The sequence below is a fragment of the Taudactylus pleione genome, unplaced genomic scaffold (genome assembly GCF_031769625.1).
Source record: "Taudactylus pleione unplaced genomic scaffold, aTauple2 ptg000414l, whole genome shotgun sequence".
NCBI lineage: Eukaryota > Metazoa > Chordata > Amphibia > Anura > Myobatrachidae > Taudactylus > Taudactylus pleione.
In genome coordinates this window covers 81,725-153,813 of record NW_028284816.1, presented here as the reverse complement: position 1 = coordinate 153,813, position 72,089 = coordinate 81,725, and the positions used below count along the sequence as shown (strand labels likewise).

At 44.0% G+C, this 72,089-nt stretch overlaps 1 protein-coding gene across 2 annotated transcripts; it reads left to right on the top strand.

Moving 5' to 3' along the window:
* The first annotated feature begins 13,496 nt into the window (after positions 1 to 13,496).
* Positions 13,497 to 47,065, top strand: CLCF1 (cardiotrophin like cytokine factor 1). 2 transcript variants are annotated; one of them, XM_088447051.1, is made up of 3 exons: positions 13,497 to 13,572; positions 22,840 to 23,003; positions 44,057 to 47,065. In XM_088447051.1, exons 2-3 carry the CDS (start codon positions 22,866 to 22,868, stop codon positions 44,546 to 44,548), a joined length of 630 nt encoding a protein of 209 aa, XP_088303177.1. In that variant the 5' UTR covers positions 13,497 to 13,572; positions 22,840 to 22,865; the 3' UTR covers positions 44,549 to 47,065. The 2 variants fall into 2 exon arrangements, with proteins under 2 accessions (XP_088303177.1, XP_088303176.1); XM_088447050.1 differs by lacking the exon at positions 13,497 to 13,572 and adding an exon at positions 19,243 to 19,326.
* Positions 47,066 to 72,089: the final 25,024 nt, after the last annotated feature.

The window sequence follows — 72,089 nt, the reverse complement described above, 5'->3', positions numbered from 1 at the left end:
GTGGACAGTGCAACTTTTATTAATGTTCCCGCACTACTAACATGAAACCCTAAGGGGTAAATTTACTAAAGTGAGTTTTTAGAAGTGGGTTTTAAAAGTGATGTTGCACATAGCAACCAATCAGATTCTAGCTATGATCTTCTAGAAGGTGCTAGTTAAATGTTAAGTAGAATCTGATTGGTTGCTATGGGCAACATCACTTTTAAAACTCACTTCTGAAAACTCTCACTTTAGTAAATTTACCCCCTAGAGTTTGTTTGATGGGCACATGAAGTAGCAGTAATCCACAGAATGAATACCTGGACTGATGGCAGCAGGCAAGGCAAGAGTTAATTGCAGGAGCAAACAGGTGCAGGTGTGTACTGGAGTCTGCTACTGGGAGACTTGCTAGATCACAGGTTCTCAAACTCGGTCCTCAGGACCCCAAACAGTGCATGTTTTCCAGGTCTCCTCAAAGAATCACAAGTGACATAATTAGCTCTACCTGTGGATCTTTTAAAATGTGTCTGTGAGCAGTGACTACACCTGTGCACCTGCTAGGTGACCTGGAAAACGTGACCTGTGTGGGGTCCAGAGGACCAAGTTTGAGAACCACTGTGCTAGATGATCTGAAGTACTACAGACTTGCAATATACAGATCTCGTTTGGGTGAATAGTGTTGAACCTGCAAATGTTGGATATGGACTTGATTGTGGCAGGCCAGCTACTCAGGATGCAGGTGGGAATAATGCTGAGCCCGTAATGATGGATATGGGCTTGGTTGTGGCAGACCAGCTACTCAGGATGCAGGTGGGAATAATGTTGAAGCTGCAATGCTGGATATGAACTTGGTTGTGGCAGGCCAGCTACTCAGGATGCAGGTCAGGCTTGCCGACCTTTAGCTCCCTCCTTCCGGGAGGGAGCTGTCGGGCTTACAGGGCTGGGGGCGTGACGTGGCCAAAGGGGGCGGGGCCCGGCACCTGACGTGTTGTTGGCGGCGGAGCATGGGGCGTGACAGCGTGATTGCGTCATCATGGCTCCGCCCCCTCTGCACAATGCCGTGATTAATGGCATTGTGCAGCCAGGGGCGGAGCCACGATGACGCGATTCAGCGCGAATCGCATCACCGGCCCCCCTGCTGCCGGTGTTTTTACCTAAAAGTGCGGGCACATCGCCGGGGAGGATTGCCTGCCTTCCCGGGAGGTCGGGAGCGGCACCCGATTTTCGGGAGGCTCCCGACCAAATCGGGAGGGTAGGCAAGTATGATGCAGGTATGAATAATATTGAAGCTCCAATGCTGGATATGAACTTGGTTGTGCCAGGCGAGCTACTCAGGATGCAGGTGGAAGTTTGTAACAGAACCAGTACTTGATATGGTTGAGCTGATAGGCGGATGCAGGTTGGAGTTTATAGCAGAACCAGTACTTGATATAGTTGAACTGGCAGGATGACTCCACAGGTACACGCTGGGACTAGACACAAACCAAAGGTGACACAAAAGGTAAGCTGGAGGGTCTTGTCAAGACACAGGCACAAAGGTGGGATGGACATGGGAACAGGGCAGAATCCAGCAGGACACAGGAGTAGGACTGGCAGGGACAGGATACTGAGGACTGACTCTGGGAGCAAAGGTATACAATGGCAGGATACTGGACACAGGAACAAGGGTTCAGGAGCAAGAAACTGCGCAGCGACCACGTAAACATCCACTAGGTGCAGAAACTTAGTATTATCACCGGCAGGCAGGAACTGACTTCAATCCTTAATGAAGGGAGAGGTCTCTTGTGATTGGTCCATCAGGCTGAGGTCAGGTAACGAGACTATCAACAGGTGAGTAGCTGCACGTAGCAGCCAGAGTCCAGGTAGCTAGGATAGCGACTGAGAACCAATCAGGCAGAGAGCTGCAGCGGCACATGTAACAGCAACTCTGCCGGTGGTTCTGAACAATCCACAATTGGCGTGGGAGGTAGTTTAAATCCTGACAACCGGGATAAAGGCGCTCACAATGCTGACCAATCAGGATCCCGGCACCAGCATCCCGATGGTAGTAGGGTTAGGGGTTAGGATTAAGCACTAGGGGAGGGTTAGGGTTAAGCATTAGGGGGGTAGGGTTAGGTTTAGATACTAGGAGGGGAGGTTAGGTTTAGGGTGCGTAGAGAGAGAGGAGTAGGGTTAGGATACTTACCGCCAGGTGTCGGTATCCTAACCCTGTCAGGATGTTAGTGTCAGATTCCGATTCCGACCACTGGGATCCTGATTTGACCGTTGCACCAGCCTATGGAAGACACAGTGAGCCTGATTCAGACCCGCTCGCGAGCGAAGGATGCTCGCAAGCGGGTCGATGGTGCCCGAATGCGCATGCGCACGATGGGAGCTCCGTCGTGCGCATGCGCGAGACCCGGCGAGCGACGAGGAATACGTCGCTCGGGGTCTCGCACCAAAGGGGGCGTGCTGTCGATGGTGACTGACAGCACGCCCCCTTTGGTGGGCGTGCCAGGGGCGTGGCTGCCAGACGGAGGCGTTCCCATGGGAACGCCTACCGTCTGGGTCCGGCCCTACTGACATCAGTAGTGATGTCAGTGGGAGTGATTTTGGCTCTGATAGAGCCAAAATCACTCCAGGGCTTGCGGCAGTGAGACCCTACCGCAGGGTCTCATCGCAAGCCCGATGGTCGCGATGGTCTTGACCATCGCGACCATCATCATGGACGCTCGCATAAGCTGTGGGTGGTAACCCACAGCTATGCGAGCGTCCAAGAGGCCGCTCCATTTTTAGGGAGGAGGGCCCTGATTCAGAGCGAGCGCTCTGGTCACAGCGTTTGGCTCTGAATCAGACCCAGTGTCTCCTTGTTAGCTCCATATAAACATGGCCTCGGTGGCTGCGGCTCTGTGACTGTGTATGCGCTGCATTTAATGACACCCCTGAGACACTGCCATAACACACCACTGAAATGGATTTTTATGCGCACACTTCAAGCCACCTCCCAGTCACAGGATGCCCATCGTTTTGTCCCATCATTCCTAATGCCAGCGATCCCATATGCAACAGTGTACACTCAGTGGAACGTATGCACTGTAGGGGTTTACTTAATTTTTTGGGGCTCATGCACAGTAGCAAATAATTGTTCAGCTTTGCAAACATCGGCATTGCGTTCAGCTGGCGTCAACCTCTGAATCAAGCCCCATATGCGTACAAGAGTGAAACCCAATTTGATGTAATGAAAAGTCTGATACTGTATCTGTGTAGTATTCTGCCTAAGGGACAGAATTATAAAAATATGCAAATGTCTGCATAGATCACCTGAGCATAAAGACGCCCACTGCTGCCTTCTCACCTGCGTGCGACTACGCATACCTACGTAAGCATCGGTAACATCGAAGTACATCGGCGGCCATCTTACTCTTGCGGCAGGTCTAACCTGCCACAGCCATGGGAGCTTTTCTGACACCCAGAGTCGCAGTGACTAATTTATGCACTCCCATTTAATGGCGTTTAAAGTCGGGCAGGCACGTCTGCGTTTTTGCAACCACTCCCAAAACTGGCAGTCTGCCACTCACTTGGCGATGGATTCCTCTGTGCATGCCTGATCGCAATGCGGTGCACAATGGCAAACAATCGCTCAATCTGCATGAAAATTGCATCTGCCTCGTCTGTCTGTCTCTGAATCAGGCCCTTAGCCATTATTAAGACACAGAGGATGATTTTCAGACACATGGGGCCAAATGTGATAGGATGAGAGTTTAGAAATGTGACAGTTTAGCAGTAAACTCTCGCACTCAGGGCCGGTGCAAGACTTCTAGAAACCCTAGGCAAAACTTCTGCCTGAGCCCCCCCCCCCACCCTTCCCAGGTCCCCCAGGACTCATTTAGCCCCTCAGGGGAAAATGTGGAGGTGGCATCTTAGCATTCCACTCCCTTCCAAAAAAATGTGTCAAAAACAGCAAAAATTGACATTTGTGGGTTCCGTAGCCGGTAGGTATACTGCAGCATTAGCATAAATTCATGCTACTGCATTACTATCCACCTCTAAACAGCAAGGCGGCACTCTAAAACTCGATACTTAGTTTTAATTCAACGTTTCGGAGTTTCCCCTTTCCTCAGGACACAGTGTGTCCTGAGGAAAGGGGAAACCCCGAAACATCGTATTAAAACACACACATAAACATACATATACACACAAATATAAATATTCACGTATAACTATATATACACACACACACATATATGTGTGTGTGTATATATATTTATATGTGTGTATAGTGCTGGTCCAACTACAGTCTCTCTCTCGAGCGTTCAACAGATAGATTTAATAGTTACAAGTATCATAACATCAATGACAATTCAGTAGCATAAACTAATAAACAGATAAATAAGCACCATGTGCATGAAATAATCATCTCAGTAATTAAGCATTCAATACTGCACATAAAGAAGGGATTCACAGATAAATACAGCAGAAAAGAACGTTCAAGTTGATGTAATAAATCACATTGATAAATTTTAAAAATAATAAAATATATATAAAAAAACTCCTGAGTACTGAAAAGTCCAATTAATATGAAACATAAGAATAATGCCTAAAATATGATGAAATAAAACTCCAGATAAAATGGACCTCAGGAAAAATGCATCAAGTAAAAGTTCAATAGGCAACAATTTCAATCAATGTTATATGTAAAGGTAAAAATCCAGGGATCTGTGACTGTGTTGAAATCATGTACCTACCAGTCACTCAGGATTATCCTGTTTAGTTAATATGCAAATGGATTATTGTGAGTTTTTTTAGTCTGAAAAACATGCGAGTTTGCCTGTTCTCGTACTCTATGACATTGCCAGAGTTTAAAAAGTAAGAGAGTTTACTCTCACATTTTCTAAACTCTCACCCTATTACATTTATAAATGTAAGGTTTTTTTTTTAGTATTCCAATTTTTTCTCCGCTCCCTCTCATCTTTTTATAATGTGTTTCCATGCTTCTCAAACACATCAGGAAGTATTATTGCTGTTTCCGTCACTCCATATCTTACAATTCATGTGATTTAGTATCTCTCTCTCTATCAAGCGGTGGTGCATGTATGAAGTACTAGGGACTGGGACCGGTCTATCTGGTAAAGGCCCTGAGTTGCGTTACTGGGGCTGGAAACTCCTATTGCCTGCAATGCGTGTATACCTCCATGTGACTCATTGGCAGGATGTAGTGGTAGCTCACACCAGAGTTTTATAGTGCCCCTCTGCTTAGAATTTAAATGTAAAGAGGATGTGTGGTCTATGTACTAAGCCTTGGAGAGAGATAAAGTGGACGGAGATAAAGAAGCTCATTCAGTCCCGCTCGCTAGATGCGTGCTTTTGCACCCTGCGTATGCAAATCCATCACACCTCCAGCACAGCAAGATATAAGCACGCCCACTATGTCTTGGCGTGCGATCACTTTGAGTATGCAGATGCCCACCAGCCTGTCTTAAGACGCCCACTTGCGCACGTCATCTCCTGGAAGTGCATGAAACCATTGGTACATCGAGCACCATCGAATGCGATTGAGGTTGACTATACCCTGCGATTGCACTGCGATCACTTCAGTGTGAAATACAAGCAGGTGACGTGTACAATGACGCTGCCTCTTAATTATGCATGCCTCTTAAACGGCGTTAGGCACGCCTGCGCTTGCAACTCCACTGTCCCTGGAAATAACTGGGGCTCTTCCTGGCCCCCTTGGCTGTAGGGCCAGGGTTATAAATACGTTTGGGTTTTCTTGAGTGGCTACTTACCAAACCCTCATTCTCCACTTTATTGTAAACTAAAATCTATATGTGTTGTTCTTGAATCCTCATAAAACACCATGAAAGCCAAAGTAGCCGCTCGCCAAGCACTGGCCACTAAGTACCTGTGACCTGAAGGGACATAGACCCTCATTAGTTGCTTAGCCAATCACAAGCTTTTCCCCAAACTGCCTTACAATTGGCTAGTGGCTAAGGGAAACCCTTGGTCAATTCAAGAAACAGTCATTCAATCCCAGGCATTCCATTGAGCAGTTGGGTTGCTTTTATTGTATTTTTTTCTCACATTCTTACTAGAGATGTGCGCCGACCCCCGTGTTTTGGTTTTGGATCTCCCCTGGTTTTGGATCTAGATTGGTTTTGCCAAACCCTCACCTCCGTGTTTTGTTTTCGTGTTTTGGTTTTGGATCTGGATTTTTTCTTAAAAAAAACAAGCGAAAATCACTTAAAATTGGCCTTTTTTGTTCCTACGGTATTTATAACCTCAATAACATTTATTTCCACTCGTTTCCAGTCAATTTTGACCATCTCACAATATTGATTTTTTCATCTAGTTATAGGACCAAAAGGTTGCATCCAGCTTGCTGGCTCAAAACTGATTGCACAGTCATCAACTCTATTAATGATATCAAAGATGATGGTTGGGATACCCTAGAGGATTGAAGAATTGATAGTTGATAGTTGGTGCAGCCACTGGCTGTAAAATTGATAATAAATTAATGAAAAAAACAATTTATTAGTTCAGCCCATGGCTGTAAAATTGATTAATAAATTAATTTAAAAACAATTCATTGGGTGCAGCCCCTGGCTGAATAATGAATAAAAATAAATTAATTGGTGCAGCCCATGGCTGTAAAATTGATAATAAATTAATTAAAAAACAATTCATTGGGTGCAGCCCCTGTCTGAATAATTCATTAAAAGAAATTCATTGGTGCAGCCCCTGGCTGTTAAATTGATAATAAATTAATTAAAAACAATTCATTGGGTGCAGACACTAGCTGTAAAATTGATAATAAATTAATTAAAAAACAATTCATTGGGCGCAGCCCCTGGCTGAATAATTAATAAAAAGAAATTCATTGGTGCAGCCCCTGGCTGTTAAATTGATAATAAATTAATGAAAAAACAATTCATTGGGTGCAGCCCCTGGCCGAATAATTCATAAAATGAAATTCATTGATGCAGCCCCTGGCTGTTAAATTGCTAAATTAATTAAAAACAATTCATTGGGTGCAGACACTGGCTGTAAAATTGATTATAAATTAATTAAAAAACAATTCATTGGTGCAGCCCCATGCTGTTAAATTGATAATACATTAATTAAAAACAATTAATTGGGTGCAGCCCCTGGCTGTAAAATTGTTATTAAATTAATTAAAAAACAATTAATTGGTGCAGCCCCTGGCTGTTAAATTGATAATACATTAATTAAAAACAATTAATTGGGTGCAGCCCCTGGCTGTAAAATTGTTATTAAATTAATTAAAAAATCAATTCATTGGGTGCAGCCCCTGGCTGTTAAATTGATATTAAATTAAAAACAATTCATTGGGTGCAACCCCTGGCTGTAAAATTGATAATAAATTAATTTCAAAATAAATCATTGGTTCCTAAACCAACCATAACATTAATTTAAAATGTCAGACAGCAATGCCCCAGCCAGCACATAATGGAAAGGAAAAATGTGCAAGATGGACTAGTCCTTGGGCCCTCCCACCCACCCTTATGTTGTATATGAAACAGGACAGTTTAACAAACCAATCATTTCAGCAACAAGGACTGCCAATTGTGGCTGAAATTATTGGTTTGTTTGGACCCCCATAAAACAAGCTGCCAATGTGCATTGGACATGGAAATGAAAATGATCCCATACACAAACTGGATTTACACTACAAGTTGTCCTCGTCATCCCCATCAGTGTGTACATCCTCTCCTTCACACAATATTAATTTGTCCCCGCTGGAATCCATCATAGGCGCCTCTGTAATTTTTTTATGTGATTGTTGGTAGAGGTCTTTCTCGTGGAATTTGTAATTAATTTTAATGAACATCATTTTTTCCACATTTTGAGGAAGTAACCTCCTACGCCGATCACTGAAAAGGTTGCTAGCTGCACTGAAAACTCTTTTGGAGTACACACTGGAGGGTGGGCAACTTAAGTAATGCTAATCCCGCTTGTGTATGGGACTCAAATTGCCTCTTTTTCCTGCCAGTACTGTAGGATGTTATCTCTGAAATAGTCCTCCACCATTCTGTGAATGGAGACTGTATCACACTTAGTCACGGTAGAAGACATGTCACTAGTAGGCAGTTCTCTCAGGCCCAACCAGATGTAAGTTTTTGGTGAACGATCTGCATGACCAGCAGGCATTCTGTAAGGAAAATTTTGTTTTTTCCTGGCAGCTGCAGAAACTGAAGGAGGAGATGATGGTGTTTCACGTGCAGCTGCACTTGACAATTTTTTTACCAACAGCTCTTTGCACAGTTTTAGATTTGGGTCTGTTAGAAAGGTAGGACTTAAACCTAGGATCCAGAATGGTTGCCAAAATATATTTTTCAGATTTCAATAGATTGACGACTCTTGGATCCTGGTGAAGTGAATCAAGGGCTTGATCCACCAGTCTGACATACTTTGCGCAATCGCTCCGTTTCACCAGCTGTTTTTGCAAAAGTCTGATGAGGGGAATGACCTGACTCAAGCTGGCCGTGTCTGAACTAACTTCACATGTGGCAAGTTCAAAGGGTTTGAGAACCTTGCACAACACAGAAATTATTCTCCAATGCGTTTGAGTAAGGTGCATTCCCCCTCCACGGCCTATGTCATAGTCTGTTGTATAGCCCTGGATGGCCTTTTGCTGTTCCTCCATCTGCTGAAGCATATAGAGGGTAGAATTCCACCGAGTTACTACCTCTTGCTTCAGCTGATGGAAGGGCAAATTTAACAGTACCTGCTGGTCATGCAATCTTCGACAAGTGGTCGCCGAATGTCTAAAATGTCCGGATATTTTGCAGGCCACCGAGAGCATCTCCTGCACGACTGTGTCAGTTTTTAAAAAACGTTGCACCACCAAATTAATTGTGTGAGCAAAACATGGGACGTGTTGGAATTCGCCCACATGTAATGCTCTCACAATATTGGTGGCATAGTCCGAAATCACAAATCCCAAGGAGAGTCCAAGTGGGGTAAACCATTTAGCAATGATTTCCCTGAGATTTTCTAAGAGGTTCTCAGTGGTATGCCTCTTAGTGAAACCAGTTATACAAAGAATAGCGTGCCTCTGTATCAGCTGTCTTTTGGTAGATGTTGCTGCTTCTGTTGTAGGAAATACACCTACCCAGTGGGCTGTCACAGTCATGTAATCCTTAGTTTGCCCTGTCCCACTTGTCCACATATCAGTGGTCAAGTGAACAGTGGGTACAACAGCATTTCTGAGAACATTAATAAGGTTTTTTTTAATGTCCTTGTACAGACTTGGAATTGCTGTTCTAGCGAAGTGGAATCTAGAAGGGATCTGGTAGCGAGGACACAGTACCTTAATGAACTGTTGAAAACCCACTGTAGTAATGGTGGATACTGGACGCACATCTAATACCAGCATAGCTGTTACGGCGTCAGTAATCTGCTATGCAAATGGGTGATTGCTGTCATACTTGTTTTCCCTTGCAAATGATTGTTTAACAGTTAATTGTTTCTTGGAGGATATGCTACAAGTAGTCTTCCTCCTGGTCCCCTTCTGGGATGAAGATCCACTCACAGCAACAGCAACAGGCGTAGTTATCAAGGATCCCTCTGAGGATTCACGGATAGGAGAGGAGTCAATCATGCTTCGAATACCAACATTGGATGCAGCAGGACTACTCCCGATGACGAATGAGGATGTTGATGATGCAGGTGTTGGTGATCGAAGGCACTTGGATCTCACAGAGAGGGAGCAGGAAGGTGAGACTGGACTTTGTATGTTTTGAGTTTTGGAACTTGGCGACATACACTTTGATATTTGATGAATGCACTCCAAGTGACGTAACAAGGAGGAGGTTCCTAAGTGGTTTAGGTCCCTCCCTCTACTCACTTTTGCTTGGCAACAGTCACATATGGCTTAACAACTGTTGTCCGGATCGGGGTGGAAATAATTCCATACGTGAGAAGTAGATTTTTTTGTCTTTTGTCCCAGCATGACAACAATGGGCTTCGGCTTTTTCAAACCATGGGCAACAGCTGTTGCCTTACTTACACAAAGGACATCCTCGGCATCAACATCTTCATCATCAACATCCTCATCATCCTTAGCATCTTCAACTACCAAAGATTTTGACTGCCCTTCCCCACATTTACAGAGGGCACACAAATGTTGGAACTTGGAGGATCCTCCAGTACACTAGTATTTAGGTCTGGCTAACACATGGCAACCGCGGACACACTTGCACTCTCCTCAGGGATCTGTGATTCGATTTCTCAGGGCACACAGTTGGTTTTTCCAAAGGGCTATCAGAATCAGAAACAGCCAAGGCCTTATCCTTTCCTTGCCACTTTATGTAGTGAATGGCATATTGCCAATTTTTTGTTTATCTAAAGGCAAATTTCCTTTCAATTTTTTTTTTCTTCGGTAAAAGCAGCTTTACCATATCTCTGGCGTGACTTAAGCCCTGGGGCATGGGCCTTCATAGAGGACAAGGAAGTTGTCGGCCTTGCACTGCTGGCAGCAGCTACAACATGTGGTTCATGGCCTTGCTCTCCTGTCATGTGACAGCCCTCCATATTTTCTGCGGTCTTGAAGCAGTTGCGTTGCCGACTTGCTAGATCTTGTGTGGCTAAGCATAACACGTACAGACACGCAGACAATTATTAGAAAAAAAATACAAGATTTTTTTTTTTTTTTTCATCTCCAGAACTTGGGCCCAGAGCACAGATTGATGACGACTGGAGTCGGGTAGCACTAGGTTGCGTTGCCAACTTGCTAGATCTTGTGCGGTTAAGCCTAACACGCACACAGACAAATATATATTACACAAAAAAAATGCACATTATTTGGGTCCAGAACTTGGGCCCAGATGGACGCAGCAGACAGCACCAGCCCAGATGGCTCAGCAACAGCCCAGGTGGACACAGCAGACAGCACAGTGACAGCAGTAGCACCAGCCCTGATGGATAAGCAACAGCCCAGATGGACACAGCAGACAGCACAATAACACCAGCCCAGAATGGATCAGTACCAGCCCAGGACACAGCAGACAGAACAGCACAGCACCTCTCCCCAGCCCTACACTACCCACCCTCCCTGTTCAGTCTCCACAGCCGGAGTGAAATGGCTCCCGCCGCGTCCCTTATATTTAGAGACGAAAGCTCGCGAGCCGCAAGATTTAGTCTCTATGGTCTTGCCTCGATGTCAGAGATCCGAGTAAGGCGGGAACATCCGAGCCGGCTTGTATCCGACTCGGATCCCTTCAGTTCGGGTGGGTTCGGATCTCTTAGATCCGAACTTGCTCATCTCTAATTCTTACATAGTTTTGAGGAGCTTTTTTCTATTAAACTTTATTTATTTTTTTTCTTTGAGAGATTTTTTTTTTTTTTTGCAGAAAAAAATGTCCTGCATTGGTAGCTATTAACTGGAAAGGCATGCTGATACTTGTGGTTCAATAGCAGTCAATGCATGTTGGAAAAAAAATAGTTCCACACTGGCAGCACTTCTCAACAGTTGTAGCAAAAACAAATGGAAAATCAGTACTGCGTACAATTGGATGCAAAACTTTGGCACATCGAAGGCAATATTGCTGCTCTGAAACCCTGCACTTTTCCACAGGTCGAGCAGACAATTCCATTGAATTAGGTGAAACAGCCAGGGGTGCCGAGAGGTGGGAGGAGTGGGTACTAATTACACAGACCCAGTTTTGTTGGAGGGGCCTGTAGGGGGCCGTGTCCGGCACCAATTGCGCTCCCCCTTGATTTGCAGCAGGATGCAGGGCTTACAGCGCGCAACTCTGCTCCATGGCGCTGCAAATAGTGTTACTTTTCCCTAAGGCGGCATGACTACGCTCCCAAAATTAGGCCATGCCCCCAATAGTAATGGGGGCCGGGGTAGCTCTCTACGGCCCTGGAAACAGCAGGCACAATAAGTGGTGCATTTCACTCTCAAAGGCGCCTATTTATCAAATAATATTTACAGGATATACTGCCGCTGGGTCCCAAAAAAGACCGTTCCTCTCTTGTCTCTCCTTTCCTACCTCTTCTCTTTTTTTCCTTTCTTCCCTCTCACTTCTGTTCTATTCTACTTCTCTTTTCACTAGTGTTTTACATGATTTTTTTATCTAGTTAGCAATGCCCCGTATTGGTGGTGCGGGACTTTCTATAGCTACAGTATGTGATTGTTCTTAGCCCAAATGCTTTCTTTTTGTATCTACATGATAATTTATCTTTAGTGCGTCCCATTATGGGACATTTTTGCCCATATGTATGTTGTGTGTGTGCTGATTTTTTATGTCAATAAAAACAGATTAAATAAAAAAAAAGAGATTGCAAAGTCCCAATTTTTTATATTTAGGGGTAGTTTTACTAAAGCCTCTAAATAAGAATAGTGGAGGATTGCCCATAGAAAGCAACCAGATTCTCGCTATCATTTTTTATAACGTTGTGACAGCACAATAATATAAACTGTGTAAATGAATGTGTGCTGCCTCTCTAAAGCTAAAGGCGGCATACAGCTGAGCCTTCGCAGATGACCCAAATCATTGGATTTGGGACCAGAACACCTGCAGCACCCAAGAGAAAACACAGTTGTACCCCAGGAGAGTTTAAAAAGCTGTGTTAGGGAGAGCTTCCACTCCCCCTGCTCCCCTCTGCCCATGCCATATGGATGGCCATCGACCATCAATGGTGAGCTACTATAAATAGTTTGTCATCGATGGTCAACGGTTTGCCATCGATAGTGGAGGACCAATGTTTCTCGCCCAACAATGGCAGAGGTCCGAGGAAATGTTTTTTATTTTTCCTTTGAAGCACAGCGATTAGTGTCGTCCTCAGGCCCTGATTTAGAGCCGGACGCTCTGACAGCATTTTGTGTTTCAAGCATTCATTCAAGTTCAGTAAACTTGACCTAGTGAGAGTTGTAGAGCTCCAAGGTCCTCCGAGTCATAATTAACTAGACCACCATCTCAGTAGGAAAAGGGTCACTAACAACTAATTACAAATATTGGCAATGCAAAGGCTAAAAAAAAATCAAAACAAAATCTAAAAAATTATAAAATGCCTCAGGCGAGATGGTATGCAGTCAGGAAGCCGGCGGACCTAATCCCGACAGCTGGCTCCCCGACTACTTAATCCCGGCGAGGGTTAAATGACAGGCGTCCAAATCTAGACGCCTGTCATTTTACCGATGCTGGGAGACCGGCGCCCGGCATCCCGATCGAGGTTATGCCGAGGCATTTAACAGGTTTATTGTTGAAGCCAGGACAACAGCTTCCAAAACATTAAAACAACAGAGACTGCATTTTGGGACTCGTTGACAGGACTGCTATATGTATGTGTGTGTGTGTGTATATATATATATATATATATATATATATATATATATATATATATATATATATATACTTTTTTTAAAAATGTTTGTGTTTAGTTAAATCAAGGGAAGAACTGCACTTGTCTCTGGGAAAGCTGCAATCGTCTGGTGTGTGGGGTGGTGACACGAAGCAGCAGAGGCAGAGACTGAGTGTGACTGACAGATTCCCGCTCCCCAGCGCTGAGTCAGGGACGGCTGTGGACTGTTCATGAATGGACCTCACACCCCTCTCACCCGCGCCCTTCCCCGGGTCACATGAGTAACAGGTGACCGGGTCACTGTGTGTGAATGGAAGTCCCGGAAACACACGGCCTTTCCCACCATGCTCGCAGACAGCCTGATCATTGCATGGTGTTACTCATCATTAGCCGGCTATTGTCCGGCCTGTAAGCCTCTGTGCGCTGTCTCACCGCAGGCTCATCTGTCACCGGCTCCTGGCTGCAGACAGTCATCTATTGCTGATACACACAGCACAATGTGTGCATGTAGCTGGCTTTGTAGGAAGACAGTAAATGAGTTTCTGACAGGAACTCCTAATGGGTAGATAAATTCCCCAGACTGCATGCAAGAAGAGAGTTAATCAAAATGTAGTGCAATATATATTAATAGGGGAGGAGTGGTAGAAGGGGAAGTGGGCCCTTTTGTACATGAGATTCCCTTATGTAATACTAGTTGTATAAGGTGTTGGTTAGGGCTGCAATACAATGGCCACTGGCTTGTATTTGCCCCATATAGCAGTGGTGGGACAGCAACTCTGTCACTTCACCTCTGTGCCCTCTACACCTGGCGCCCAGAGAAGAAAGCTAACGTTGCCTCAGAGTTATGCCACTGGCTGCTTCTGTTATGTATACAGTATGTCTGTGGGGTGCTTTAATATTAGGGGCATATGTATCAAAGCTTGATGTGAGATAAAATTGTGAAATATATATCGCCAACCAATCAGCTCCAAACTATCATTTGTTAAACACAGTCTGCAAAAAGTAAGTTAGAAGCTGATTGGTTGGTGATATATATCTCACAATTTTATCTCGCATCAAGCTTTGATACATATGCCCCCTATTAGTGGTATCTTATCAATATATCTTACTGGTGTGGAGTATAAAAGTGGCAGAAGTATAAATTAGTAGAGAAGGAATCTAGGGTGGCAGGGTTACCTCAGGTGGCATAGCTTAACACATCACTAGAGGCAAGGAAAGCAAACTTGTATGATCAGTGTTGAGGATTGTCGAGATGAAATGTTTCACGCAGACATTTTGGTCAACTTTAAAAAAGTAACTTAATAGAAAACAATTTCTATTTGCTTTATTTACTTGGAGTCTATTTAGCTCTCAGCGTGTCTCATATGTTTTAGAATGATTACATGTTCAACAAATTTAGATTTTTTGGGTATTAACCCTGCACATACTTCACCTGTGTCTAGACCTAATAAGAAGATGATCCCTTCCTGAGAGCACAGAAGAACAAGAAAATATCCCAAAAATTGACCATAACACTTTTATTTATATAGCACCTATATATTACGCTTCACAGAGAATATTTAAGCATTCACCTCAGTCCCTGCCCCAGTGGAGCTAACAATCTATATTTGCTACCACAGACATACTAGAGTTAAATTTGTCAGAAGCCATTTACCCTACCAGTTTGGGAGGAGACCATAGCATACGGAGGAAACCCATCAAAGACATGGAGAACATACAAATTCCACACAGATAGGTTTAAATCTACCCCGACCCCACAGCTCTGTGAATATGTAATTAATTTGGCTGACCTGCCCTGAATCATTGAGAAAATCTGTTAATTTATAATTAAGAACTGCCACTCCCGTATTCAAATGCACAGCAGAAAGGTCTAACATTCAGATTGCCTAAAATGCAGTATGATTCAAGAAAGCTTTTAAAAAAAAAACTGCTAATAAAGGATTTCAGAACTATGGTTAGCATTGCTGCCTCCCAATGCAGGGGCCATGGGTCCGATTCCAACCAAGACCCCACGGGGGTAATCAAGTAAAGACCCTCCTCAATTCATGGTCGGCAATCTCCCTAACTTGAAGTGCTCTGTGAGTGGCGTTCTGGTAGTTTTTGGCAATGTTGTGCGTTGGTAAAATAAACACTACGGTACAAAATCCCTCCGACTATTATTCGATTCTTGAATGCGAAGAAAATGAGCCCAGCCAAAATTTACCGTCAATGAAAGCAGGTGTACAGTATGTTGAAAAAATGATGTGAAAAGTTCAATAATGGATGAACAAAAATGTAATCGACAGGGAAGCCCATCACTTGTCAGAGTTTTGGGTGGGAGGTTTTCAATCATCTACCCTATAGTGTGGACTTGATTTTGTGGAGAAATAAACAAAGGTACTCTGTGTTTAAAGTAAAAAAATATGAACACATTTTATTTATTTTTTTACACCCAAACAGTCTTTACTTTCTGGATTAAGGCCCTGATTCAGAGCCGGGCGCTCTGACAGAGCGCCCGCTCTGAATCAGGGCCGTCCCTGCTCCTTTTTGGAGCGGCCTCCTGGCCAATCGCATAGCTGTGGGTGACCACCCACAGCTATAGCGAGCGGACAAAATGATGGTCGCGATGGTCAAGACCATCGCGACCATCGGGCTTGCGACGAGACCCTTGCGGTAGGGTCTCACTGCCGCAAACCCTGGAGTGCTATTGGCTCTATCAGAGCCAAATGCACTCCCACTGACATCACTAGTGATGTCAGTGGGGCTGGCCTCAGACGGTAGGTGTTGCCATGGGAACGCCTCTGTCTGGGCAGCCATGCCCCCGGCACGCCTACCAAAGGGGGCGTGCTGTCAATCACCATCGACAGCACGCCCCCTTTGGTGCGAGACCCATAACGACGTCGTTATTCGGGTCTCGTGCATGCGCACGACGGAGCAACATCGACCCGCTTGCGAGCGGGTCTGACTCAGGCCCTAAACTTGTTATAAAGTATGAGTGTAGAGTGTCGATTTTGCCACAACATTCAAAGAAGCCATTTTTTTTAAGGCAAAGCCAGCCTGATTTGCCTTTAAAAATATTGCTGCTTTAAATTTGCCAAAAAAATCAGCACTTTAACAAACTTTAAGCTGCAATGAGATAGGGACTGATGGGGATGATTATGTAGCATAGCAAATTGGCATGACCAACATGGCTGCCTCCCCCTTTGCAATAATGGAAAATGCAAATAAATGTGCTATATAAATCATTCCAGTATTAGATTTTTATTTCTCTCAGTTCGATGGGTCTTATAGTGCTGAGTGATATTCATCTTTCTGTGCTTTTGGACATTAGAGTTGCCTTACCTCAAACCCTTGGTATTGCATTGGTCAAATAATCTATATTGTTTTACTATGTTCCACTGGCATCGGGATTTCGATGCCTATCTTTAGTCCCAGGTCGGGCTTTCATTGTCGGCATTCTGGCTGCCAGTTATCTAACTACATCCCTTTTAGGACTACTGAATATAAAATACTGGGCAATAATGTGTAAAACATTGGGGACCATGTCTTTGGCATTGAAGTATACAGTGTTTGGCATTGCTAAGTACAATATGCTGCCCACTTGTGGTTGCATTATGTTTACACTAAGGGCCGTATTCAATTAGATTTGCATCCGCGAAACGGTTCAGCCTGCCCGACTTTTCGCCTACATCGCGTGTTTTGGACGCGAAAACTTATCGTGCGCGTCCCAGCTTTCCGCCGTATTCATTTCCAAAACAGGCGAAAACGGCGAATGCAGAACAGGCAGAAAGTACTGTCAGACTTGGGGAAATCAGCCCTACCCCCCCGAAAAAAGATGCACTAACATTGGGATCACTGTAGAAGTGTTCCAAAGCCCTAATAAAACTAATTGGGGTACTGAAGTTGTTTAAAATCCTTGTTATTAGCGTCCTTGCAAAAGTGGTGAAGAATGGCATTAAGCAGTATTTTTTGAAAATAAGTAGCCCCATCAAATTTGGGGTACTTGAAACTGGGTACTAGCATATTTTAATGTCTCTAATGTGAAGTTTTAGAAAAGTGAAATTCCTCCGCCATACAAGAACCTGTAAACCCCAAAACACTTGGACCCTTCTTAGAGCACCCCCAGAAGCTTATTTAGCTAGTTTTTGAAGTTGTCCCCCCACTGTTGTCATTTTCGCCCCAAATTTCAAAGGCATTTTTTTGGGGGTGTTCCTGGAATTTTTTAAATCTTTTTCTTTTGGGGGTGAATTGTCCTTGGGGGGGGGGATGTACCAAGGGTTTTGAGTGGTTTCCCAACATCTGCACCCCAAAATATAGATTTTACACTTTTTTCACCTGCTTTTCTGTGGAGAAAAAGTATCGTCGATTTCAGTGCCTTGACTTTTCGCATAGGCGAAAACAGAATGGAATTGAATACAGAGTAAAAAAAAAAGAAAAAGGCAAAAATATTCCAAAAAAATATGCGAAAATGGCTTTTCGCTCCTAATTGAATACGGCCCTAAGCTGGACACTGATCCTAAGTGCTGAATATACAGTAGTATGATACTGGTGGGTACGGTAGTTTGGTGCTGCTGAATATAATATGCTGGGCACTGGTAGGTATAATAAGTTGCCACACATAAATATATAACGCTGGAAACTGGGGAGTTCTGTGTGTTGGCAGTGCAGGATTTTGGCACTTTTAAATACATATTTTTCATACCTCCTTTCTTGTATACGATGAACTGAGAAAAGCCCTGTCACCGGCAACCATACCTGCACTCACCAGCGATAGGCTTTTTCTTTAAAAAATTGGCATTTGTGATTGTTGACCCAGGATGTGCGCGAACCCCTCCCCCTCCCCGCACCCAGCACTTTTTTCTCTGTCTGTCCAAACCATGCTTGTGGACGTGTATTTTCTTTTCCTTTCCCGGGAGAGTGTTCTGTGGGGAGATGCATCTGATCACGGAGGGAGGTGGGGCCAGGTACTTCTAATTAGGCCCGTACCCTCATCATGGACAGTGATTTGAAGCATTATGCTCACTGTTCCGCCCATTTCAATAGAAAGTGAGCGGGATGCGTTAATATGGCACCTACTCTTCCTGGAGTCCGTGTGACTCCCTGAAAATTCGGTACTCTCCCAGACAATACTGGAGCCTAGGCAAGTATGGTCCAAACAGTTTCAATTTGCCCCCAGAGCAGTCTTGCCAAGGTCCAAAATGTAATCTCCTAGCTGGATTTGCTCCTACCTAAAGGAGGCCCAATAACTTCCACTACTGGGAGTAGTGCTTCATATGGGTCTCTCCATGCCATCGCTAATACTGGTTCAGGGGCATCGCTGGGCAAGCACATGAGGAGAGATCTGTGCCCTGCTGCCTGTGTATTAGTCCGATGTCTGTACCTGGTACCTGTGTATTAGTATGAATGCCTTTTCCCAGTTGTCTGTGTATCAGTAGATAATGGGTCCATGTCAGATCTTTTTGTATTAGTATAGGCCCCGTGTCTGATTTTTTTTTTTTAGATTGATATCTTCACCCCGCATGCTCTGGTGTCCAGGTGGTAGAATAAGGTAATACGTGTGTCTTTCCACAAGTGACAACTAAGAAGAGAGCAGGTTTATGTGAATCATAGTTAATGTATATATGTGGAAAGCTAAATCCTTGTGGTAAGTTCACGAAAAAAGCAGAAAATGTCCTGCGAGTGACCCGCGCTGCCTCTCTCACCTTATCCCTCTCTTCATCTCTCACTCTCTTAGAGTCTGATAACTTTCTCTCTCCCTCCCTTTCTTTCTTTTCACTTCCTCTCTCTCTCTCTCTCTCTCTTTTTCTCTGTGGTTACTCATATGACGTCAGGGGAGAGGCTCCAATTCTCTCTCCCTCCCAAAAATTCCTGCTCCCCCTCCTTTCTCTTCCCCTCGCTCTCTCCTCCTCTCCCTCCCCCCTCCCACAGATCACCCAGTCTGGTTTTAAAGGAAGGTAGGAGTGAGAAATGGCACTCTCTGCCCTGGCTAGAAAAGACACAGCTGGGCTACCAGCAAACAGTAGCCACTAACTTTCCTGGGCCTCGACATGCTGCTTATCACAGGTACCCAGCGTCTTCTAAGTTTTACATCCATCTCTCTCTTTTTTTTTTTTTTCTCCTTGCTGTCCATCTGGCTGGGCCGCTTCTCTCTGTACCTCCATCACAATACTTTCTCACTCATTCCTCCTTTCTCTGTCCCAAACTGTCTTTCACTCCCCCTTCTTCCTTTATCCACATAAGTTTACTGTCCTTTCCTGCTGTTCGGAAATTTTAACATGCTTTGCAAGTTGCCACTGATTTTCCGCCTGCTTGCATTCACTTCATTTTTGAAATATGTCCTCTTTTCGTTCACCGTCTGCCAGCCATCATCCTCTGCGACTTTCGCTCCTCATAAGTTGACTTTTTTCCTTCTGTCTCAAAAAAGAAGAACTTGACTTGAGGTAAAGTGCAGAACTCTGAGAAGGGGATTAGAAAGATTGGAAAAACAGGATAAACTGAGGTGGCTTAAAGACAGCAGGGAAAGGTGGTGTGCACAGGAGATAGGTAGCTACGGCGTCTGTGTCATTTGAGGGTGAAATAGGAGAGGGGCCCTTGAGACAGACACTTGTAGAAGAGTGTCAATATCAAAGACAGATTGTGACATCTCTCAAAGTTCCCCACCCAGAGCACTGACAGGCAGCGCTCTAACACGCAGCTTGTCCAAGTTACTGGGCTCACCGCTCTTTCTCACACAGTCAGCGTCTTCCAATCTGTTCTGTGTCTCTGATCTGCTGAATATTCCCACACCTTGGTCCTCTATCCATCTCACTGTCTAGCTGCATATGGCCACCTCTCTCATTCTCCAGCCCTGGTGCTCATTATCTAATCCACCTCTCTCCTCATTTTCTTCTGCTGTCTCTTGGTGAGTCTTCATTACTTTCTCATTTCCTTCTCATCCTTCTGGAATCCGGCTTGTAAACAGATCTTTACCACCTCTTCTCTACTTTTTCTCTGCTGTATCTTTCCTGTGTCTCACCAATTTCCTCTCCAACCTCTATTCCTGTTTTCCTGAATATTTGATATAGTCATTTCCCCCCCCTCTCCAATGCTTTTGTTACATCTTCCCTAAAACTGTAATTTTGATCCAATATATGGTTCTCCCAACTTTTTGTAGCTTCACCTCAAAATGTTTGTTTGCCGCTTATATACTGTATGATTGTTTTTTCTTCCATCACAAGACCTCAATCTCTGCATCGTTCAACAATCTGACATTGTCATATCTTTACTCTTTTTTTTTTTTTTGTGGTTTATTGGAAATAAGCTTTTTAAGGGACTACCACCCCCTCTTCCCCCATATATTTATATATTGTTTGCCAACCTTCCATCTATTTTTTATAACCTCTATTTAAATATTTTGTCATGTCCTTTTAATTTCTATTTTTTGGGGGGGATTTTTTTTTTTAAATAATCAAGGACCCTAAGGAAGAAAACACATTCAAGAAAATATGCTGGACCCACATATAGCATTATCTTTGTGTCTAAAAAGTAACCTGAACTCAGTTCCCAGTGTCCTTATCTTTCTCACTTGTTTCATTTTTTTTTTAAAGTAATTTGTATATCTATCTCTTCTTTATGTTGTCCCTTTCTTTTTGTACTTCTTTTTTTTTTTTTACTAATTACTGGGAAATCAAACTTTCTGGGCAAAATTCTAGAACTCATTGAATACAGAGGTAAAAAATGTTCTGGGGTTATCCTGTATACGGTGTTGTGCTTTCCATATAAAGTAGCAGCACATACAGTAGTTGTAGACAAGTTGATTGCAATCTCTGCTGTTCTCCTTGGCCTTCAATATTGTCATCTACTGTATGTTTCTAGTATCTTGTTCCTTCTTACCCTTTTTTACATCTCCCTCTTTTCTGCCTGTTTCCTCTCATTTCTACAAAAAAACTCACATATGCTTCCTATTACATGTGAAAACAGAGAGTGAGGAACCAAAATAAAGATAGAGGTGTCAAAAAGCGAGAACAAGAAATGGGAAAACAGGTCTATGGATTTATTTATTCTCAATTATTTTCAGAATTCCATCTCGGTGACCTCATAGAATATTCTTTGCTGTTCTTACAAATTTGCCGCTGTTTGCCAGCAGCGCTAGATACGTAGGTTTTAAGTGTATGATCGTAGGGTTCTTCAGGGAACAGTGCTTCCAGTGGGTGGGCCGCGATCCAGATGTGGCCCTTCAAAAAATAGAGATTTTTTTTTTTTTACAGCTCTTAGGGGTCAACACACCTATTAGTTTTATTCTTTTCTTGTTTGTTTGTTTCTTACTATATATAATTTTCTGCAGAATACATATATATGTGTGTGTGTGTGTGTATATATATATATATATATATATATATATACATATACATTAAGGTGAATTAGTAGTACAACTCTAAATACTCTGCAAAGAGGGACGACCAGATTTTGTATATTAAAGGTCTATAGAACAATATATTCCATTCCCGTGAGAAAATGACTCCCCATTCCCAAATGCACAGTTCTCTTTTCATTTTTATATTATATTTATTTTACCCTTGTCTACATATAAACTAAGTATATGGTTGTTTTTAAAATGCAACTGCCAATTAGGTGCTTGTGCAAAATAATGGTGCTGAAATATAGACAATGAGCAAAGACAGCATAGTTTCCATATAACATACTTTTGCAGAAAAGAGATTACTATAATAAATCCGGAAGACTTAATTTTTTCAGTCATAACACATAGGCTAAGAACCATTCTAGGAAATCAACACAATAAAACACACAATTGTAATCACTTTTATATAAGTAGGTGTCTTTATGATAAATCTTTTATATTTTAGATTAATTAAAGATTTATGGCTACTGGCTCTAAGACCTGCAATATTACTGCATATTTAGAGGTGTACACACAACAGTTTAACGGTTCAAAATTATTAAACTGTTGTAGGAAATGTAAATTTGTAAAATCACTTTTGTAATCGAGGAAATACGCACAGTGTCTGAATTGATCATTAGAAAATAATACGCCAGGTCTTGGCAGTTATGTATATTCCCGGGCGGATGTGGCTTTCCATCCCTGAAAACAAGTACTTAAGGAAATAATTGCAGATACATATTTTTTTTTGTAAATATTAATCACTCAAAACTGGCCTGAGATCTGTTGTCCTGGCTAGTCTGTCATTTGACATGGGGGGAGTCATTGTCAAGCGTTTCAAACTTTCGACAAACTATCAGAAATTCCATAATCACGTTTAGTGGACATTTATTAGTGAAATGATAATGTGCCTTTTATACTAGACATGCATGCTGAATATTTCTTATAATTGATAGGTCTGTTATATTTCTGCTTTGCATGTTTTATGTAGCTGTTGGAAAATGTTATTTTTGTACTGATATTTTTTTTTCTTTTTTTTTTTTTCCTAAACCTTTTTTATACCTTTTTTATTTTTTATTTTTTTTTATATATTTTTTTATTTTATTTTACACTTGCCCTATTTCCCCATCTCTTACTTACTTTTCCCCACACTGTTCCCATTCCCTTTATATCCTTCCTTACACCACATGTGCCTGAAGAGGGCTCCCGAAGAGTCCTGTGCGCTATGCTGGTGTCTCTCTTGCACGCAGTTTCTGTCGAAGCTTTAAATGTGACGGACCCTCTCGCTCGAAGTTCTATTCAAAAAAGCTACGATCTCACAAAATACCTGGAACACCAACTGCGCTCTCTGGCTGGGCCTTACGTGAGTACCATGCTCTTGTACTGTCTCCCTTAGTTTCTCATTATGTTATGCGACACCTATTAAAACACGGCTAGAATGCCAGATTTCGCACAAGCGAGGTCCTAAATGAAAAAAAAAATAAAAAGATGGTCTTTCAGTCATCAAAACCTTTCATAACAATAAGATTATTTGCTACAAATAAAGGGCAAGAGACTGTTAGTGAATTGATTTCCATTTTTTTTTTATATACAAACTGTGGTTCAAGTCAGTGGAAGCAAGGGGTATTAAAGTTCTTTGTAGGGATTAGAACTACGGATAGTTTGAGGGCATATTACTGGCAGTAATGAATGAAATGTTCCAATGGGAGTTGTGCCAGAGGCAGCAACAGAACTGGCACCCTTCTCAGCCCCTAAACTAGGCTGATGGGGATATTAGCATATGTATTAGTATGGTGTATGCTGTATTAGATATTACATCGCCTTTGACAAAAAGTTAAACCTTTGCCCCAGGACATTTTTGAAATTGTTTTGCATTCAATTCACCGCTCCCTGGCTTTTGTGGCAGGATACCACTGTTTGTCACAGGTCTAAACTGGGTGTTCTGCAGAACATATGAATGTGCAGTGCCAGTCTCCCTTTACTCTAACATTCACAGAATTATGTATCTGTCAGCACGTTGTCTACTACTAATGATTGTCATCCTGTGTGCTACTACACCTGCTGTATGCTAAGTGCAAAGAGATGCACCTCGTAACAGGCCTAAATACTGTATGCTCACACACTGGTCTGCATGGGCCTCATTGGCGTGAAGTTCGCCTTTGTCAGAATACCTCGCCATGCCGCCTATCCTTTACGCAAGATACACCACATAACCTGGCACATTTTGAACTGTGCGTCAGCCCCAATATCTGTAGAAACATTAAAGTGTGTATGTATGTATGTATGAATGTATATATCCAGATGACAGTGTTGAATACACTGAACCTTGATTTCAATTTACTGCGTGGAATGCTGTATTTTTAAGAGTTAAGAGACCCTCACCTTGGGGACACTTATTGGCGCAATCCACATACCAATTTTTTTCCCCCACTGTTCTGAATACAGATTGTTGGATGTTATAAACTTTGAGTTCACAAATCACCAACAGGGGGGATTACTCAAATTGTAAAACAATAAATAAACATGCACATTAAACGTAAGTTAATTAATGATTAAGGCACCTATTATATTACATACTTGGCATTACAAGGGCCAGCATGCACGCGCCTCCATAATTAATTAATTGAGGTGGCTCTATTTAGCATATATATAATATAATTGATCCCTTAATATATTATATTGATTGCTTAATTAACATGTTCTCTCTTTTTTCTTTTTTTTTTTTTAGATATTATTAATTTGTTCCCAGTAATACACCCATTACATAATTGTGCCCTATAAATGTATTTATTATTTGTTTGGGCTTCTTATGTATTAAGTTGTTGCTAATTAATGATTGTGTTTAATATGCCTCATTATTAGGCTCTGGCCGGACAGATAGATTGCAGCAAGTAGTTCCGGCAAACTTGACAGCCAGGGACATTTCCCGGTGGTTTTTGGATTAAATTGCTGGTGATGAGAGGTCAAGGGTCAAACCACTAATAAATCAGGCTGCAAATAGGCAATTTTACCAGTTTCTGCAACGTTTTATTTATAATACAAATGAACAAGTAAATTCATCCAGAACTTCCTTTATTTGCTACCTATTACCATACCAGTGTTATGTGCTGATGTCATCCAGTATCTGTCTTACCTATCCATTATAAATACTTTTCATCTATTATTCTATATGTGTTACTGACCTGGAGACTACAATAGCTGCTATGAGGAGATGGTCGTTTTAAAACGGTTACGTATACCGGGGGATAGTCTGCTGCTTTTTGCGCTAGCCATAGGCTTCTTTGGCTATGATGTGCTGCTTATGGACGCTAGCCAGGTGCCTGCGTCCTCTCTCCTCTCAGGAGGAGCCTCTGCAAAGTACAAGTGCGTCTATGGGCCCTCCCTCCTCCATTAAACTACAGTTTCCCCCTTTTCTCCTAATATGATGTTTGGTTTTATATTATTCATGACGGGGAGCCGCCATCTGGACCTGGATAAATGTGTCAGTGTCACTCCTGTGCGTCTGAACATTTTATTTACATATTGATGAAATGTGTGTAGAGATGTACTAGGGCTGCTGGAAGGTGCAAAATGTGTTCCATCCAAATTAAAGAGATCTGGGAGTAGATTTACTAAGGTGCCTGTTTTCAAAGCTGTGGCTTTGACCTCTTGATTTAAAACGGCAATAGAAATAAGTGCCAAACAAGCCTGGTTTATTCCTATTGATGCTTTAAAGTGATCAGTGGCTTTTTCAACCCACTCCTTAGTATAATTTGCCCCCTGGTCTCTGCCAGCTGGTGCAAAAGTTTTCTCATAGTGAAATAGGCCATGCACCCTTCCGCAAAGCATAGAAAACCCCTAAAAATACACCCTCTTTACCCCTTTGTGTCATATCTATCTGTATTCACACAACGGGTGCATCTATTCCGTATTGTGCAAGTTACACCCAGGGCCGTAGCTAGGGTAGTGCAGCCGGTGCCATCGCACTGGGCACCACAAGTCAGGGGGCGCTGTTTGGGCCTGTCAGATTTCTGTTTATTATCATTCTCACTTATAACTTCCTCTTATTTCATCCCCAGCATCTCCTGGCCTCTCCTATCTCTTCCCTGGCCCTACCCCATGAGGCATTTCCCCTTTTTTGGGTGCACCATGACCCTTTGAAAAATGAGGGGGGCGCCAATGCTCTTTCTGGCACAGGGCACCAAAAAGTCTAGCTATGGCTCTGGGTACACCCTTCCCTCCCAAGACCTGCTACATGCTGGCGCAGACATCTCGCCCACACACAGCCATCTTGCCTTGCAATACCTAAAGGGCACTGCGCCACCATAGAAAAAGTCATGCTAAACCTTGCCTGTTTTCCTGCCTGTGCAGGCCAGGAGAGGGCGCAAGCTCCTTGCTAGCAGAGATTTAGAAAGTTCTTTCGGGCAGTCAGTGCTATGCTGTATTACTATTCCCCCATAGACCTTTCATGGCCACTAATCCGCACTGTGACTCATAATAACATTTTATAGGATTACATAATAACCGTTGTGCATAAGCTGCATGTACATCCACTTGGTGTTATATTGCCTTGCGACTTGTAGGAGGATTTAGCAAACTGCTTAGGGAATAGTTTAGAAAACCCTCCGGCTCCACCCCGTGCAGAATTGGTCATTGCTAATGAAATAAAGCCACCTAATACATATTTTTTTTATACTGTGTATACAGTTGGAGTAGAGTTTACTGCAGCGAATAGTGATCCATGACACCTCCTCTCTGCTTCCTCCCCAGTCACGGTTACTCTTATGAATGCCCCTGTAAAGTTTCAGTATGATTCCTCTGAGAATATTAAAGTGTCTATTCTACCATTCCTCTAAGCAACATGCTTCATATATTAAAGTCTCAGAGCAGGTCTGCGTTTCTCATTAGGTACTTGTCTAATGATGGCTCATGGTGCATATCGTCTATTTCTGATACTCCGCATAGATTTTGTTTCTTTGTTGTTTTTTTTTGCTGTTTTTATTTGTTGTTGTTTTTGTTATTTTATAGATTTTCTGTAATTTTATTACTTGACATGTAAAACAGGCAGGAATGACAGCTTTCATCTTATTTACAGAGGGGTGTAGTGTGGCTGGTAAAGCGCTACGGGCGTGATTCAGAGATGAACGCTATAGCAAAGATCACTGTGTCTTTGTACTAAGCTGCTGTGCTAAAATATGCTAGTGGCGCACACTGCCGGCTTCTGTGATCCGCTGCTGCATCTGAAGACGCAGCCATCGGATCAACTGCAGGACAATCGAACATCTGAGTGACCAGGTTACTCAGGGTCTCCGGGTAAAGCACGCTGCTGGGGCCAGTGAAGCTGCACCCAAAGACCAAAGCCACTGGCCTCGGTACGCCCCTGTTTTCTGAAATGCTGCCCATGGCCGCCCCCAAACGCCAGCAACATGTCGATCATGTTGCGGTTTTTGGGGCACTGCGAGCGACATTGCAGACGCAGTGCGTCAGTGCATGCACAGATCTGCAAACATTGGAGATGTACATAAATATCGAATTTACAAACATCGCTGAATGGGGTCCTTCATACTAATCTATAGCTGTAGCTGGGATGGCTGAAGCATTGAGACCCAAAAATGTTAGATGCCTGAAGGCTCTTAGGGGTATAGTTACTAAAGTGAGAGTTTTTAGAAATGGAGATGTTGCCCATAACAACCAATCAGATTCTACTTAACATGTAACTAGCACCTTCTAGAAGATAATAGCTAGAATCTGATTGGTTGCTATGGGCAACATCTCCACTTCTAAAAACTCACTTTAGTAAATATACCCCTTAGTATTTAAATATTCCCTTTTTACACTTCCAGTCAGGTTAGATATTTTATGACTTTTTTGGCCTCAGGAAAACTTGTGTTACAAGTAAAAGCATACTTTCAAGAAACGGGAAATATTTACAGTTTTTGTTTTTTTTACAAAACCATTGGATTAACAGATTATTTTATACTTGTCATCTGACTTTAGGCGTCAGCAAGAACAATAGTTTACCTGTTTTACGGAGAAGATTTGTGTCTGTGTTTTCTACTCTAACCAAATCAGCATTACTTGCTCAATTAAAATGTCACTTTGACTTGTGTTGTGAGTTACAGTATTTAATGCATGTGCGTTCTCCTCAGAGAGGGAGGAGACAAAGTTATCGCAAACTGCCATTGTATGAATAACCAGGTGATTATTATTTATACTAATATAATAAGAACTCCGCGTCGGTCTGTTTGTTCCAAGTTGGCGCAAAAACTACTGAACCGATTTTCCTAAAAACCGCATCGTTGTGTGGTGGAAACTCCTAGAAATAACCTGCACTTGGTTTCATCTGGATCCGTCAAATTAAAACTGAGCAATAACAAAAACAAAATTTATTGACGTCATCAATGCAAGGGATAGGTGCGGCACCATGTTGTTGGTCATGATGTGCAGGGGCGTATCTATAATGGGTGCAGTGCACACGGGGGGTCCAGGGGGGCCCACACCGCACACCCTGCACCCATTTATTCAACACTTACCTGGAGTCCCGCGTTGGCGGTAGCAGCGTTGTACAAATCACCGGCAAAATGGCGCAGCGGCCATTTTCCGGCAAATTGCACATGAGCAGTTGGGAAATCGCCGGGAAAATGGCTTCCGCTCCATTTACCTGGTTACCTGTGCATGCCCAGTAAACTAATGGAGAGGATGGGGGGCCCCGGACGGAGACTGCACACGGGCCCTGATGATGTGTTTGCGTTACGGCCATTTATACACTTCACAGCCATCTATGACTACCCCTTCATGCATGTTACATTTTCTTAAAATGCTCTTTGGTTTGGCTTCCTTCATGAGAGTGAGGGGGCATAGGGACTATATAAATTTCACCAACATATTTCAGTAATCCTATCCGCCTAATTCACATCTGATCTGTTTAATTACGCAAAGTGCTTTTTTGTGATGGTACTCCGGGTGTATGCAGTTCCGGCATCTTTTTCATTGTCTAATTTTTTCACTTTTAGGGCAGTATGGCCTCCGATGGTTAAGTATTGGTCTCGCTGCGAGGGATACTTAACTATCCAACTCGCAGCAGGGGAAATTACAGTGGAGCAATTCATCATTGCTCCGGTGCGAGGATAGCTGCTTCGGCCCGGCTACGCATAAATGACCCGAAGTCACGCATGCGCACAGCCGCCTAGGGAGTCCGTGAGTAGGCGGCGAAGGGATCAGCTCTTCGCATCCCCGGAATGCCTTCCCATAAGCAAGAGCGGGGATTCGAGAACAATCGCCGTCTGAAATTGGCGCTTGTTTTCGGAAGCAAACTCCGAAAACTTTCAGCTTTCGGAGTTTGCTGAATATCAGGGGGTCCTATCTGACCCCTGATGATAAATGGCCCGGTATTCTAAATATATGCGGAAACTAGTGTTCCGCATGGTTACCGGGCCATTATCTTTGGATGAATAGGCCCCTTAATCTCATGGAGCAATTGTTTCCCGCCAACCAACTAAAATCGTCTTTGACCCTTCTGATGTAAGTTAGAAAGATGACAGCAAATGATTGGTTGCTGTGGTGGGTTACAGCATATTTCTCCCCTGTGCACCATGTCCTGCCATAAGCTTTGCAGTGTGCCTGTTTTATGTCACACTGCGATAAATTAATTAGAAGTTATTGTATAACCGTATACTCTTATCATGTAAGAGCAAGTGGATGGAGATAAAGTACCAACCAATCAGCTCCTAACTGTCACTTTACAGGCTGAGTTTGAAAAATGGCAGTTAGGAGCTGATTGGTTGGTACTTTATCTCCATCCACTTGCTCTCTCTCCAAGGCTTAGTAAATAGATCCCTATGTTTCAAGTATAATGACATGATCTGCAGCTGTTTGTATCTTGGGTGGTAATGCACTAGAAACAAAGTATTTTTAAGTTGTCGTAAGAGCTTGATATGGTTAAATATTTTTATTTTTTTAATTTTTTTTACACGCTACCAGGGATTATATATGGAAAAGCTATTTAGAGAATTAGAAAGATATACACGGAAAGGTTTTATTGGAAAATACCAGGAAATATGCTGGTCGGTTATATAAAGTGGTGGGAGGAGCATACATGTCCTCAGTGGTGTATACACATAAACACAGGTGCAGAGAGCAGTATACATGGCTTTATAAGACCCACTCGTCTCCACGCTTTTCACTCTCTCCAGTCCTCAAGATGTTTGGCTCCGTGCAGTCTAAAATGAGACCGCTTCCGTTACACTGAGCCAAAAGAGGGCGAGAAAAAGAGAGACAGATGTGTACAGAGCGAGAGAAAAAAAAATGCAAGAACGAGCGGGGGAGACCATGGCGAGATGTACAAAAAAAAAAAAGAGCGAGCGAAACCACACATTGTAGAAAAGGAAAGGCCTGAGGTAAATATGAATGTGCACAGTGAAACCAAACAGGCAGTGGGCTATGAGAGTAAGATTGAAGCGAGAGGCGGCCGCGTTTTTGGCTGTGAGAGCGCCTGGTTATAATATGAGACATGGCAGCGGTCTCGCTTTCTACACACTGTGTAAACTTTGTGTGATTAAAGGCAGCGCTCCCTGTCTGTCTCTCTTCACGGGACCTCTCCAACTTGGCTCTCTCTCTCTTTCCATCCTCCCCCTTTTTCAGCTCTCCCCCACCCCCCCTTCGCCTGTTTCTCCCTATTCCTTACTACGTATTCTGTCACTGGTCGTTCCTTACGTTTTACTTTTCCTCCTCTCCCTCGATTTTATTTTCCCTCACACACTTCTGTCACACTGCTGTGCTCCTTCCTGTCATGTAATTATATCTGTATTGCCCTGGGGTTTGGTACAAATTACAGGAACATCCTGCATTGTTTTGTGGGATCTCCGTCCTCTCACAGGGGGTAGGGCCTTGCTCACAAAGTGATTGTCACAGTATCTTCATACAGTACCTGGAAATTGGGAACCCTCAGCTCTGACCCTGACACACTGGGTTTATAGATCCATCTCAGGGTCCCAAAGACGATGGCCAGTATCTCAGGGTTGCTCAGCAAAGAGGCCCATGTATCCTATATGTCACTGACTTTGTGCCGTTAATGTTACATATTCTGTGTTTTGCGATTACAGGTAAGAAGTGTATGTTGGTAGTTTTCCTGCACATAATCTAAAAAGGAATTCTGGGCTTCACTTATCAACCATATTCTTGTTATCACTCGTTGCTAATCTTAAATGGTGCTCCAACCAATCAGCTCCTGCCATTTTTCAAACACATGACAGTTAGGAGCTGATTGGTTGGAGCGCCATTTAAGATTAGTAATGTGTGATAAAAATATCACTCATTGATAAATGAGGCCATGAATGTTTAATTTATGAGTGATATTTTATATGTTGAACTCAAATATACCATAAATTATAGTATCAGGACAACAGGTCCAGGAAAAAAAATCTATATGGATAGCATGTTTGTTTTTTTGTTATTAATTGTTGACAAAGGGGAAAATGTGGTAAACCAACCGAAAATGCAGTTTTCGGGGGTTTTACCGCATTCCCCGAATGTACTAAGCACCAGAATGCAATGCTTAGTACATTGAGATGCATTCTGGTGCTTCGCATCCCTAGGTAACGCCACCTTCAGCCTATGGGCTTCTTATCGCGATGCTCCTGGCTGTGAGAAATCCGATCGGATCCCTCCCATGAGCCCCGCGGCCTGTGTCCTTCTGCGCTTGCGCAGAAGGACTTCTGGGTGTTAAACCCGGAAGTCCCTCTGCCCGGCAGCATCGCAAAGGAGAGCTCTTATTGGGAGACCTGTCCTTTGCGAAATTCTTGGTACATACCGCAGTAATGAACCGGGGTATGTACCCGAAGTCAGGGGGGATGTACCGTATCGCGAAAGCGATGCTTAGTACATCCCGCCCATAGACCTTTATAGACTGTAAGCTTGCAAGCAGGGGCCCTCTTTGTCTGTTATTACCTAGTCTTGATTTATTACAGATTTGTTCGCAATTGTAAAGTGCAATTGGATATGCTGATGTGATATAAGTAAATGATGATGATGATAATAATAATAGATACACTATATTACTTAGAGGTGAACAGAGAGTACTTAATTATTCACTTCAGTCTCTTCCCCATTGGAGATTCCAGTCTACATAGTCTTGTACACATTTTGTTCCATCTTTAGTCAGCAGACAGTTACTGTAAATACCAGTACAGTATGTTTATGGAGCATGTGAGGAAACTACTTTATTAATACTGTAATATGGGACTGTAGTAGAGCAGACTGTGATGATGGTTAGTGGCCACACAAACGCACATGGAAAAAGTGACTAAAAGAGATTCCGACTCCCATATCTCTTGATAACCCTTATTTTGGAGAAACAATTCAAGTTCTTGGACCCTACAATAGGGGAATATCCTAATCACATAGGTTCCCAAACTCCGGAATTAGAGTCCACGTTTTAAGGATGTCCATGTTTGAGTCCAGGTGCTTAACCAAATTCACTGAGGTACTTATTAAGTCACCTGTGCTCAAGCATGGATATCCTTACAACCTGGACTGTAATGGCGGCGCTTGGGAACCTCTGTCCTAACAGAAAGGGAATGCAGCTGCGGGTGTGGCTTATTAAGATCATAGGTGAACTTTAATTTTTAAAATGTAAAGTGACATGAATGGATCAACAGAATTTATTTGTATAGTGCCAATTGGGATGTAGTCGGCATTCCGGTCTGTGGGATGCCGACGATCTAAATACCGCACTGGAATCCCGACAGCACGATATCCCGGCTCCAGTATCCCGACCCAAAGTTAAGTATAGGGGGGTTAGGGTTAGGCACTAGGGGTAGGGCAGGGGGAGGTTAGGTTTAGACACTAGAGGGAAGGTTAGTGGTAGTATACATACCTGCCGCTGTCGTGATTTTCACTGTCGGGATGCCGCTGTCGGTATTCTGACCAGCGACTCATACCCAACCCATGCCAATCATATGATGCAGCACTGTGCTTATAATACATCATCAATAACATCACCCACGAGGAGCCGTCGCAATGCCAGTCAGATATTCACTAGATTTAAAGTTGCAATTAGTTTAAAGGAAAAAAGCCAACCTGGTGGTGCTAGTGACTACCGCGCCAGAATCGCTTCGACTCCCGCAAATTGCCAACTAATACATTTGGCCCCTAGTGAGAGACCGTCTTTAGTAAATGGTGTAGCATTGATCTCTGTGCATGTGAATTCTTATGCATGCTGCCTATATCCTAGGGGAAGATTTATTATACCTTTTAAAGAGGACAGACGAAGGTGTTCCCGATAGCAACCAATCAGATCCTAGCTGTCATTGATTTAATACATTCTATTAAATGATAGCTTGAGTGTGATTGGTTACTGTGGGTAATACCTCCACTTGTTCTCTTTATTAGGTTTGTATGTATATCCCCTAGGGGAACACAGGTGGAATGTGTAGATGGGAGGAACAGGGGGAGACACCTATGAGATCACCAAAAAATGGAGCGCACATTCTAAGCACTAAGGCCATATTTAAATGTTTTATTTCTTAGTTCACATTTTGATTGCACCATGTAGACCCATATGCCATGACATAGTGACCACTTTCAGATGGGAACCTACACTAACAAGCAGGGCCGTAGCTAGGGTAGTGCGGCCGGTGCCATCGCACAGGGCACCACAGGTCAGGGGGCGCTGTTTGGGCCTGTCAAATTTCTGTTTATTATCACTCTCACTTGTAACTTCATCTTATTTCATCCCCAGCATCTCCTGGCCTCCCCTATCTCTTCCCTGGCCCTTCCCCATGAGGCCATTCCCCTTTTTTGGGTGCATTATGTCCCTTTGAAAAATGAGGGGGGCGCCAATGCTCTTTCTGGCACAGGGCACCAAAAAGTCTAGCTACGGCTCTGCTAACAAGTATCATTTTAATGCGATACTTACCCTGCCCGGGAGATACACAAACCAATTACTTTTTGGACTTCCCCCAAGTGTACCATAAATATACATACCATATTCACGACACAAAAAAATGTGTGCCAGTTCTTTGTAATGGACTCCGAAACAACAACATTCGGTTACAGGGAAATTATGTATGTTTACAAAGCAATGCTATCACAGTACACAATATGTGCAGGCTAGTACAGTATAGGTCTTCCACACCAAACTCTGCAAACCATTTTTATTTTTATGGACCTGGCATTGGGCACTGGGGTATCGTCCTGCCAAATCAGCCAAAGGCCTCTCCCTAACAGGTGGATGTACACAGTTGTCTAGAATGTCATTGTATTTTGTATCATTTAGTTTTCCCTACGCTGGAACTAAGTGGAGATTAAACCATGAAAAATAGTCTCAGACCATTATCCCTCCACCAAACTTTACAGTTGGCAGCACACACAGGAAGTGTTTCCCTGGCATCCCCAAACCCAGACTGGTCTATCAGACTGCCAGGTGATAACTAATAATTTGTCACTCCAGAGAAGGCATTTCCGCTGCTTCAGAATCCCATGGCAGTGTGCTTTACACCATTGCAGCAGACCTTAGGCTTTGCGCATAATGATCTGAGGCCGGTATGCGATTGCTTCGCCACGGTAACCCAATCCATGAAGGTCCCAGAGAACAGTTTTTGTGCTGCCGTTGCTTCCAGAGGCAGATTGGAGCTTGGTATTTAGTGTAGTTTCTATGAGATTGTGTTGCCTTCTGTTTCCACTTCACAATGACCACACTTACAGTAGCCAGTGACAGGCCATGACAGTGCCTTGTTGAAAGTCACTGACCGCTTCAGTTCAACAAATTCTACTGCTGAGGTATGACTATGGAGATATCATGGCTGTATGCTTGTTTTTTTTGCCCCTATTAGCGATGAGCGTGTTTAAAATAACGATGGGCACTCTTGCTTTAGAACATAAATTCTGGTGCCATAGTCAAAATCTATATACAGAGAGCCGGCACTCTTGGCATGCAGAAAAATAGGAACTTTGGTTCCTTGCAGCAGTAATATTGCGAGACCTATCCAGCCTGTTTTTTCAAATATGAAGAATTTCAAGATTGCATTGAAGTCCTCCCTCGTGATTTCAGGTGCTGTGAGAAGCTGACTGACAATTACTGTAAATGTTATTGATGCTAATAATACTATAGAAACTAAAACGGGTCCAAGTTACATGATTTTAGCTGTTTTTTTTATACATTTTCAAAGAAATCTAAAACCGAAAAAAAACAAAACCTTTGAGGGTGGTTTTGGCAAGTCCAAAAACACGGCGGTCTGCGCACATCTCTAGTTATAATGCAGATTGAAACTTGTCAGATAGGCTTGCTGTGATATTACTGTCCCAGAGTATAAATCCACCAATTTGTAGGGCCCTGGAAAAAAAGGACTGCATTTAGCAACCCAAGGCGCTCTGGTTAGTTGGATGGGGCTCAGTGGGATGATATTTTCCTAGATGGTAGTGCAGCTTTAATCAGTTATATTGCAAACGCCTGCTTATATGGCAAATATGATGTATTGCCCCAATTCCTTAATTCACAGATCTCGCCCCAAAAAATGATCGGGATGGGCGAGCTGGGGATTTTTAACATGGTCTTTCCCCTGATCCGCGGACGTATCACCGATCATCGATCTCCGCAGATCGGCGTTTTTGAACAGCGGTTAGGAACAGCAGAACAGGGAATCGGGGCAGTCGATGCATTACCCGTATTAGTGTGACAATATATGCACTTACAGTATACATTATAACTGTTTGAGTAGCGAAAGAGAAGAAACAAAAGTAACAAAACACACCATGCAGTTTTAGTACAAATGTAGCTGTATACTGAAATGGAAAATTTGAATTGGTTTTGAGTTGCTTGAGCAGCACAATATCAAAAGCGAACAAAGATTATATTATTATTACACTTCTACTCTCACATAGGGGCTGAAGCTGATTTTTATGCATATGTATAAAAACAAAATAAAAAAAACAAAACTCAAACACAATGTACGTAACGTAGGTGTGTCTTGCTCTGTACCAGTAGAATATGTGCTGTGTTGATGTCAGCCATGCATCAGATACACTCACACCCAGCTAGATAGTGACAGTAGGCATCTGTCACGGCCAGGGTATTTCAGCATGGCGCTAGGCGGGTGTTACCTGTGAGGTCATTGTGGTGCGGGCTGTCTGGTGGCGGAGCTGGTGTCTGGCGGGGGGCTTTGGCTGCGCGCGTTGTTGTGCGGGCCTGTTGTCACTCTGCGCTGGTAAGACCTGGCGGCGTCTCCGTTCCGTTTGGCATGGGCGCCGCCATCTTGCCTTCTGGCCATGTGATGCGGCTGGCCAATCCTGGTGAGTCACATGTTCCCTCCGGCCAGTAACAGCACGGCATGGGGTATTTAGGAAGGGTCAGTGCCTTCCTTCTTTGCCAGTGCAACGTGTATTTCAGCCTAGCTGAGAGGGAGTTCTCTGTGCTATCCTGTTCCTGTGAATTCGCTGTCTGCCAGTCTGCCTGTCAGCTCCTAGCTCCCGCTGGACTACCCCGCTTCCTCTATCACCCTTGCCCATACCTGCACACGACGCATGTGCACGACGGAGCTCCCTCCGTCGTGCGCATGCGCAGTGGGGGAACATCGACCGCTTGCGAGCGTCCTGCGCTCGCGAGCAGGTCTGAATGACCCCCTTAGTTCACTACCTGCATACCTGGCTATTATTTTCCTGCATCACTACCTGCATACCTGGTTGATTATTTTCAGTCTCACTACCTGCACACCTGGACAGCTCTAATTGTTTCTACTTGGACATTAACCCATTACTCCCACCACAGAACTCTTGTACACATTTATATATTCCTGGACTTTTATTTACTGCCATATTTTATGTCTACTGAAGCACTTATTAAAAAACCTAGTTTTTTATTCAAATCCGCTTCTGTGATCGCTCCTGCTACCACCCCGGGTCCACAAACAACCCAGAACATAACAGTTTGCACTGGCTCCATGGAGCCGGCCACGAATCAGGAGTCAGGAGTGGATTTGTTCCGATGCATTTCTGGTCGTTTAGAAAATCTGGAAAACATGCAGCATCAGATGGCTCAATTTCTGCAAGAGATGTCCAAGCGACAGGATAGTTTGCAAACTTCCTTTTCTACCCCTGTAGTACCAGCATCTACATCCGCATCAGCATCTGGGAATACAGGAGGCAGATCATCTCCCCGCTTACATCTTCCTTTACAAAGTAAATTTGACGGCAACCCTAAACTCTGCCGAGGATTCCTAAATCAGTGTGACATACATTTTACTCTGCAGCCTGACAACTTTCTAACTGCAAGAACTAAAGTGGCTTATATAGTCTCTCTGTTATCCGGCCAGGCCTTAGAATGGGCTTCCCCACTCTGGGAGCGCTCAGATCCGCTGCTGGATAATTACGCAGGCTTTGTGTTATCTTTCAGGAGGATTTTCGATGAACCTGGGCCTACTGTATCAGCATCATCAAACATCATGACACTGAGACAAGGGGTCCGTCCTGTCAGTCAATATGCCGTGCAATTTAAAATTTTAGCATCAGAACTCAAATGGAATGAGGAAGCCCTCACCTCGGCCTTCTGGTATGGGTTGTCAGACCGACTAAAGGATGACCTAGTCACTCGAGAGCTTCCTACTAATCTGAACGACATGATTTCGTTGTGTATCAAAGTTGACCTACGCTTCAGGGAATGTCAGGCTGAAAAACACAGAACTGACCGGCAAAGGTCATTTGCCCCCTCCATTTCTACCCGTCCCATTCCTTCTCCTATTGAAGAGGAGCCTATGCAGGTGAATCATACACACCTCTCCAAAGAAGAACGTCAGAGAAGAATGCAAAAGAACCTCTGTCTGTACTGCGGAGAGTCCGGTCACCTGCTGATCTCCTGCTCCCGTAAACCGGGAAATGCCAAATCCTAACTGACCCTGGAGACATCAAGTTAGGAGTTATGAGCCCGTCTCCAAAAATTAAAGATTTCACGATTACCCTAGCGTTGGATCTTAAACCCAAATCTGTCTTTGCTACTGCTCTACTTGACTCGGGAGCAGGCGGAAATTTCATAACGTCTAGTTTCATAGATAAATTTCAGATTCCCTGTTCGTCTCTCAACCATGCCATCTCTCTGACCTCTATAGACGGACGCCCTCTAACTAACCCTGGTTGCGTCAACATAATCCCAGGATTGATTGGAGTTCTATGCAGATTCTGTCATGGGGTATGGACTGTCAGAAATCCTGTCTTCCAAAAATTCGACCTGTAAGAAAGACAGTTCCATTAGCTCCTTCTGCCATTCCCAAGGAATATCAGATGTTCGCCGACGTGTTCTCTGAGCAGCAAGCAAATACCTTACCTCCTCGAAGGGAATGGGACTGTCCAATTGAATTGATACCTGATAAGACACCACCTCGTGGTCGTACCTATCCACTGTCCTTGCCTGAGACTCAAGCCATGACCGAGTACATCCGGGACAACCTGGCAAAGGGGTTCATTCGCCCCTCTACTTCACCTGCCGGAACTGGGTTTTTCTTCGTTGGCAAGAAGGACGGTGGTCTATGACCATGTATCGATTATCGAGGCCTTAATTACATTACTGTAAAGAATCGATACCCTCTTCCCCTGATTACTGAGTTGTTTGATAGGGTCAAGGGCTCTGTCATTTTTTCTAAATTAGATCTGAGAGGGGCTTACAACCTCATTCGTATCTGAGCTGGTGATGAATGGAAGACCGCTTTTAATACCAGAGATGGACATTTGGAATATTTAGTAATGCCTTTTGGATTGTGCAACGCCCCTGCTGTCTTTCAGAGTTTCGTTAATGAGATTTTCCGGGATCTGTTATATGTTTCGGTTGTTGTCTATCTGGATGACATACTGATTTTTTCACCCTCCGTGGCTAAACATCAAGAACATGTTAAAGAAGTTTTGACCCGTTTGAGAGAAAACCACCTTTACTGCAAACTGGAGAAGTGCATCTTTGGTGTGCCCAGTGTACCTTTTCTCAGCTACGTTATTTCTGGCTCCAGTTTGGAAATGGACCCCAAGAAGGTACAAGCAATTCTGGATTGGACCCGACCTCAGACACTGAAAGCCATCCAGAGATTGTTGGGCTTCGCCAATTATTATAAACGCTTCATCAAGGGATTTTCTACATTGCTGGCTCCCATTACAACCTTGACCTGCAAAGGTGCTAATCCTTCCCAATGGTCACCTGAGGCAGAGTCTGCCTTTCATCTTCTAAAACAGGCCTTTATCTCACCACCAGTTCTTCGACAACCAGATCTGGACAGGCCTTTTTTGTTGGAAGTAGACGCATCATCTGAAGCTGTGGGAGCAGTCTTGTCTCAACGTTATGAGGACAACCGAGTCCACCCTTGTGGGTTCTTTTCTAAAAAATTCTCACCTGCCGAAAGGAACTACGCCATAGGTGAGCAAGAGCTACTAGCTGTTAAGTTGGCGATGAAGGAATGGAGATATTTACTAGAAGATGCTAAGTTCCCATTTACTGTATTTACGGACCATAGAAATCTCCTATTTCTCAAAAACCTTCAATGTGTGAGTCCTCGTTTAGCCCACTGGGCAATATTCTTTGCCAGGTTTCAGTTCACCCTGACCTTCCGGTCTAGAGCACTTAATCAGAAGGCTGATGCCCTATCGAGATCTCTCCTCTGTGATGATCAATCTGAAAATCAAAGCAATACCCCTGTCTTGGAATCAAGAGTCTTCGCCGCATTACAGATTCAGCCTCCTACGGGAAAATAATTTGTGGCCCCGGAATTAAGGAAGCGGCTTCTCACTTGGGCACATTCCTCTCGCTTCGCAGGGCACTCAGGCACTCGGAAGACCTTGGAGTTCCTGAAAAGACACTATTGGTGGCCTTCTATGAAGGCAGATATAATGGAGTTCATCTCTTCCTGCTCCTCCTGTGCCCAGCATAAATCATCACGACAAGCTCCAGCTGGGGAATTGCTTCCACTACCTACTCCATCACGTCCATGGACGCATCTCTGCATGGATTTCGTCACAGACCTGCCAGTCTCTCAAGGCTTCAACACTATCTGGGTTGTAATAGACTGATTCTCTAAGATGGTCCACTATATACCATTGAAGAAGTTACCTTCTGCCCCTGACCTGGCACAGTTGTTTGTCCAACACATATTTCGTCTACATGGCCTTCCTGCTGAAATTGTCTCTGACCGTGGTGTGCAGTTTACTGCAAAATTCTGGAGGGCTTTGTGTTCTGTTCTTCAAGTGAAGTTAAACTTTTCAACGGCCTACCATCCGCAAAGCAACGGCTCCACCGAGAGAGTTAATCAAGATCTAGAGACTGTCTTAAGAATTTTTATGTCATCTTCCCAGGACAATTGGGCTGTCTTGCTGCCGTGGGCCGAGTTTGCACACAATGCTTCCTACCACTCGTCAACTAACAAAAGGCCCTTTCAGGTTGTTTATGGCCTTCATCCTCGTGTTCCCGAATTCCAAAGCCTGCCTGTGTTTGATATTCCGGCTGGTGGTGATGTCTGGTGGCGGAGCTGGTGTCTGGCGGGGGGCTTTGGCTGCGCGCGTTGTTGTGCGGGCCTGTTGTCACTCTGCGCTGGTAAGGCCTGGTGGTGTCTCCGTTCTGTTTGGCATGGGCGCCGCCATCTTGCCTTCTGGCCATGTGATGCGGCTGGCCAATCCTGGTGAGTGACATGTTCCCTCCGGCCAGTAACAGCACGGCATGGGGTATTTAGGAAGGGTCAGTGTCTTCCTTCTTTGCCAGTGCAACGTGTATCTCAGCCTAGCTGAGAGGGAGTTAGTTCTCTGTGCTTATCCTGTTCCTGTGAATTCGCTGTCTGCCTGTCAGCTCCTAGCTCCCGCTGGACTACCCCGCTTCCTCCATCACCCTTGCCCATACCTGAGTGCCTGAGCCTGCTGACATCCTGCTCATTGCCTTAGTTCACTACCTGCATACCTGGCTATTATTTTCCTGCATCACTACCTGCATACCTGCTTGATTATTTTCAGTCTCACTACCTGCACACCTGGACAGCTCTAATTGTTTCTACTTGGACATTAACCCATTACTCCCACCACAGAACTCTTGTACACATTTATATATTCCTGGACTTTTATTTACTGCCATATTTTATGTCTACTCAAGCACTTATTAAAAAACCTAGTTTTTTTATTCAAATCCGCTTCTGTGATCGCTCCTGCTACCACCCCGGGTCCACAAACAACCCAGAACATAACAGCATCATCACAGTCCTGTGTATCAGCATCAGGGATAAGGAACCTCACAGGTGTATCTGCTAGCAACAGGCTAAGGCCCGGGTAATTGGTACCATCCATTACTGCACCCCCGATAAGAAAAACACTTTATTTTAGCTTCTCATAGTGAACTCCACCCAAAGGTGGAGTTCTTTAATCATAAACACATCAGTAGTTTCAGGTATAGCTTACTAATACATAGGCTTTCATACATGTCAGTTAGTACTCCTAACTATTGTGCCAGGACACGTTTGGGTATCACGGTTCTAGGCACAAGAATTTAGGTGGGGTGAGTGATTTAAAAAAAAAAGTTGCTACGATTCACATTGGATTTCTTTTATTTACTTTAATGCAACTGTGTCACTAAAGTAGTTTTATGCATAGACCAACATGTTTCGTCTTTTGTTCTAAATCATCGTCGGTTTTTAGTTTTGGCAAAACCAAACTCAAGTGTTTTGGTTTCGGCTTTGCTTTTGGTTATGGATCTGGATTTCTATAAAAATGTATAAAATAGCTAAAGTCATGTAACTTGGACCTGTTTTTATTCTTATGGTATTATTAACCTTAATAACATTCATTTTCAAGTCCTTTCCAGTCAATTGTGACTACCTCACAGCTCACAATATTGTTTTTTACCACAAGAGTGGCCAAAGGCTGCAGCGAGCTGGCTGGCTAAACTGTGTGACAGAGCAGCGGCACAAACACAACGAATATAGCACATCTATGAGAAACAATTGTAAGTGCAACTCACTTCACGTTTGCACTGGATTGCCGCTGCTAGCTAGTGTCTGACCAACAAACGCACACAGTGACAAAGATGCCTGCAGTCTTTTACACGCTTTCCACCCTCTCTCTAATGGCGACTATTATGTAGTATTGCAGCAGGCACTACAGCCCACACCCTCTTCATACACACGCCTGTGTGAAAAGACACCTGAAATCACAGGAGACCTACAAACACAAGATGCGTTTTTGAGATCCGAACTTGGCAAGAAGATCCGAGCCGGGGCTCAGTTCGACTTGGAACCCCAAAGATCGTATGTGTTTGGTTTTCAGTAATGCCAAACCACTCATCTATACACCCTAATGTGATTTTGCATTTGAAGAAATCATGTAGAGAACCAGTGATATATGTTTTCAAAGTGACTTTACTTTTTACGTATTATAATAACAATATGATTAGTACGTTCTGTTTTTACTTGCTTTTATTCATTTGTCTCTGTTATCTTTTTTATGTAGCTATTTTACGACCTGTTCTATTTTTTCTCCTCTGATTCAATTTTATCTTAAGGTGGGTACACACCAGACAGATATATCTGCAGATGATTGTTGTTCATACACACGGACAACCATCATCTGCCCGAGGGTCCCGCTGGTTGCGCGACCCCCTCCCAGGCAGTCCTCATCAGCAAGTGTACGAGCAGTCGGCTGACTGACCGTACTTACACACAGCATGATAAGCAGATATATCGCCCATCGGTTGTGCTGCACAGCCGTCGCGCTATGTCTGTGAACGACGTCGATCCCAGACATATCGTCTGTATACACTGGCCGACGTACACGCGATATATCGGCCGTTCAATTAAACGCCCAATATGTCGGCTTGTCTGTACCCAGCATTAGCGTGCCTTCATATTCTAAGGCATCCCAAGGTCCGCTTCTTCTTTTTAAAGTTCCCAGAAATGCTTACAAGTCTGGTTCAGAATTTGAAAATCAAAGCGTTGGGGCCCAGCGGTATGGTACCATGCCTTGGGCCTAGCAGCCTTAATTTGGTATTTAAAACCGCATCAGAGATTGCCAGCACGAGACTCCTATTTGTGCTCAGCAGGAGAATGCCGTCTGTGATGAGAATGATCCTTGTGTTTATTTGTTCCAGGAATGTCCGTACATAAACACGAGGGATCAGCGTGTAGATATACATACACTCAAGTGTGTACACACACAGATACACTTACATGGCTACAGCTTCCCCTGAGGCTACAATCAGCACTGTTGTATACATAGGGTAGGCACAAGGTGTCATTGGATCCATGTATCTATGTATACGCTGACATAAACAATCACTGCTGTATATACACACACATTCACATATAATTATCTCTTCAAGGTCTCGTCCCCGCCCCCCCCCCCCCCCCCGCCTCCTCTGTTCTCTGACTAATTTTCCTCTCCGTCCTATTCTGCCTCTCTCTACACTACCAAAAGCACACTGCATGCATCCCCTGGGGCTTGATTGCAAAACTAGTAACTCTTAATGATATATACATTTCCATTTACTTATGTAACATGCAAATAAACAGGCTGACAACATAGTGTTACATAAGCAGACAGAACAAGACAGGTATCCTGCTGGAGTTTGATAGATAGGTTGGGGAGGGGGGGGGGGGGATATGGTGGTACATGCATTACCATCACAGAGGCTTTTAGGATTGTGGGGTCTATGTACTAAGCAGTGTTAGGAGACAGAGTGAAAAGTGATAAGGTGCCAGCCAATCAGCTCCCAGCTGTCATTTTTCAAACACAGCCTGTAAGATGACAGTTAGGAGCTGATTGGCTGGCACCTTATCACTTTTCACTCTGTCTCCTAACACTGCTTAGTAACTAGACCCCACAGGGTCTATGTATCTCATGATTAGCACTCTTGTCAGAGTTCAATGAGCACTTAGGACATCAATAAGGTCACCACGATGCTCACAGCAGCACAGAATATTTTAGGAGAAGAGCTTGCTGATCTTGTGGGAGGCAAACTTCTGTGATTATGTTAGTGAGGACAGGGCTGCCTGTGACAGGAGAAAGACTGTGATATGGGGAGGAGAATGGAGACAGACAGAAAGCCTAAATTGAGCTATATAGGTGGAATTGTATATTTTCATTTGCAGGACTGTCCTGCTATCTGGAGGTTTATACCAATTTGCAGGGGGAGGGGGGTTCTTGTAATAATGCATTTCGGAGGTTATCCACGTCACGGCTACCATGGTACGGTCAAGACTAACCAAGTTTTTCCTTTTAAGAGACAACTGCTTTAAACTGCTTTAACGGTTTACACTATATTTAATGGCATGTCAGCTTATTCATACTAATCATTTTTAAACATGCAGAAAATTATTTTTGGATATATTCAGTGACAGTACATAGAAAGATAAGATGAAAACATATATATATATATATATATATTCCCCTTATATACTATCTCAAGCAAACACTAATGTATTTCTGTTTCTCTACCACCAGCTAAACTATCTTGGCCCACCTTTCAACGATCCGGACTTTAACCCTCCTCGTGCCGGTGGACAAGAAACAATCCCTAGCGCCTCGGTGGATTTTCACATGTGGCGTAATCTAAACGATGGCCTACGCTTGGCAGAAAACCACCGGGCATATAGCCTGCTTCTTTGCTACTTGCGCTCCATTGACAGTGAAGTGGCACGGACCGAACTACGAAGGAGCTTGGGCCGTTTTTGCACCAGCCTGCAGGGTCTGGTCGTCAGCATTGCTGGGGTGATGTCTTCATTGGGCTATAAGCCACCACAGGAGCTGGCCACTTCCTCTCCTCCGACAGGTTTGGGATTTGGGAGGGGAAATGACTTTCTGCGCAAGATGGAGGATTTCTGGCTACTGAAAGAGCTGCAGATTTGGCTCTGGAGGTCGGCAAAGGACTTTAACCGGTTAAAAAGGAAAGTTCCGGCCGTTGTATCCTTCCGAATGGAATCCCGTGGTTACTGAGGCAGTGGGGAGGATGTAGATGATATAGTATGGGCTTATGATTTAAGGAGTGACAACGGGGAAGAGTACCCCATAAGCAGATTAATTTACTCTCTGATGCCTTCAGATATATGCCACGTGGTATGCTGGATGTTCGTGCTCCTCATCAAGGAGTATTCAAAATTCACCATATACAGGCGAAGATAGAAAGTAAGCAGGTATCGAAGCGTTGTTCAGAGAAAGATGGTGGCTTCGATTTCTGACCTCCGAGCCTTTGTGGCTTCTCTTACCAGCAAGATGAAAACAAACATGGGAACACTCTTTGATATGAACCATCGAAGAAAACAAAATGAAAGTGCCATGAGGCGGATGGTGGCGGAAGCAATGTGGCAATGCACAATTTTCAGGTTATTTATGGTTAAACAGAGCTTTATAATGAGGTGAACAACCACTCTTTCCTTAAAGATTGAGATAAAACTTGGGGTTTTGTATCTTCAGGTTACATTTCCAAATATCTGTGCCAACGTTGTTTAAAGGGAGCTGGACCCAGATGTCCAATTACTGGTCTTTGAATAAGACTCAGTTTCTCATTTCCACTGTTTTGTATGAGCTTATTTGCTTATTAGTGCAGTCATTGTGCAGCCATTTTTTATATAACAGCAGACCTTGACATTGGAAATTTTTGGTTACAGGCAGTGGCGTAACTATAAATTGGGAAGTTATGTGGCCGCGCAGAGAAGTGGTGTCCAGTCACAGGGCTCGATCCAATTAGGTGCGAGTTTGTTTCTTTGAACTCGCACACTTCGCCGCGAAGCGTGCTCCTGAGAATTCTTCAATCCAATTAAAAATGCCTATTCGCACTACTCGCAGCGGAGGGGTGCGAATTGACTGACAAATGAGATTTGCGAGAAATGCATGAAAATGTGGGGAGACCATCCTGGACACCCCAAAATGGATAGTTTCGTTAGCAGGACTGTATAGACGGCTGTTTGTGGCCATTAGGAAGTTATTGTAGGTTTGTAGGTTTTGAAATGGTGTCAAATGGCTGATTTGTGCTTTTTTTTCTAAATGCAAGAAAATTATAAAAAAACAAACTTTTCGTTTAATCTCAAACGAATTAAACGAAAAATGCAAAAAAAAAGGTAGGAAAAAGGGTGATTTTGGGGTACTTTGAGGGCACCTTGAAAAATGGAAAAAAAATTATAAAAACAATTATTTTTCAACTGAAAAATTATTGTAATTAAATTTGGAAAAAGTTGATTTTGGGGTAATTTGAGGAATTTTTTTTTAGCTCAAATATTTACAATATTGGACTAAATAAGCTAATTAGAAACTTCTAATTGCCTAATTGGTCATTAGGGGGGTATCCAAGGGGTTCAGCACAGTGTCCCCACATTTTAACCTTAAAAATAAAGATTTTCCTTTCCATCTCTCACCCTCAGGGAGGTGCGAGTGGAAAGTTGCAGATTCATTCTGACTGATCAGTGCGAGTTGCTAATTGGATTGCAAAATTAAATCGCTATGCGAATTCGAAGTGAAAATCGCAACTCGCATCTCGCAATTCGCACCTAATAGTATTGACCCATAGAGTTCAGAACGGACCAGAAATGAAGGCCACAACCCCTTTAAAAAAAAAAGTTTTCTCATGAGTTCCGGTGGTTGCTTGTTTCACCCCTGGTTACATGTGTGAAAAAAACAGCTGCATTAGCTGATATCATTGGTTAAACAGTGATTTAAGTTATGATGAATAATTCCCAGTCATCACAAACAGTAATCACTGTAATTTAATATCAAAAACACATTTATTTCAAGTAAACTCCAGTAAACACTAAAACTGTACTCAAAGTATGATGTGATATGTTGTTTAAAATTAAAAATAATTGAACTTTGTATCCTTTTTGTGGTTATGCTCCTCCACTATCAGTATGTAATGTACAGCCTGCAGATGTCATAAGGTGACACAACTGCTAGGGAGAGGCTTTTAGTATTGGACACAACGAGAGCACAGTTTCCAAACCCTATACAAAAAAGTCTAGTTCAGCTTTGACTCCTGCGACTTGCACATATATGTGGGCATGCTTGCAGAGTGAGCAAACTTGCCCGATACTGAGCCCTGAGAGGAAACGGTTGACCCTTTGCTAACTCAAGCTTTTTACATTGTTTATTGCATTATTTTCCAGGAACTATGCACTGAATGCTCTATTTGCTTTTAGAGGCATACACAGCTTCCTACTGAGGATTTATACATCCTCAAGGAGGCAATATAATACAACCTTTTCTGCAAATAAAGGGCACCTTCCAACTGTTCCCAATTCACAATTTAAATCGTTATAGTTTTGCACTTCACTTGGTATGAAATCTGCTCCTGCTTATGTACTCGAACGTCATGCCCTACCGTACAGTTCAATTCTGTGCATGCCAGCAAAGCCACCATTTTCTAGTGGATAACGCCAGTGCATGAATAAGCACAATTGAGGACATATGGTCACCCCCTTTTTCTAGTTTATTTGCACAATTCTTTGTTCCGACTTGTGTATTAATTTTCATCCAATCTTTTGTGAAAAAGTATTATTATGATTATTATTATTAATAATAATAATGTATTATTATTATATAATAATTTTAAAAATAAAAAAATAAATTACAAAATTAGGGTAGACCTTTAGCGAATTAAAACATTTTATTTACATTTTATTTTTAATGTTTAGCAAATTATAAATTCAACCTTCACATCATGAATTATCCCGAAAAGTAAAGAGGAGAATAATATAACTGACTATTGCAATGTTCAATTCTTTGTAATTTTATGCAGCCCATTAAAGATACATGTGGGTGGAATTTTTTTTTTTTATTAATTAGACTTAACTAGCCAATACAGGTGATGTTATTGGTCACTTAGGCCGTTTTAGAGGCTATAGCCTATAAATCAAATAGTGTCCAGTTGGATCACATAACTGGATCCTTCACATTTGGAAGCATACGTTTATGACTACATCTGGCCATACGTTCCATAGATAAGCATGCCTAAGGTCACCTTTTAAAGTTGTAGGTGCCTATACACGTTCTGTTTATCAAATACCACTGTTTACTTGTATGTTAGAAAGTGCACAATTATAAAGGCATGCCAGTATTAATGGGCTGGTGGGCTCAGCAGAAGTGGGGCGTAACTGGCCCAAGAGGGTTTCTCCGTTTTGAAGGTAAGTGTCATGTGATTAACTCACATAGTACCCAAGGGCACCCTCCTGCGGCAGGTACAGTCTGCAGCTGCCAAGTACTCTGGAAAGCTATTCTAAATACTTATAATTTTAAGCCACTTAGCGTTATTTAATAAAATGTAGCAGAAAAAAAAGGGAAAATTGCTACTTACAAAAACAAAATCCTTACCTTTGGGGCTGTTGACATATTCATTGTAAGTAGTATTTTGCATCTGTCTTCAAGTGCCTTTATCATATGTACAAGATATGTGTATGTAAAATAGTTGCCTTTTTTTGTAAATACAAATAACCCTGTGTGTGGGATTGCCTGTGTAATAATGTATTGTTGGTGCTTATTCTGCTGCAAAATTAGGAGAGCCTGACTAAATGGACCACAAAACCATAAAATACAAGCTATATAAAAAAAAGTGTGTGTGTGTATGTATATGTATGTATGTATGTATATATATATATATATATATATATATATATATATATATATATTCCCTTCAGGCTACACTGGGGTCCATTAGTTTTCCAACATGTCTTATAATACTTTACTATTATCAGGTATTGGGGTAGTTTTAGGGCAAAACAACTGCCATATAGGGCCAATTGCAGCGTGTGAGGCAGGCAAAAGATAGGCTTCTTTTAGAGCCCTTCAATAGATATTTTGACAAGAAGCCTGGTGTGCATAAGCACAAAATCTCCCCCCCCATAATTCCAATGTAACTTCTTTAGTTCCTCCTTATACTTTACATAAACCCATATGTTTTTGAATGTTATTAATAACTCTCTTATATAGGGCAGCTTGTATTTAGGTTTAGTGGTCCCGTGTGAGTGTAAAGTGCAATACTGAAAATATTGGCACAATCAATACATAGCTAGTGCTTTACACCCTTTCAGAAACTTGTTAGAAAGTTAATACAATTTTACAAATAGCACAAGTGTGCTGTTTCCACAGCAACCAATTGGGTATTAATATCAAATGCAAGATATGCCTCCATACCCATCCCAATTTCAGGGGACCGTATCCAAGACACCCGATTTGCATTGGGCCGGGCAATATTTTCACAAGTGTTTTTATGTGAAAAACGCTGACTGGGGGTGTGGCCTCGCCAAGTTTGATGTGGTCACATCCCTGCGATCCGTAGCCTAGTCTTGAATTACCATTGGCTGATGTTCAGAGGTATGTGCAAGATATACTAATGAGAGCTAAAATCCAGTTGGTTGCTGGGTTTGTACATTTGCGATATCAACAGCGTATTATTAAATAAGCTTTGTAGGGTTTGGGTCACTCTCTCTTGCATGTAAGTCGATTGCTGTATTTGGTAGAGATTGGCCTGGAGAATTGAAATGTGCATGAAGGGCAGTGAATGATTGCATGTGGGGTGGTCATACCACTCTCCTACGCCCAGATCCTGCCCTTTCACTTATTTCCTGGCTAGTCTCTAATAAAAACATCCATCTATGGAGGTGATCCTTACCCTTTACGATCTTCAGAGATAGCTTTGAACCAGATCAGATTTGCACTAGGTATAGTTTATTAAGTCTGACTGTCTCTATCTGTAAATGTGTTGTGTAAATTTCATGTGTATGTGTATTATTAGCTATTACCCTTCTTTGTGTGTACATATTTATTTATTGCAGTTTGAATTGTTATTTATTTTTTGTTGTATTTATTTTGGTATCAGAGTGATATTGTACCTACAGGTATACAAATACTGCTTAAATACACCTTTACCTATGGTGTGTATGAGTGTATGTATATTTATACATACATACACACACCTATAGGGAGGCCTTACTGTATATATCTGGCCCCTGTTCTGCTGACAACCATTATTAAGGCCTGGAATGTGTGTGTCAGATGATAATATACCATGCACCATAGAGGTAAGTCTCTTAGTGTATATACACCCGAGTCCTAGAGATACTGTATAAATATGTGTCAGAATGTATAAATAATGTACCCAATGAACCAGTCCTACCGATATGGATACGGGCATGCCAAGTGTCTTGTTTAATAAACTGAATATTCTTTATCGTAATGCTTGTCGAATCCTGGAGGTTTTATTTTCGGCTCATAAGTTACACACCTATGCATAGCTATCCATTCTTCTTCCTGAGGCAGAGAAGAGATTGTAGCCACCTCTTCCCTTACTGGGCTCTCCACCCAGCACTTTCCTATTCCATGCTGTCTTGTGCCGGATTAACAACAAGGAGCCAAGTGGTGGTCGCACTGGGACTCCCTCAGATGTGTGTGTGTGTGTGGGTGGGCGCATACATAGCTACATCACCAGTGTGGGGACATTGTAGCATAATTGTGTGTTTAACACATGTGGTGCTGGGAGTGTCTACAAATTACACTTTTTTAATAACATCACCAACATATCATATTGACATTTTTTTATTTGTAGGGCACCCACAAGTTGGCTTCCTTGGGGCCCCCACAAACCTTATTTCAGCCCTGCTGCCTTGTAATTGCTTGTTCAGGGTGTTGTCCAGTCCGGCTAATGCTAGGTACAAACCTGAAAAATCTCAGTCGTGTTCCGACCAATTGGACTATTTTCTGAACTATGAAACGATCCTCGGAGCACCCAATGTGTACACACTACTCCAATTATCTTTCAGATATGAATGATTATCTGTCCTAAAGATCATCTGTATCTCTGCGTACACACAAGGTAAACATGCATCCACAGTGCCAAATGTCAGACAGATGATAGGAACACATATACGCGCTACAAAATGCGCAAGATGTCGGAACAACGTTTATCTCCTCTTTTATGCAGGCTGGACGATCCAATCATCCGAGCTGACCACAATCGGTTTTCATACATGCATGCAAGGGTATCGCTCCCATCACGCAATTAACAGCTGATCGGCCCCATAATTGTACAGTGTGTACCCAGCTCAAGACCGCCGGGAAGGGGTGGGTCTGTCTGCTGTACCATGGTGAGTGTAGCCAAGAGAGGATTTGCAGAAGTTTCAAGGAATGGAAATAAGAGAAATCTAAACCTGGACACTGTTGCCCATTAAGTAGGTTGCACGTGCTGACAATTGACCCTTGTAGTCCCGATTGACTGGGTCACTATTGACAATTGCAAGCCAATCAAAATCTGTTTGTTCAGAATCAAACCAGGCAATAGGTTCTGTTGTTTGATGATCACTTAAGCTTGCGTGTTCATGTTCAGTCATTGGTTGCAACAATAATATCGCCCTTCTGAGACATAATTGTATGTCTTACGGATGGGTTTCTAAAGTGACTTCATTAACGTCATTAAAGACAAATAAACTGAAATATATAAATTTGCATCTATGAATGTGAAAAGATTACACAGTATATACATTTCCAATATTTCAAGTATCTTATATAGCTTTGGGATAATTTACTTGCTGTTTAATATATACAGTGACTGGAATAAATACTCTGAACTATTTACTTTATTCTCCAATGATAGACCAGTACAAGTGTGTACTATGGCCCTGATTCAGAGCCAGACGCTCTCACAGAGCGCTCGCTCTGAATCAGGGCTGTCCTTCCCAATTCTAGAGCGGCCTCCTGGCCGCTCGTATAGCTGTGGGTGACCACCCACAGCTATAGTGAGCGGCCAGGAAGATGGTCACGATGGTCAAGACCATCGCAACCATCGGGCTTGCGACGAGACCCTTGTGGTAGGGTCTCGTTGCCGCAAGCCCTGGAGTGCTTTTGGCTCTATCAGAGCCGAAAGCACTCCCACTGACATCACTTGTGATGTCAGTGGGGCCGGCCCCAGATGGTAGGCGTTCCCATGGGAACGCCTCCGTCTGGCCAGCCACGCCCCCGGCACGCCCACCAAAGGGGGCGTGCTGTCACCATCGACAGCACGCCCCCTTTGTAGCGAGACCCATAGCATCGGCTTGCCCGCCGCTATCCGGGTCTCACGCATGCGCACGACGGAGCCGGGTCTGTAGTGCGCATGCGCACTGGGCCAACACCGACCCGCTTGCGAGCGCTCGTGAGCGGGTCTGAATCAGACCCTATGTTCTTATGGGTATTTTTACTCATTTCTACTATATTAACACCGGAACGGCCCTACAATCATATGGAATTATGTGTGAGAATTAGATGCCTTTACAAAACAGGATTGAAATATGATTATTAGTTCACTAGTTGATAAAAACCAATAAAATACACAGTTCCGGTAAACACACAAGGGGCGCCGATGGCCACACAGGGGCAAGGGAACATTTGAGGGGAACAATTAAAAGCTGACCCGCATGGCTCTCCAACAAGTCTGGGTAATTAGTACACCCCTGACAACAAGGAAACACATTTTTGGGGGTTTTGATGTTAAGAATCCATTTTCTTCTTATTCATCTGAAAGAAAGTGCAGGAGAGTCGCTGATACATATGATTCAGAAGAACAACAACCCAGGAATGCTTTATAAATAGTGAAAAGTACAGTCATGGGCATATCTACAATGCCTGCAGGGTATGTGGTGGGTTCCTGGGTCCAGAAGGTCTATAAGTTACCTCTCCACCAGTGCCGCAGAAATCACGGCAAAAATGTCAGTTACCAAAACTGGTGAGGGTCCTGTGTTGAGGCTAGTGTCTACTCACTATATTAAGTAGCGGGAATGGACTAGTCAGATCCAGGCCTCCACATTAAAATAGGCACAGCAGCATGATGCTGACCAGCTGCCCAGATAGCCAAAAATCTGTGTTAAAATTGTAGTTATAGTTTTCTCACAAAATTACTAAATTTTTCTGTTATTTATATCTTAAAGGAGACAATGGTGCTGATAGTGTAAGGGTGCATACACGCCCACACGGCACTGGCCACACCCACACAGCATTGGTCACCGTTTCTCTGCTTCGCAAAAAATGCCCTTGATCATTTTCAGCCCCAGGCCCATGTGGCCCTTAATCCAGCCCTGGCGTTTGGTCATCTTCTGATTGTTCCTAGAGAAGCCTGTGATGGGATTGTAGTTCAACTGCGTCCAGCATCCAGACCTCTTCTAGTTTGGCTAAGTACCTGTGTGGTTAAAATAGGCAATGATCTTCTATCCGTAGATTTCAGAATTGTTGTTTAATTTATTCTATTTACAGACACGAACACTTTTGCATAATTTGTAAAAAAAATATATAAATATTAGGAATGGAAATTGAATAGCATTTTAGTCTTCACCCCAATAGATATCGCTTATTCAGTCGTGAATGTGTATTAATCAAATGTAAGTGTAGTTTAGTGAAATGTGGTTTGATTAGAGGTACGTGTTGCTTATTTAATGAAAAGAATTACCAGATGAAGTTGCAGGCGGGTGTTAAAGGGCCCCGTACATCAGGTGGCCATTTCACGGATTCCCTGATCCGACCGGAACCACCGATCCTCCGGTCAGAAATGCAAATCGGTGGTCATTGATGATCGCTGATCCATCAGGGAATCAGTAAAATTCTTCATATTAACATTCGACGATTTCTCATATTTGGATCATGGTTGGCAAATAAGGGAAAACCAACAGGTTTGATTTTACAAATGGCCCAATGCAAGCGTCTGGGGATCGAAGACTTGGCCCAATACATTGCAGATCTATGGGGGCCTTAAATTGTAGTAACATGCATGGGGTGGAGTGCTTGAAAACCTGTGGTATTTTTGAAGTTAGAGGGTGTGCCAAAGCCCAGGTCAATCCAGTTTAAACTCCAGTAAACCTTTTCAAGCTTGAAATTACATGCTAAATGTAGACCCCAGATAAACTGATTTTAAAAGTAAAAATATTTAACTTTTTTAAATTAAAAAATACTTTAGTTTAGGAATAAAGCAGTTTTTTTTAAACAAGTAGTTCATTTTATTTAGAATAGACACTGTGGTGCTCAGTGCCGGAACAGGGCTTTTCGGCACCCTGTGCATGCCGTGGCAAACCCCACTGTAACACAATGAAGTGATACACGTATCTTATGCTGTTTGTGTACATTTACAATATATACGTATGCACAGGTGCAATCATCTTAAAATAACGGCAGCTCTATATATTATACAAGTTGCTTATTTTTTACAGATGCAATTTCCATCTAAGTTTTTGGTGTAAATTGCATCAACTCATTATTTAAATTAACGTTGTCCTGTATTAGGTGGAGAACCTATTGCATTTGGAGATCTGTGTGAGACCTTCGTCGAATGTTTTGTGTATGCTGTGATGTAATTTGTAGATGGCAGGATTCCTTTATGGAGTGGAGGCCCTGAACCATTTTCGGCTCCTTCAGGTCATCTTCTTTGTGTGGACATCTGGTTCCACTAAGAACTCTTCCATTCTGTCATCCCGTTCAGCCTTGTGTACGCCATGGACTTAAACTTCCAACCTGCATTTTACAAACATTTAGTCACTAGTGTAAGCTAGGACTTTGTATTTTCCTCATTAACCTTAGACCCAAACAGCCTGGTCTTTAATTCATACCAGCTACCCTGCAGGACATGTCCTGATTATGTTCAAATTCCTGGAGTGCCCATGTATACAAATGTAATTTGGGAATACAATTGTAATATCAGGGTTTTTCTTTTTACACTTTGGTGCCTCCTTAGGCCCATAAGGCTCTCATTTATTCCAAGGGGTAAAACATGACACACTTGGGCACATCCTTCATGCAGTCCTTAAAGAGGAACTTAACAAGAATTTTATTATTATATGTCGTAGTATTTTACTACTACTACTGTTGTTGTTATTATTCTACTACTTGTTATGAGTGCCTGTTGTGATTTTGAGCTTACAGAGTGCTTGGCCTATAACAGTCCCCTTTCCCGGAACTACTATTGCTCACTGGTAGTTGGCGGCCGCCAGGACTTCAATGCTAAGTAGTGGTGGCTCAAGGTCACAGACACATAAATTTACAGGGAACAGGATGCCTCAGAGAATACTAAAACTATATGTAGAAAACAGCAATCCAGATCCTCAGTATAGCACTGGCAATTTGCACTGAAGACTATCCCAATAGCACTGATAAATGTTTTGCTGGGCAATTCTTTCATATAGCACAGGTATTTTTCAAATAGAGAACTAATGACAAATAACATTTTCTGCACATATAAATGATTTGTAGAAAAATACTGAAAAGTTCTTTGCAATAGCACAAGTATTTTCCACAGTAGAGAATTGATGGCAAATAGCAGGTTTTCAGAATGCACGGGTAATTGCCTTGAAAATAAATACTGAACAGTTCCTTCAAATAGCAATTCTCTACTGTGGAAAATACTTGCTAACAGATCATGGATTTCCTGAACAGCACAAGTACTTTGCACAGCAGCAGGCTATTGAGTAGATCTTCAGAGTACTCCAAATGAGTTGCACTGTAATGAAATGCTAAGCAGATCTTTTCAATAGGCGCAAATCATTTCCACTGTAGGAAGATACTTAGCAGATCTTTAAAAGAATCTAGGCTAGCTTCACAATAGAGAAATATCCGCAGACAACAAGCTTTCCAAATGACACAGGCAGATGAACTCCATTGAGCAGCTCAGAGCAGGAATCCATGTATCCATCAGGACAAGACAGAATCAGACTGATTACAACCCACAACAGAGTGTCCAGAGAGACTCCCTCTAAGGGCTGAAAACCTAATTAGCACCGAAGAAGGCGAAGAGCCGAAGGCGCTAACCCCAGCTTCAGCAATAAGGAGTCAGAATAAAGCCCAGCACGATGAGACCTAGGAGTATATTTACTAAAGTGCAGGTTTGTAGAAGTGGATGTGTTGCCCATAGCAAAAAATCAGATTCCAGCTATTATCTTCTATAAGGTGCTAGATAAATGTTAAGTAGAATCTGATTGGTTGCTATGGGCAACATCTCCACTTCTAAAAATCTGCACTTTAGTAAATATATCCCCTAGTCTGCACAGATGACTGGTTGCCAGGAGATTGATTAAAGCTCACAGAACTAACCTGACCACAATCTACTACTATTATTATATTTATTATTATTATTATTATTATTATTATTATTATATTATAAATGTTATTATTTAACTTGAATACATTCATTTTATTTGCCTAAGACTCTGCACCATCTTCAGCCAATAAGATGATCAGGTTTATATTGTTCATAATCTTTTTTTTAAATGTTCTTTTTATTGAAACACCGTATACAATATACAGATAAACAATATAAAAAAAATAAAAACAATATTTGTTACATATCAAATCGGTAACTGGAAACAGAATCAAAAACAAAATAATCTTAAATCATCACAATAATAACATATATTCATAACAATAAATTGAATATAAATAATCAAATTAATCACCTTGAAACAATTCTCCCAATAAAACCTTCACTACAATCTTGTCAAAAAATAAGAGGCGAGAGTTATGAGACGAAGACCGAGAACCCAGCGCATCCCCCAAAATATAACATAATAAATGGACATGGATATTTCCCTTTATTCTGATATTGATATAGACATTGGGGCTAAAAGTGTGACAGAGGTCACAGCTCCTCCCATTCAGCCCAGGCCCATGTGTTTCTTGATATGGTTTGGGTTCAGACTACAAACCACAAACTAATCCTGAGCAAACTAGCTTCAAGATAGGCCGAGTCACATGCATAGTAATAACCTTATTAGGGCTGGTGCAGAGTTTAATGCAAGTCGGTTTTACAGATGGACCTTGTATGTTTTCACACTCTGGAGCAAAGTGTACATAAGTACAGGCAATACTGATTCACTTGCGGATCTGGTGGTAATAGGGTGTGTGCACTCAGGGTAAGTTGAGAGAGGGCATGTAGATGGAAACGCAAGCTAAGCATAGTTGTGTGCACGCATAACAACATGTTTTCAGGTGCATTTTTGCGCCATGGATAGAGCTGGATCAAGTGTGCATGCTGAAGATGATGACGGCCTTGAAACCAATAAATCGATAAGGACGATCCTACAGTTCTGCATATAATCGAATAAGTCCATCTAGTTCTGTGCACGTATTACGGGAGTAATTACGGCCGTCCAGCAGTAATCAGCCCCTTTAAAGTATTTGGACTTATGTGAAGAGCTACGCACACGGGACCTGATTTAGAGGTGGATGCAGCTGCTATGTGCATATATGTTAATGCTGCCGGGGGCATCTGAAGAAAAAAGTTGCCACCAGCCTGCATCTCCGATTTGATGCCTGCGCCCAAAAAAGCAGGATCATCTCAACATCGTGACCATCGGTCGCGATGTTTGTGGCATCAGCCATCTGAGTAAGCCTAAGGCTCCCCCACAAAGTGATCTTGCAGGCAATGGGTTTCCGTACATCTCAGGCCCACAGCTCTGATACAGTCCTGTTTATGATGTCTCATCAAACCATACTTGGCGACTTCATGGCAAAGCTTTCCAGGAGGGTTCAGGGGACTAAGGGGTCTATTTACTAAGCTTTGTTAGTAGATAAAGTGAACGGTGATAAGGTACCAACCAATCAGCTTCTAACTCATTTTCAAACATAGCCTGTGACATGGCAGTTAGGAGCTGATTGGCTGGTATCTTACCTCTGTTCTCTTTATCTCCTAACAAAGCTTAGTAAATACACCCCTAAGTACTCAGGTGGGGGTATGGAGGTGTGACACCATGATCACATCATAATGGCCCTCCCCCTGCTGTACAGTCACTCCAACAGCAGCATTGTACAACGATGGCGGAGCTACCATGATGTAGTCGTGGCACCACGCCCCCATACCACCCACCTGAGCGCCTACTCTCCTGTTTCAACGCGAATAGTGTCGTCAAGTGCCCAGACCACCTGCTTAACCAGGAAAGCGGGCAGCAAACTGGGGGCTAGCTCACTCTTCAGGGAGTCCAGGAGACCACTCCCCTCCTCAGGCTTTGGGAGGGCACCGAACATCTCAGGAAATTAGCTACGTATACCTCAAACAGGCAGTAATTCCAAGGTGTTGATGTGAGGACTCTATCAAAGGGTAGGCAATGAAATTTAAGAAAATTATTTGGAGAAGTCCATAAACAATGGGTTAATCTGAGTCTAGGAGTTACATTTACTAAAGGGGTTTTAGAAGTTGAGTTGATGCCCATAGCAACCAGTCAGATTCTACTTATCATGTATTTAGTACCTGCTAGAAGATAATAGCTAGAATCTGATTGGTTGCTATGGGCAACATCTCCACATCCGTACTTTAGTAAATATAGACCTAGTTGCCTTACTAGTGTTGCTGCTTTCCCGAGACTCTCACATCACATCCTGTATTTTATTTGTCCAGGACAATGCCAGCTTTTGCTGTAGGAAAGTTTGGAATTGGAAAGCTTATTTTCCAAGAACTCAACCCCCTGATTATCTTAGATGAACATAATTTGCGGGACTAGATTGCTGTAACCTTACTACTACATTTGGAAGACAGAAGTAACCATTGGGCCATCAGAAACAAGCGTTGTATATTTATATGCTGCAGGAAAACAGGTCCTGAAAATGTGAAGAAAAAAATAAAACCTCATGAAAACAAAATAAGAAGTATTTCATCAACAAAACAAAACAAAATAGCTGCTGTTTACTGAGAAACAGATATGATCTATGGGCCTGATTCAGAGCCGCTCTGAGCGATGTTAGCACATCTGCGCATGCGCCAACCAGTCATTGCGGTCGGAAATCATGCGCTCGCAAAACAGCGAGGGTCTGCTAATTTGAGTGGCAGAATGAGGCGTTTGTGGGTGGTAACAGGGGAAGGTGCTTGAAAACGGGGAGTGGAGATCCGAACGCAGGCGTGCCAAACGGTCAAACCGGGGGTTTAATGGGAGTGCATAATTAGTAAGGGAGCGTCATCGACCACGTCACTTGGTTGTCTTTTAGCCTGAACTGCTCGCAGTGATTGCGGGAAGTAAAACCTACCACAAGCACTGCGAGCAGTTCAGACGCCTTTCGATGTACTCGATTAATCTAATAAATAGCGGAGATGACGTATGATGCGAACAGCCAGGGGGCGTCTTTACAAAATAGCGAGCGCATGTTTCATTCGCTCGCTCAGACATAGAGGCGTCAACAGACCGCAAAGAGCGAGCGCTCAATTTAAATAGCCGGCCCCTTTTTCTGAACGACCGTTCGCAAATAGCGTCCGGCTCTGAATCAGGCCCAATAAGCGAGTGTCCTTTTTCCTTTATAAAATGGCTGAAACGACGCTGTCATTAGATTGGCTATAATAATAGTAGGAGAGTCTTATCACACCAGCCTATCAAGAGTATGATGCACTATACTGCTAAGTAATTAGGAAACCCTTCCAATTAAAAGCTGCACTACACTGTGAAAGCTCAGCAGGGAGTTCTGTATCCAAGAGGCTGGTTGCACATTGTCCGTAAAGTCATGGCGACAGCAGGAGCCCCAAAAAGGAAGGTGGCGCAGGAACCAAGTACCAGGGCCCAGGTTTGCCTTGGAGGCCCAGTAGTGGTAGATGGTATTACCCGCCACATCATCTCCCAGAAGATGGACATGACTACTGTGGGAGGTGGGGCCAGCAAATTCCATAATTTGTTCCCATCCCTGTGAAACAATGTTGGAAATCGCGTAATCACCCCCCTCTCCTTCCTATCCTACCCAATTCATTAGAGGAGGGTAACTAACTCTTCTGGATAAAATTGGGGGTCCCCATGACATTGCAGAAGGATTGGCAAGTATGCTACTAGGGAACATAAAACAGAATAAGTCACTGGTTTGGGATGAACAATCCTTGTGCATGTAAGTCCTGTCCTAAACAAACTAATTAAGCTGGCTACACGTTAGAACGATGTGTAGCAACGACGGTTGACAGGACCCTGCATTGGTAAGTCCATACCCACTTGCACAATGCAGGGGGCGACAGTGTAATGTAAGATGCCATGCATGCTTTCGGCAGCATGGCATCGTACACAATATCTTCTGATTGACCGTGCAGCACAGTCAACCAGGAGATATCGCATGCGACCACGGGAGGGCGCAAATTGGGCATACACACTTAACGACATGCCGGATTTGTTGTTCCGATTTGCTCAGAAAGGACAAATCGTCTGATATCGTTTAAGTGTGTACCCAGCTCAACAGGTTTTCATTGATAGGCTCCTGGTTATTTCCTGGCTTTCAAATAATATGCTTTAAGCTTTATCTGTGGTCTTTAGAAGGATAAAATGTTGGATTCACAGTCAAGTGTATGTCTTGTGCTTGAACTGAATGGACGCTTGTCCCTGTACTGCTCTGTGTGTTGCAACTGGAGGGCAAAAGTGCAAAACATATGCTGAGTAGTGCAAAATCAGTTTTGAATCCACTTGGCTTTATTCAGAGAAGCACACAGGGCCTGATTCAGCAAGGAACACATTTGCAAAGACGCACACAATCGGTCGATTGTTGCATTCTGTGCAAGCCTCGCAGTGTGCGTGCGCGAACTAGCTATTGCGATTGAAACTGCATTTGCAGAGGCTACACCTACACAGACACAGGGCCTGATTCAGAGTTGGGAATAGAGAGAGATCTCTCTCTCAACTGATCATCTTGGTGAAACCATGCTGCACTACAGGTGGGGTAGATTTAAAATGGGCAGAGAGATTTAGATTTGGGAGGGAGGTGTCCAAACTGACATCTAAAGTGCAGTGTAATAATAAAGCTGTGCAGTATTTGTGAGCTACATGCCAAAGCAGCCAGTATTTACCCTACATGCAAAAAAAATGTATGTATTTACACCACTTACATTGCAGCATGGTTTGCCCAGGTACACAGTTAAGTGCTATTTCTCTCTCTCTATTCCCAACTCTGAATCAGGCCCTCAGAGCGGAGTGATTGATAGGAAGTGCCGTTTGTGGTTGGTGAAGGAGGGTGGTCGGGTGAACGCAGGCATGCCAGTGGTTTGGGACGGCGTTGCAGGGGCGGGCTTAAATAGCCGCTGCAATACCATACGCAGTCTGAGGCCTCATAGCGTGTGCTGATGTTAGCGATTCCTGAATGAGGCCTGACCTGCCTTAATTAACTGTGCTTATGGGTCCGATGTTACTCGATGTTACCGATTATTTCACTATGTTGCCCAAGTATATGGATGTGAGTAAGGGGAAGTGGACGTCCTCATGTTAGGCTGAGATTGCAATGTGAATGCAGACAATTACATATCACCGCTGGTATTAGCAACTGCATTGCGTGCATATAAGCAGAATAGCGATCCATGCTGAATCCGGGCCACAATCCGCACGTAATGCCGATGTTCATGCAGATAAGCGATTATTTGCAGCTGCGCATGTTGCCTTCCAACATTCTAATACTCTGCAGCGAGGCTCCTCATGCGTGCCTATTAGGCCATTATTGGGCAGATCAGGAAGTGGCTCAATTGGATTAGGGGCAATAATTTAATTTGTCCTGATTTATCGTTGAAGAATGCTGACATGTTAGAGCGAGCACAAGACATATCACCAGGTGAGACCTGACCGCTGTACAAGGCTCATACTGGGAAATATCGCAAAAGGATCACTTGGGGACATGCAAAAACGCACTCTTACAATACACTTTTATTAGGTCAGAGGAGCCTGCGCTCGTACATAAATGCACACCCACATTCTGGCTTTTGATGCTACCTCTGGGAACTGAAGCCCCCCTAAAAACAGTCCTGGTCAATGAAGGGCTTATACATCTATTGTCTCCTATTACTACAATGCAACAAATGGAATAATATAAGCCACACCCATTATGCACCCACACCATATCCCAAACACCACTCCAATCCAACTAACCATCCCACGTCCATGCTACAAACACCACTCCAATTAGTACCAGAGAATCAGGACAGTCCCGCCAAAACTGGGATAATTGGAAAATGTGGCACAGAGTTTTACCCGTAGTCGTAGTGTAGCTGGCCAATCCCCTCACATCTCCAACCAGCTATGTGGATAATAATACACTGAATATAAGCACTGTAGGGTGCCACAGAAGTTTTGCAGCTTATACATGTGATACATTAGTACAGTATTGTATCTCAGTTTACCTCATACAAACAGCATGCTGATATTTGACAGCAGTAATGACTAAATGGCCACTTAGGACTGTACTATGAAGTATGTTGCAGGAGGTGTATGTGCATCACCTCTGCTATGGGGCAGATGTATGAAGCTGTGGAAAGTGATAAAGTGCAGAGTGATAAATGATCAACCAATCCGCTCCCACCTCTCATTTTTCAAACACAGCCTGTAACATGACAGTCGTGAGCTGATTGGTTGGTCGTTTATCACTCTGCACTTTATCACTTTCCAGAGCTTCATACATCTGCCCCTGAAAGTTCCCATACTGATCTCTCCCCCTAGTAAGCAGTACTGTACTGTAGCACATAACTGCCCACTTTGCTGACCAGGTCGACACAGAGGGGGCGTGGCAGTCGCAAAGGTAGGCTGTGCAGGGGCATTGCGTCATCGTGGTCCTGCTATTCAGTGTCAAAAGCAGACATTGTATGGCTACGATGGTTCCCCCGGACCGCCCACATGTGCTCTGTAAGTGTGCGGGGGTGTGTGTTTACGGGCAGCTAGAAGGGGGTGCGGGAGACTTGCCCACTTTCCGGGAGCCTCCTGTGCGTTCCGGGAGATTAAGGAAGTATGCTGTAATATCATCAATAGATACAAATCTGTCGTATTGGTCAATCGTTTTGACTGTCTGATTGTGAGATGTAAACAGATATGTTAATATAATAAAACAACTGCAATATACATTATGCATTCAGAGATTTTGTGAACAAACAGGTCTCTTGTGACAGAAAAAGGTAATATACTGTAGCACAATCACACTTGAAAATACATTTGGTGCCAGCTGTGAATGACTCCGCTGCCCTCTAGTGTTTGGACTTTGTAATGTATCAGACTGAAAGCCAGAGACATACAATACTATTGTACTTCATTAGCGCTATAATCCTTTTCATTTAGGAGGTTCAGGAAAAGTTTATTACTGGAAGTGCCATCTGACTTGCAAGATTTTGGCACACATCAGATCAGGATTAAGGACCTCATTCAGAGGCGTTTGGAGGATGCAAGCGGTCGCTCAGAAACTGGGCGGCCACTTGCATCCTGACCGCCTGCCTCTGTTGCGGTCGTTAGGCTGTGGGTTAACACCCACAGCTCTAACGACCGCTCCGGTGATGGTCGCGATGGTCAGAGACCATCGCGACCATCGGGGCTTACGACGAGACCCTAGGGTAGGGTCTCCCTTGTCGTAAGCCCCGGAGAGCTTCTGGCTCTGTCAGAGCCGGAAGCTCTCCACTGACATCACTACTGATGTCAGTGGGGCCGCCCCCAAACGGTAGGCGTTCCCATGGGAACGCCCTCGTTTGGGCTGCCACTCCCCCGGCCCGGCTTCCAAACGGGGCGAGCTGTCAATCAACATCGACAGCTCGCCCCCTTTGGATCGAGACCCGCTACGACCGGCGCTGTCGGTCGTAGCGGGTCTCACGCATGCGCACGACGGCGCCGGCGCTGGCGTGCGCATGCTCTGTGGGGGGCCATCGACCCGGTCCGAGCGCATCGGCGCTAACGACCGGGTCTGAATGACCCCCTAATTCCTTTGAATACATTTCCCTTTACATGCAAACTTATCACAAAATGACCACTTCATACTAATATAATAAGAACGTTGTATCTCTTTGTTCCCAGTTGGCGTGAAAACTACTGATCAGATTTTCATGAAAACTGCATTATTTTGTAGTGGAAACTCCTAGAAATAACCTGCACCATCTTGATCTATCAAGTTAAAGCTGAGCAATAACAAAAACATCATCAATGCAAGAGATAGGTGTGGCCAGGGACGTAACTAGCTGCCGCACAGAGGGTCTCATTCAGACCCGCTTGCGAGCGCAGGATGCTCGCAAGCGGGTCGATGGTACCCAAATGCGCATGCACACGACGGAGGCTGCTCCGTCGTGCACATGCGCGAGACCCGGCGAGCGACGGGGAAGCCGTCGCTCGGGGTCTCGCACAAAAGGGGGCCTGCTGTCGATGGTGAGTGACAGCACGCCCCCTTTGGTGGGCGTGCCGGGGCGTGGCTGGCCAGATGGAGGCGTTCCCATGGGAACGCCTACCATCTGGGTCCGGCCCCACTGACATCACTAGTGATGTCAGTGGGAGTGATTTGGGCTCTGATAGAGCCAAAATCACTTCAGGGCTTGCGGCAGCAAGCCCGATGGTCACGATGGTCTTGACCATCGCGACCATCATCATGGACGCTCGCATAAGCTGTGGGTGGTAAGCCACAGCTATGCGAGCGTCCAGGAGGACGCACCGAAAAAAAAACAAAAAAGCCCTGTTTCAGAGCGGGTGCTCGTTCAGAGCGTCCGGCTCTGAATCAGGCCCAGAGTGCACAGGCTCTGTGGGTAGCATTGTTGCCGCCCCACGGCCCTTGCTCCTGGTTAGCAGGGTGCCTGGACACTCTAGAAGGGCACATTGCACTTACTGGACATGCTGGTCACATCCCCTCTGTGCGATATAATGACGTTGCATGCTCAGGAGACGGGGCCATCACAGGGCGCAATTGTGCCCTGGTACGGCTCTGGGTGTGGCACCATGCGCGCGGCCGATAAGGGATGGGGGAGAAGTGCTTTGGGTCCGCTGTCACTTGAATAGCATTCATAGCAGTCTGTGCACAGGGTAGATATGGGGGAGGAGTGGTATCAGCACACATTACACACATTATGTGCACTGATGCCCTTCTCCCCCGCGTAGTATTCTGGGGTTTATGCGCCTCTGTCATTTTCTGCACTGCTTTCCAGGGGTGTATCTAGGGTTCCGAGCGCCCCTGGCAAGATAATGGACTGACGCCCCCCTCCTTCTATGCAGTGCCCCCAGTAGTAGTCCCCTCTATGCAGCGCCCCTAGCAGTAGTCCCCTCTATGCAGTGCTCCCAGTAGTAGTCCCCTCTATGCAGTGCTCCCAGTAGTAGTCCATTCTATGCAGTGCCCCCAGTAGTAGTCCATCCTATGCAGTGCCCCCAGTAGTAGTCCCCCTTATGCATTGCTCCCAGTAGTAGTCCCCCTATACATTTCCCCTAGTAGTAGTCCACCCTATACAGTGCCCCAATAGCAGCCATCCCCCCCATAATGTGCCCCCAGTAGCGGCTCCCCCAATACAGTGCCCCCAGTAGCAGCCGCCACCCCTATAACATGCCCCCAGTAGCGGCCACCCCTATACAGTGCCCCCAGTAGCAGCCCCCCCTATACAGTGCCCCCTAGTAGTCACACTCCCCCCCCCCTGTGCTGTGCCAGAAAAAAAAACACACACAACAGAAAGAAAAAAAATAGCAACTTACCTGATCCCTGCTCCTGCCAACGTCTGCCACTGTCCACTCCTCTGGGCACGCTCTCGTTCTGCACTATGGGATGGTAGAGACATCATGACATCTCTCCCATTACCCGCTGCAGGGGAGCCAGAAGACGGAGCTCATGAGTGACTCTCATTGGCTGGCTGCTATAACAAACACACCGCCGCCGCTGGCAGCTGTGTGTGTTTGTTACTGTGTAGGGCAGACCGCTCTCACTGCGGTCTGCCCTACACTTGTGGGGCCCGGGGAACTAGCGGGGCTAGTTCATGTCCCTGGGGTAGTCCACCCATTGGATGCTGGTGGCACTGCCGGATGGCGCCCCCCCCTTTGGCCGGCGCCCCTGGCGAGTGCCATCCTGGCCAATGGGTAGATATGCCCCTTCCACTCCTATGTGCCATGGACCTAATATAACAAATATCCCACTCAGCGTGCCAGTTGTGTATAACACTTTCCACATAGATTTTTTTTTAAACAACATTTTTTGCTTAGTACATGTTCTATACCGCCAAACAACCCCATTCCGGAATACAGAGATGGGGGTTATACACAAGTGCTTGGTTTGGAGTCTACTTTACAGAAAAGTGACATCAATAAATTACCAAGCTTAACTGACATGCTATGCTTGCTATTAGAGCTCTTTTCACAATATCAGTGACCCTTCAGTCTACGGGGTCTATTTATTAAGCAATGTTAGGAGACAGAGTGAAAAGTGATAAGTAAAGGTGCATACCCACACAACGATTTTTTGAACGATTATCAATAACGATATCGTTTATCGTTCAATCGTTAAAAAAAATCATTCACTTAAAACGATGAACGATTATCGTTCATGCGCGTTCACGTTTGTAGTTCAGTCAGACTGACCAACTCAAGGATTTTCAGTAAGGGAATATGCAAAAATCGTTTGTAGTTCAAAAAAATTGTTCATTACATTTAGTAAATGAATGCTTTTAGTAAACGATTTTCGTTAATTTTTCCCTTGAAAAAATGAATGAAAATCATTTACTAAAACCGTTAATTTACTAAATCGTTGTGTGTGTAATGTGTATGCAGCTTAAGTGATAAGGCGCCAGCCAATCAGCTTCCAACTGTCATTTTTCAAACACAGCCTGTGAGATGATAGTTGGGAGCTGGTTGGCTGGCACCTTATCACTTTCTTATCACTTTTCAGTCTGTCTCCTAACACTGCTTAGTAAATAGACCCCTAAGGCATTTGACATGGGACCAGCCCAGGGAAACAAATGTGGTGGAATTTTTTTTTTGCTGATGTTTGGAGACCTCATTATGAAGCATAGTGATACAATGGGACAATATAGCAAGATACATAACTGACACAAGGCTCATTGGGTGGCGTGCGGAGCCATAACACCTGGAGCAAGTGCATGTTACAGTGGCCCATCCCCCATACTATGTTGGGATGGGGCCAGGCCGGCACATGTAGGCAAGTTCAAATAGTAAATAAAGAAAGCAATATCAGGGCCAGTGTGGAGCTGGGGCATGAAGGGCCCACTGGGAAAACACAATGGTAGAGGCCCATGAGTAGCACAGCTGATGGGACGTGGGTACATCCACACAACACATACTGTATGAGCAGTTCCCATCTATTATGGTGCATTCAGGTACCATGGATGGTGACATTGTCCTTGTAACCTATGGCTCTCCAGATTGGCCTCTGACAAAACATGCTGTGCCTTGTAGTTCCCCAACACTAAAGAACTAGATACATTGAAAAAACTAGTGTCATCGGCTGAAAACCAACTACCTTGCAGAGTGTATTCTATCTGTAGTGTCTCTAAGGCAGTGTAGGACAGCAGAGCCCATCCACGTGGAAGCTGCCATCGCTATAGAAAGGACATGTGAAATGTAATCAGTCTGATATTTTGTTCTCCTACTATAATAAAAAGACACCCTGTAAGAAATGATTATATATAATATATACATAGACAAAAAAACCTTACGGTTTCATATGTCCCATTGAGGCTGCTTAGACATGATCTGAAAATTCACAAAACCTATTGATTTTCTGCCACTCAAACTTCAAAGAGCAATGAAATTACGATCATTAAGGCTGACACCTTAATGGACATGTTCCTTGCGCAATACAGATATGGTATGCCATCACACCCTGTGGTTAATGGCAGATTCAGCACTCTCACAGAATGAGATTGCTGTCACTCACAAAATGGTGGAGCTGCTAATTCACAGAATTGTGTGCTCATTGGAATACACACATGCAGTCTATGCAACTGAGGTCTGAGCAGTTATGTGGCTCCAACAACCCACTCAGTGCCCACAATCTTCCCATTCGATCACCAAAACAATCTAACTGGCTTCCAACATCCTTCTCACGCCATACATTTATCTCCTTTAGAATACACGTTCAGCTCCCTTATTTTTAAAACTATCATACTCTGTCTATGTCTATGCATGTACACTTTCTTCCCCTATATGCCTCCATGCTGCTATATATTCCCCAATCCCTACTGCTGTGTGGTCTCCCAACTGTGATAGTCTGTGTTCACTCATCTGCACCAATGTTTTTCCCCAGCCGCACCACCCTGCATCCATGCCTTCTCCACAGCCATGTTACTGTCTTTCTCTCAACTGTGGCCCTCTTTCTTCCTCCATCTGCACTACTCTGGTCCCCCAACTGTGCAACTCTGTCTCCCCCCAGCACCCGCACCACTCTGTCTTCCTCACCAACCATACAAATCTGTCTTCTCCAGTCCCTACTGTTGTGTGTTCTCCTATTTGTGCTAGTCTGTATTCCCTTATCTGCACCAATCTGTCTTTACCCATCTGCACTGCTCTGTCTTCCCATGTCCATGCCACTCTCTTCCCCCATCCACGTCGCTGTCCCCCCAAACCGTGCCACTGTTTCCCTCTATCCGCACCACTGTTTTCCACCCATCTGCATTACTTTGGCAACCCCCCCCTCTGTACTGCATAACCTTCCCTCCTCTACACGCCTTTGTGTCTCACCTATCCACGCTGCTGTGTCTCCTCTCCCCATCCACACCACTTTTATCCCATCTGCACAGCTCTATCTTCTGCTTAGACCTCAGTTGCATAGACTGCATGTGTGTATTCCAATGAGCACACAATTCTGTGAATTAGCAGCTCCACCATTTTGTGAGTGACAGTAATTTCATTCTGTGAGAGTGCTGAATCTGCAGTTAACCACAGGGTGTGATGGCATACCATATCTGTATTGCACAAGGAACACGTGCATTAAGGCGTCAGCCTTAATGATCGTAAATTCATTGCTCTTTGAAGTTTGAGTGGCAGAAAATCAATAGGTTTTGTGAATTTTCAAATCATGTCTAAGCAGCCCTAATGGGACATATGAAACCGTAAGGTTTTTTTGTCTATGGAATTTCATAGCTTTTTTAAAATGTATTTACTATCGGGGTTTGGATTATTAAACCGGGCCACCTGCAGGGGAGAAGGGCTACAAAATGGTACACTAACGCAGGTGGCAGAGAGGACAACACACAGGAGGTTGGTTTGGGAGGTGCAGAGTGCGAGACGGCTGTAGGCATGTGGGGAAGCGGCAGCAGCGGTGGTGCAGAGCAGTGGCATCGGTGCAGTGCAAAGGGGGCATCAATGGGCGATAGAGGGCTCACTGGTAGTGCGTATGCACCTGAGAAAATCAAATCAATAAGTCACAGATGGACGAATGCAGCAGTGAGATCTACGCATCTACCGGTATGTTAAAAATTTAATGTGTAAATGAAAAGAGCGTAGCTCCGCCCCCCCCAGAAAACAACTAGCCCCGGGCTTTGGAGCCCCAGTACTGGTTATGCTAAATACAGGGGACAAACGACATAGGGGTCCCCTGTATTTAGCGCAACTAGCACAGAGCTCTGAGCCGTTCCTGGAAATACAGGGGGAAAAAATGCATAGGGCTCCCACTGCATGTTCCAGAACCAGCACTGGACTCCGTCTAGGGGGGGGGGGGGTGATGCCACAGCCAGGGGAGCCCTTTTACCGGGCCCCCCAGCCGCAGCATCACCCCTGATCGCTAGTCAGCCCAGGCCGGGGATCCCTGGGGAGTTGGGGACCTCCCCAATAAAGGGGTCTCCCTCCTCAGGGCACCCAAGGCTGATAGCCCGGGGCTATCCCCAACACCCCTGGGCGGTGGGTGCCAAGTTCATTATGTATAGTGTGGTGCATAAGAAAATATAAATATTGTCTTTTGCAATAGTACTACAGGTCCCAGCAAGCCTCTCCCGCATGCTGGTACTTGGAGAACCACAAGTACCAGCAGGCGGTGTATTAAGGGCCTGCCGGCACCTATAGTACGCCTACAAAAGAAATATTAAAATAAAGCAAACAGACAGCGTTTTTAAAAGTATTTTATTATGCCGCACCTTCACCTGGAGGGCGACAGCCTTTAAGCTCTTTTACATGGCCGTCACCCGTCCAGGGCTTCTACGGCATCTTCACCTGGAGCGCAGTGGCCATTAAGCTCTTTTGCACGGCCGCCGCCCATCCAGGGCTTCCCGGCGTCTTCTTGCTTCAGCTGGTCTCTCCAGCTCCCCGGCTGATGGAGTGAATGGACGGAGCTCGCGCTGGCTCTATTTAAGCCAGCGGGGCGATGCCATGATTGGCTCGTGGCGGCCATCTTTGAATTTGAAAAATGGTGCCATATTTGAAAAGGCTTGCCTCTCTCAGCCAATGAGCGCTCCGCACCGGGATTTCTGTACTGAAATCCCAGACAGAGCTTTCATTCGGGTAGTAGTGTTCTTATAGAACACTACTAATGTACGAGGGTCCGGGTGTCTCCGTTTTTTTTGTGTTTTTTTTTTCCAAGACCCTGGATTTTGTGCAGAGGACCTGATCCACACATAGGAGGAGGTGAGTATGACATTTTTTTTTTTACAGGTAATCCATTGGATTGTCTACTGGAGAAGAGGACAGATTGGCTTCAGGGATACATAGGTGAGTATGTGAGATAGTGTGTATGCATTTGTGAGTACATGTGTGTGTGCATGTATGTTTTAATAAAATTATACTTTTCTACGGTGTGTGTGTGTTTTTTTTAAATATTGCTTTTGCTGTGGAACTAAAAGTACCAGCAAGCCGGTAATGCCCCGCATGCTGATACTTGTGGTTCTCCAAGTACCAGCATGCAGGGGAGGCTTGCTGGGAACTGTAGTTCCACAGCAAAAGCCAATATTTATATTTTCAAATGCACCACATTTTACATAATCAACCCGGCACCCACCGCCCAGGGGTGCCGGGGACAGCCCCCGGGCTATCAACCTGGGCCTGGGGTTCCCTATGGAGGGGGACCCATATATTGGGGGGTCCCCAACTCCCCAGGGATCCCCGGCCTGGGCTGACTAGCGATCAGAGGTGATGATGCAGCTGGGGGGCCTAGTGAAAGGGCTCCCCTGGCTGTGGCATCACCCCCCCGCTAGACGGAGTCCGGTGCTGGTTCTAGGAAATACAGGGGGAACCCTATGCATTTTTTCCCCCTGTATTTCCAGAACCAGGACCGGCTCAGAGCCCTGTGCTGTTTGCACTAAATACGGGGGACCCCTATGTCATTTGTCCCTCGTATTTTGGCAACCAGGACAGGTTCTGAAAAGCCTGGTGCTGGTTGTGCTTAATACAGGGGACCCCTACGTCGTTTGTCCCCTGTATTTAGTACAACCAGTACTGGGGCTCCAAAGCCTGGGGCTGGTTGTTTTCTGGGGGACAGGGCCACTCCATTTTTTTAATTAAATTAAACACAGAAGCAGGCATCATGGATCTACCAGATCCGAGCCTGCAGTCAGTGTGCCTGCATCACCACCGTCCGCACTGCCGCCCGCACCCGCCGCCGCTAAAGCCCGCTACTGTCCCCGGGTTCTAGCCGCAGCTGACGCCCTCTACCTCCCGCGCCTTTCCGCCAGTTCCCGCTGCAGCTGACGCCAGCTTCTTCCCCCCGGACCTGGCCCCCGCTACTACCTGCAAATGACGGCCATCTTGCTGCACCCAAGTGAAGCCACAGTTATTACACCTGCTGGAGGCTCCTACTGCTGCTGCGCAACAAGTCGAAAAGTCCTATCTATTCAATGTCACATTCTTGAGGTAATAGTTTAAAAACTGTAACTTTCTAATTTACCTGAACCCCAAAAGCACCTACCCTGGCACAATAGCTACCTAATAAAACAAACCCCTACCCCTACCCTGAGTTTTGCCTTACCAAAAATCCCCCATAGACTACAGCAGAAAAAGGTTCCTAATTGAGAATGTCAGAAAAAAGTGACAGTTGGAGCTTTAGATTACTCCCAAATCCTCATTTTTTATGTTTTTGCCCTGAAATATGGCACACAGCACCCAGTGACAGTTCTACCCACCCCTACCAAATTTCACATCCGTACCTTTTATAGCTTTTTACATGTAGCCCCTTAAACAACCTGCCCCCCCTTCAGAATTCTCTATGGAGAAATCCGTTTTGTTAGATGCAGCCTTAATGACTGTGCCGTTATGATATATATATATATATATATATCAGTATAAATAACACTCAATGGTCTTTACAATAACTGTAAATAAAGGCATTTAGGGCCAGATTCAGCAAGGAATGCAAATGTGCGCACACGCACTCGGCCGCTGCGTGTTTATGCTAATCAGTGCATACACACGGTAACCGCAGCACAAGATGCAGATGCCCAGCAATAAATAATGCTGCCCACCCCCCTTTACTCACAGCCTGAGTAGTCTGCAAATTAGCGGAAACATTGGTAATATCGCGAACCATCGGACCCATACACAGAATAGTAGTTGACCTGACCCTCCCGCAGACTTTGCTACACCCCCTGCATGAAGTGAGAGCTCAGGCTTCGTAGGGTCTCGCAATGGCTAATTTATGCACGCCACTTCAACGGCGTTGAAACGCACTGACACGCCTGCGTTCGCACGACCATACACCCTTACACCACCCACAAACGGTACTTCCTGTCAATCACTGGGTGATGGGTCTGCGTGCTGTCTGTGCTCGCAATCCCGTCCGCAGCGCCTAGTTCACGCACACGCACTGTGTCTTATACGCATGCGCAGAGAGCAAACATCGGCCGGCTGCGTGCGAACGCAGCATTGTGTTCCTTGCTGAATCAGGCCCTTAGTCCAAA

Coding starts and splice junctions, on each gene's coding strand:
- CLCF1 (XM_088447050.1), top strand. Junction 23,004..44,056: donor GCTCTCTGGCTGGGCCTTAC/GTGAGTACCATG, acceptor CTCTACCACCAG/CTAAACTATCTTGGCCCACC.